General features: G+C 38.2%; 1 protein-coding gene across 1 annotated transcript; it reads right to left on the bottom strand.

Moving 5' to 3' along the window:
• Positions 1 to 38,731: 38,731 nt before the first annotated feature.
• Positions 38,732 to 66,947, bottom strand: LOC107824723 (agamous-like MADS-box protein AGL27). The gene is made up of 7 exons (XM_075253607.1): positions 66,418 to 66,947; positions 42,664 to 42,742; positions 41,980 to 42,035; positions 41,808 to 41,907; positions 41,390 to 41,431; positions 39,313 to 39,354; positions 38,732 to 39,220 (listed from the first exon to the last, which is right to left on the bottom strand). Exons 1-7 carry the CDS (start codon positions 66,600 to 66,602, stop codon positions 39,110 to 39,112), a joined length of 615 nt encoding a protein of 204 aa, XP_075109708.1. The 5' UTR covers positions 66,603 to 66,947; the 3' UTR covers positions 38,732 to 39,109.
• Positions 66,948 to 72,089: the final 5,142 nt, after the last annotated feature.

Here is a 72,089-nt window from a genome sequence, read left to right as displayed (position 1 = left end):
CTCCAAATCGATGTTAAAAACTCAAAAATTCATATTATGAAACTTTAGGCCAAAACCCCAAATTTTCTTTTAAAATTCATCAACCAAAAGCTAAAATCGAAGATACATTCATGGAATATAACCAAAACCGAGTAGAGAACACTTACCCCAATTCATACAGTGAAAATTGCTTCAAGAATCTCATCAATCCGAGCTCCCCAACTCCAAAAATGATAAAAGAACAAAAACTTCAATTTTTTAGAGCTTCTGCCTAGCGTTTTCCGCATTTGCAGAAATTCATCGCATATGTGACCACCGCTTTTGCGCTAAAACTTCAGCAATACAACATGAAATGAAAATGATCCGAACCTCGTCTGAAACTCAACCGAGCCACTAGGGACCCCGTCCAAATATACCGACAATCCATAACATAATACGGACCTACTCGAGGCCTCAAAACAAACATAACAATATCAAAACGATGAATCCCACCTCAATTCAAAATCAATGAACTTTAAAACTTCAACTTCACAACCGATGCCGAAACCTATCAAAATCACGTCCGATTGACCTCACATTTTGCACACAAGTCCTAAATTACATAACAAAGATAGTCTAATTCCTAGAACCAAAATCCGAATCCGATATCAAAAAGTCAACTCCTGGTCAAACTTTCCAAAAATCCAACTTTCGCCATTTAAAGCCAAATTCAATTAAGGACCTCCAAATCACAATCCGGACATGCTCCTAAGTCCAAAATCACACAACAAAGCTAACGAAACCATCAAAACTCCAATCCGAGGTCAAATTCACAAAAGTCAAACTCTTTCAACTTAAAGATTCAACAATGAAATTCATTCTTCCAAACCGATTCCGAATAACCTAAAAACCAAAACCGATGATTCATATAAGTTGTAATACATCATACGGAGCTACTCACGTCCGTAAACTACCGAGCAAAGTGCAAATGCTCAAAATGACCGATCAGGCCGTTACATCATGATGGTGCCTAAATCACTTGCTAGGAAAGCCAATATTTGTACACAAACACTCATTTTAAAACCAATTTGAAAGCAGTTTAATAAGAATTAAAGATATAGAAATTCAAAATAGATATAATAACTCCAAATGCTGACTAATCAAATCCTAGAATCTATTGTCACAAGTACATGAGCATGCTAGAAGTGCCACAACCAAATGTCTAAACGAAAGTGCAACTGTTTGAAACGAAATAAACAGTAAAACTAGATAAGGAATAGGACTTCAGGGATGCGATCGCCATGCAGCTATACCTCAAGTCTCTGTGACAAACTAATCTGAGCAAGCCTCCACTAATTGCTGCTGGGACCAACACCTGAATTTTCACAAGTGCAGAAGTGTAGCATGGGTACAATCGACTCCATGTACTCTGAAAGTGTTGAGCCTAACTTCGACGAAGTAGTGACAAGGCTATAACAAGGCACTCACTATAAGCCTGTGTAAATATATATGAAATAATAGAAAAAATAGAGAGACAAACAAGAATTTAACACAAACCGGAACCAAAACACATAACAAAGGGCCCCAAAGTAACACTTACACTCATCTTCTCAAATCAACACGGGTACAGTAACAACAGTCAAACACAGTAAAGCAAGTCTTCTCCGTTGTGGTAGGCAACTAGATCCACAAATATATATATATATAATAAGTCTTCTCTATCGGGATGCACAAGCCGATCCACAAATATGTAAACAACAATTCTTCTCCGTTGTGGTGCACAACCCGATATATATATATATATATATATATATATATATATATATATATATATATATATATATATAATGTTACACCCCATGTTTTAGTACGTAAGAGTACGTTGTAAGTCAATTGATGTAAGCTTAGAAATGAAATCATCTTTGAAAAGTTTACAAAGTTAGTATATCATGTAAACGTGTAAGTTACAAATATTTAAGATCATGAATACCAAGTACCAAGAGGGTTTGAAGGTTTAGAAGCTAAACAAATTGAGGAAAATAAGTTTCGTCGATTGTCGACAAATTGGAATGTTATAACATATACTTTTGGAGTGAGACTAGGGTTCTTAACATTATAAGGAAATTATTTCATGAGTTATTTTAGTCATATGATAGTCATATTTTATGTTTTAAAGTCAAGCGATTTGTGGAACAAAATTTGGAAAAGGTCATCACAAGTTCCATTCATAAATATGTTGAAAATTAGGTCAAGCGTAGCTGAGCATTTCTCCCGATGTACTTGGAATTACGGGATGCTCTACTGATCATATTGAAGATCTACAAGTCTAGTTTCTAACAGATTAAACCGTTCATTGATACAATATTTGAGTGTAGAGATATTCGCATTTTCGCGAGACTGCGCAGATTAATAGGTGACAAGTAGGTGCATCACCTACTTAAATAAGAGGCCTCAATTAAAAGCTCCAAAGTCGGCCAAGAAGGTAATTTTAAGGGCTATCAAACTCATATATTTCACCTATCTTTCATACCAAGGAAATCAAATTGAACCCTTGCAACTCCTCCCCAAAATTTCCACACAAACCCTAGGTTATTTCGGGTGTTTCAATGCGATTCTAGTGCTGAAAACACCGGACAACTTGTTAGTTTCTCCTTCTCCTTCGTGTAGCTGCATTGGGGGACTGATTTTGGATGAGAAAGAGCTAGGTTTCCTGGGTTCTATTCAGTCTTAGGTAAATATATGTTTCTCCTTCCATTATCTATGTTTGTATGAGTTATAACTCGATCGTAAAGACTAGACCTAGCGAGTTTCGAAAGAGTGGTATGTTGTTTGTTGTTGTGTTTCTATTTGCTGGTTATAAACTTATTTTTAAGTTGAATTCATGGCTGGTTTATTGGATAAGAGACGTAATTAAGTACTATTTGTTTTTTGCTCAATTTGAAAGAAACGAAAAGGTGAAACGTGTTTTAGTAAACTGAAAAATCAATTTTGAGTTGCTGAATTTGTGGGACTGTTTTGTGGGATGCTTTGTGTTGCTGTTGGGACATCTCTTTTGCTATTGTTTATATGTAGTTTTGGAGGAGAAAGGTTGTGGAGAAACACCACATAATGGCAGGGTGTTTTGTTGGTCGTTCGTCGCGACATTTTCGGATTGTTTGACACTATTATGGTTGTCATTTTTTGTATGAAGTGATAAGGTATGTTGGGCTGTTTTATGGTATTTTGTGATGGATATAAGGTTGGAAACTGATATACATATATTGTTATTGTTATTGTTGTGTTCTTGTTGTTGTTTGTTCTATGTCGAATTGGGAGGAAGTAGAGATTATAGGGGAGATGCTGCCCGTTTTATTATAAAATAAGCTTGCCGTTTGTTGTGCGATAATTGTACCTTCCATAACTTGATGATAGTATTGTTATCATTGTTGTAGATTAAGGTGCAACGAGACGAGTTTAACGTGTTTATTGGACAGATTGTGATTGTCACGACCCGAATCGGAGGGCCGCGACGGGCACCCGGTGACTTACTCAACCGAGTACCAACATAAAATATCTTTCTTATCATACTATCATGAGTAAATGAGCCAAAAACCCCGTCATGAGATAAGAAGAATAAAACATAAGGGAATACTCAACATATGATGGCCCAACATGATATACAAACTTATACATGTGACATACGAGCTTATAAGGCCGACATGACTATTTGTAAACTCAAAACATAGGCCGACAAGGACATAAAAGTATCCATACACCTGACATTTGTCTACAAGCCTCTAAGAGTACATAAAATTATAAAGGTCGGGACAGGGCCCTGCCCTACCAATCAATACATATCCAAATCATACTGACCAAATAGGAAACTCTGGAGCAAGTGGAGTGCACCAACACCTCCGCTGAGCTGATAGCCTACTAGGAGGACTATCAACCTATCAATCGGGACCTGCTGACATGAAACGTAGCGTCCCCGGGCAAAAGGGACGTTGGTACGAATAAAGTACCGAGTATGTAAGGTAGGAAAGCATAAACAAGAACAGTAATGTAATGAGAGATAAGGGAGATACAACCTATAACATATGAGTACCTCTAGGGCTACTGACATAAAATGCATAATACATATATATACATAAACTTTTAAAAACATACGCCTCTATGGTCATCATCATCATCATATCGTACCCGTCCTCAAAGAGGACTCGGTAAATACGTACCCGGCCATCATAAGGCTCGGTAGAATCGTACTCGGCCACGTGGAGCTCTGTAAACCTAACTGATTAGTGGTTTCATAATAGGTGTCGTACTCAGCCGACTATAGCGCGGCTTGGTAGAGTAAAGTAGATACTATATATAATGCATGCTAGACTCATGGAATCACGTTCTAAATATTTTGGAGTGATTTAAGAACATTATGGACATTCATACCCTCAATAAGAACCTTAGTAGGATTCAAGGATCATACACACTTGCTTCGAATAATTTTATAAGGAAAGAACAACATGGACAACCTTAGTTGCTAGGAGTAAATCCTAATTGTGAAATAGTGTATTCATTTCACTTTAGATCATGCCAAAAGAAAGAAGGATGTATGCGGCGAAATCAGAAGACTTGATTTCTCGTTGTCGGGACATTTCGGAAGCATGCCTCGGAAGCATGCCTCGGAACCCCGAGGGCGGTAGGCCGCGACCAAGTTCCCGACCTCGGGGCCCGTCGGAGCCCGACTCGGAGGAAATGAAGACTGAATCCAGGATGCGGGGGGAAGTCTCCAAGGCACATGGCTACGTCTGACAGGCCCGGCCTATCGAGAGCCTATGCTGAGGCATCACGTCAAACCATCCCATCTCCGTACTTTGTGTTTAATCTCCACATATTTGTACCATACCGTGTTCCCTCACCTATATAAGGGGAACCCACACCACTTTGTCAAGGGTTGATGTTGCTCCATTTCTCCACAAAAGCAATAATATCTCTCTTTCTCTTTCTCCTATTTTGTTCGTTCTCACTAGCTCGAGGCCGCTTTAACATTTATTGTCTTATTACTTATTTCATGCTATATTGCGCAACCTTGACCGTAAAGAGCCTTGCTTGATCGTATCCTTAATTGCTATCCTATTTCTGGTTGCCCCCGATAGCTCGAGCTCGATTCGAGTCCCGACCCCGAAGTCCTTATCGACCGGCTTTGCATCCGGGCAATAGGCCCCTTTAGTTTGATTACTGTCTTATTTTAGCTCGCATTTCATCGTTAAGCTTCACGTTCTGAGTATCAACTGCTCTAACAACTAGCTCGGGAATAGATCACGTATTTTTAGAATCCCATTTAGAAATTTAATTATTGCTACCATTTTCACGGTAAATAGTTTGGCGCCCACCGTGGGGTTAAAAATAATAGTGATTATTTTCTTGCTAGTTTCGTCACACAAACGCACATTATCTTTCACACTTTTTCTTGCCCAAAATCTTTTGATTTCAGGTTAATATCCGGCTCGGTAAGTGAAATCTAGAACGACTACCCCGAAAACCATGGCGAAAACAGTATGGCTGCTCCAGAGGTTGGCACGACACCGCGGGAACTGATAACGCATTTAGATCGATTCAAGCAGACGCGGGCTTGCAAGGCATGCAACAGGTCGACGAAGACTCGCGCACCGATGACAGCATACAATGCATTAACCGATAGGAAGATCAAAAAACCCCGGCCCGGGTAGAACAGAAAGTTAATCTTCATGTTATTTTTGAAATGTTACAGGCACGGTAGTTGGCTATCGCTCAGCTGCAAAGTCGCCCGAAGACACCCAACACAGTAGCGCTGGAGATACCTCCTTACGTCGAGCTGGTACCCGAGAGATTAAGTAACGATGGATCGGTATCGGTAACCGACCCCACCGCAATGAGGATGCTTGGGAATCTCTTCGAAAGGATCGAATCAGGTTCGTGGAAGCTCTTGCAGCAACCGTCTCCCAAGGAAACGGTCCCGGAACGCGCTTCACAAAAATTCGGAACGCCGAAACCCCCTAGGTGCGATAGGAACTCAGATCCCTACGGGTGCACCACCACTCACGCGAGCTAATTCAAAGGTAGCGACCTCCAAGGTGATGAGTTTGAGCTCGTCTCATTGAGGAAGTTCGAAGAAACTCTCTCGAAAGAAACCATGATGCAGTGCCAACGCCTGGCACCTGACCTCACAGACTCGATAACCATACCAGCATGGTCTTCCGCGGAAGCACGCGCTGACGCCATCAAAGCAGTACCGAGAAGGCCCGATACACCTGAAGCCAAACGAAGAAGAAATGAAATACCGCGGGAAGCCGCACCCCATTCGCTGCTAGGACGAATGAGATCACTCTCGGTTTCGGACAATTAGGGCAACACAGGCCTTCACTAGAGACCTGAATGAAGCATGCCCGACGACTTCAGGATATTTCAAGCGAAGCCTGATCAAATACCCAGTCAAAGTCTGGTTGGATGCCCACATCCGGCACCAGCCACGAATCGGGGCCGTGGACAACCGTTCAGGAACCTCCTCGGGTTTAGTATATCCAAGAAGACTCCCACTAAAGAAGCTAATGTCAAACGGATGGAGGTATCATCCATGCACTACGAATGGAAGGAACGACTCGAGATGCAACCTACCTCACAATAATAGGGAAATAGCCCGAGGAGAGCACCCTCGAAGAACCTCCAATGGAACCATATTCAACAAGGCACATCTGGCAGGGAAACCCCGCCCAGCCGAGTACGATTTTAGCGTTGCTATACCAAACATTTTGATCACCATAACCAAAACCAGGAACGCCAGGCGGCTCAGACCTATTTTACCAAGACCCCTTCAAGAGAACCATGGCCCGGCGCAGGAACCGCAGGGCGCGCGCGGTCATCAGCTCAAAATAACGACAATTGTGTATTCAATAGAGATCGCCACCAAGTATCATCGAGTGGTCAGGCTCGGATCCAGCTCCAAGGGAGGAAGGAGATCGGGAAAAATTAAGCTGACAAGCCGCGGCGTATTGCCACGACAGTAAACGGGCGGTGGCACCCTTCAAAGATTCATAAAATGCAGAGTGAAAAGGGCTCATCGTCGGGGAAAGACGGGTCCGGGGAATATACCCAAAGGACACTCTTGCATCCAAAGAAAGGGATGCCAAGACTTCGCCTCGGCCTCGTATTAACGCGATTGGTAACCCCCTCCCTCATTTGACCTATTTCAAATAAAACATGTGTTCATGAGTGCAGATGGTTCGATCAATTATACCGACGATGTCAGGCCAAAGCCAATGGGCGGTTCGGACTAACGAACCAAATCACTCCCACACCTCGAATCGTTGATGGATTCCAGACGTCGATCGCCACAACAATCAGGAAGGTCGCTCCCTCTATACAGCCCACCTAAGCTCGAGCTGGAACGTCAAGCCTGCGATACACTGACGTTTCATTCAAATGATAACGGACACATCTCCCGGAGACGACTTCGACCACACTCCGCAAAAGGAATGAAACTCCACGACAGAGGTGGGACTAAAGTATTCGACAAGGAGCTACACGTGACAAGAGGAAATCCCTCACCACACGACCCATCGCCGGCATCAATACCTCCGCCCTCGAAGGGATCAAAGGGTGAGCAGAACCACATCTTCGGCCAAGCCTGATTGAACACAGCAGAAGGCTGTATTAAGGGCTCGCGCCTTGAAACGGCAGAAACATACCAGACCTCGAAACGTCGCATACACATCCCGCACCAGGGAAGAACTACTTCGCTCCCTTGTTGTTTCTTTTCTTTTGCTAACCTATATGCAGGCACTCAACCGAGGCATTCATAAGTTCTAACTCCACTCGGAGATCCGAGACCTCTGCGAGCCCCGTCGTGCTCTCTTCCCTCGATCAGACTTCCAACCTAAAGAGGGTCCCACCAGCAAGATTATTAGCAGAGCAGCATACCCCCCATAAGAGGATCGGATGAAATCGCAGGCCTTTTTTCTACAGTCAGGCAACGTGCGATGGCCTTCTCTTAAGGACACCGTCCCCTCGGAAGGGCTAATAAATGGCAGGCTAAGTCACAAAATGGCATTATGTAAACGGATCAGATGATCAGAGGAGCTGCACCCACGTGGGCGAAGCTCACAGCAATGAGACGACATGTATTTACAACCTATATTTACGCCAAGCAATAAATAATGTCTTTTTGGCATTTCATACTTCGAAAAAGGCTATTTCGGCATATTCACAACAAAGGCCTCTCCGCTGAATACGTATTGAGATACTCGGAGACTTAACCGGTTCAATGCCCACACGGCCCTAGCGTCGGAACCCCGGGCTCACAAAGCCCTGACAATGCAACTCCGAGTTCACGAGAAGCGGTCTTCAAGCTTAAACAAACTCGATGACTCGGAGACTGTCGCCAATCACCGAGCACTAGAAAATCTGAAACTATAAGACCCCTAGGGTGCAGACTCGGCATAACCAGATCTATTCTACATCATATAAACTGTAAGACCTCAATATGCATGACAAACTAAAGACCTCAATAGGCATGACAAATTGTAAGACCTCAATAGGCATGACAAACTGTAAGACCTCAACAGGCATGAAAACCCCAAAGTTTAGGCTATACATCGCATTTGTAAGAATCCCTAAAGGGAATACTCGGTGTTGACGCCTAAACTATCACTTGGGATCAAAAATGGCTACGGCCAAATGCACATGACTATCATCAAAATGGCTAATACAACCAAAATAACGCGACTCGGGGACGCCCGACTGTCGCTAAAAATCGCAGGCCACTACTTCGAATATACTTCGAAAAGAACCGGTTAAAATAGGCTTCCCTCAACAGGCAAAAACAAGCTCCGACCATGTCGGCTCCAAATCGCAAGAGCGTCGATCTACTCGACCTATGAGCTATGAACGTTACGAGGTGCTCGAAACATCGCCGACAATGACTTGAAATCGAGGTTCTTCTAGAACTGACGATGGGTCAGGCAAAAATACTCTAAAAGACCTTAACGAGCGGAAACAAAGCCTACAAAAAAGCCCACGGGCAAAAATAGCGTAAGACCATTGTCGCCAGCTAAGAAAAAAATTTGACAACTTGAGGATTAAAATGAGCTCGAATCGTAACCCGATTCAGAGACCGGGTCCAAAATAGTTAACTATGCAAGCCTTCGGGCCACATACTGAAAGATCTCAATAGCCAAATGACATAAGTGCCACTATCACCGGCCAGAAAATCGAGGAAATTTAAGGGTCGATTACAGCTCGAATCGCAACGGGACTCGGATACTGGACCCGAAAACTACAATACGCCTAAGGGCACGGCATAAGAGCCACTATCGCCGGCCAGAAAATTGAGGAAATTTAAGGGCCGATTATAGCTCGAATTGCAATGCGACTCAGAGACTAGACCCGAAAACTGCAATACGCCTAAGGGAACGACATAAGAACCACTGTCGCCGGCTGGGAAATCAAGGAAATTTAAGGGTCGATTACAGCTCGAATCGCAATGCGACTCGGAGACTGGACCCAAAAACTACAATACGCCTAAGGGCATGACATAAGTTCTACTATCACCGGCCTAGTAAACCTTCGGGCCACGCGCCAGTAAGGTTACTTTGACCCATAGCACAAAGGGCCATCATCATCCGCCCAGGCAGGCAGGAAAGAGCTTGAGGGTCAATTGAAGCTCGAGTCACAATGCAACTCGGAGACTGGACCCAAAACAGTTGGAACGCCAAATGCCCAAGGGCAAGAATAAAAACGATTGCTACCTGCCCGCACGGGCACAAAAAATTTGAAGGCAAGAAGGCACGAGTCGGAGCCCGACTCGAAAACTAAGCCTAAACCGTCGGGCCAAGAACGGAGGCCCCAGCACTTGCTCACGTCAAGAATCAAGCTTAAGAGCCCTCGGGTCTGTTCAATCAGTTCTGGACCTACGAGGATCTTGCCAAACACCAAAACCAGCCGGCCCGATCGAAAGCAACAACAGAAAAAAGGTACAGGAGAAACAAAGCTTCAAGTTTCTTCTTATGTATTACATGTGCGAAAAAGCACATTCTCCACCTATGCATTCTCCACCAATATTGAGCAAAGTAGCGAAGAACAAATAAGAGAATGATAAATGTTGAAGCGGCCTCGGGCCAGTGAGAACGAATAACTTAGAAGAAAAGAGAGAGAGAGAGAGAGAGAGAGATATTATTGCACTTGTGGAGAAATGGAGCAACATCAACCCATTACAAAATGGTATAGGTCCCCTTATATAGGCGAGGGAACACGGTATGGTACAGAGTGCATTAAATGTAAAGATGAGGGGATGGGACGGCTAGATGTGATGCCTCAACATAGGCTCCGGATAGGCCGAGCTTGTCAGACGTAGCCATGTGCCTAGGGGCTTCCCCCTCTGTCTTAGCTTCGTTCCTTATTTCCTTCGAGTCGGGCTTCGACGAGCCCCGAGGCCTAGAACTCGGTCGAGGCCTCCCGCCCTCGGGGTCACGGGGCATGCTTCCGAAATGTCTTGATAGCGAGAAATCAATTCTTCTGATTTCGCCGCGTACAAGTACTCAAGAATCACATCAAACTTGTCGTAATGGACAACACGAATTCACTTCTAGCCTCGTAACTCTCAATTATGAATAAAAAAAATGATAGACAAGGCTACCACTCATAGAATCTCCCAATGGGGCAAACATAAAAATAGAAATACTAAGTCATGAACTCACCCCTAGGTGGAGCAACAAATAAGGAAACTCACCCCGATAAGCATAGCTGTAACAAAATACAGATGGTGCTTCTCTATAACAAACTGAAAGCATACATGTATGAAGTCATCTGGCACAACGGCCTCAAGCATACTATATGAAACACATAAACCGGCAGGCTGACCCACAAAACCTCTACCATGTCATACCATGCCTCCAAAATAAGGACCAGTGGATCTTTCTGGTCAACGAGACCTCCTTGCCTCCCTATACTCTCTCTCTTGATCTCGTCTGCCCTCTCTCTACTGGCCCCGGATGTCCTCTCTCTCCTGATTCCACATGCCCTCTATCCAGCAAGCGATCCCTACCACCTGCTGAAATGAAACATCCGACTCCAACTCTCATGACATGCTGAACCGAATATCATGCATGAGCCCCTTAATGAATCTACGGACACGCTCTCTAACTGGAGCGACCAAAGCAGGAGCATGTCTAGCTAAATCACTGAATCTAACGACGTACTCCGATACTGACATAGTGTCCTGGCGCAGCTGCTCAAACTTCGCGCGTCATGCATCCCGTAGGGACTGAGGTACAAACTCTCTCAAGAACATCTCTAAAAACTGAACCCATGTAAGTGAAGCTGCATCGGCTGCGCTACCCAACTCATATGCCCGCCACCACTGATAAGTTGCTTTCTTAAGCTGGAACATAGTAAAATCAGTCCCACTTATATCTACAATAGCCACAGTGCAGAGAATGCGATGGCACTCCTCTAGAAAGCCATGTGCACCCTCTGAAGCTAAACCACTAAAAGTAGGAGGGTCATATTTCTTCAACCTTGCAAGTCTAAGCTGCTCTTCCTCAGATATTGCTGCCCTGACCATGGGCTGAACTGGAACCACAGGCTGCATCGCCAAGACACCTGGAACTTGACCAACGTGAACTCGCTGCTCTGGAGTGTGGACGACGGGAGTCTGAGTCCCTCCCCCGATCTATGAAGTAGATGGTGCAACCGGAATCAACCCCTCCTGAGCCAATGTACCAAACATGCTCAGGAACTATGCTAAAGTCTCCTGAAGTCCACTGGTAACAGCAGGCACCTCCAGTACCTGACCCCCAAATGGAGCTACTAGCGGCTCCTTAACTGCTGCTCTAGTAGGTGCTCTAGTTGCGGCACATACTCCTCATCGACCTCCGCCTCTGCCTCTAGTGACACCTATTATGGGAGCAGCATCGTCGGTAACTGCAGTTCGTGTCCTCACCATATGTGAGAGAATAGAATGATAAAAGTTCAAACTCTAAGATCAATAAGCTCGCATGATAGGAATGAAAGAAGTGAGATTGTCCTAATAGTTTCGTAGCCTCTCGAAGATAAGTACAGACGTCTTCGTACCGATCTAAAAGACTCTACTAAACTCGCTTATGACTCATATCACCTATGAACCTAGAGCTCTGATACAATCTTTTTACTACCCAAATTTTCCTCCGTTGGGTATCGTAATAGCACCTAGTCTTAGAGACTAGGTAAGCCTAACATTAAACGAAACAACAACAACAATATTTAAATAACATCTAACAATTTGAAATAGAAATATCTTTAAAATTTAAAACCCCAAAACCGGTAGTTCAAGTCATAAGCTCTACAAAGTTTGCTAGGAAAACCTTTAAAATACAACTATCTCGAAATAAGACTGAACGGTGTAAATAATAAATAAGAAGGTGACTCCAAAGCCTGCAAATGCAACAGTAGGTTTACCTTGAGTCTCCACATCAAGATCCGCACAGCTACTAACGATCAAATACCTGGATCTGCACAAAAATTGTGCAGAAGCGTAGTATGAGTACACCACAGCGGTACCCAGTAAGTATCAAGACTAACCTCGGTGGACTAGTGATGTGGAACAGTCAAACCACCTACTGGACTAAATAACTTGGACAAGTATAAGTATAGAAAATACCAAGTACGATATCTATATAAAGACTACGCATAAAGACAGAATACGGAAATTTACAGTAAGAAAAGAAAACAAACAGCTAACAATGGAACACCATAATACTGGCACAGTAGAGTGCGGTTAACACAGTCTAATTTCGATTAACATGATTAAAAGAAAAGCAGGTAGCAACTAGATAAAAATAACTACTTTTGCATTAGGATTTAGTCAATAACCTTCACGAGGTCCCGAACCACAATTATTCATAACTCAGAACACTTGGCACCTTGTACCCTCATTACAACCAACAACTGCACGGACGACGCACATGCCAATAGAACCAGACGAGGGTGTGTAGAAAATATCAATAACATCAAGATCCATTTTATTAACCAATAAGAGTGATTAATTACGTGTATGCTTGTGCAAGTGTTCCAATACAGTTCATGCCAGCTAGTAAGCATAGAAAAAAGAAACGGACAGCACGTAGAATGTTTTTCCACAAATTTTCTACGAAATCGAACTCACATAGGTAAGTGCACCACTACACAAATATCAACAACAAGAATGCCCCCAGGTCATCACAAGTCATCAGAAATCAATCCGTGACATATCCCACCTTGTCTCGCCACGTATGCAATAATAAAGTAAGTGTCCGCCTTGTTACGCCAAATGTGCAGAATAATATTCCCACCTTGTCTCGCCACATGCGCAAACCACACACACACACACACACACACACACACACACACACACACACACACACACACATATATATATATATATATATATATATATATATATATATATATATATATATATATATATCCCGCCTTGTCACGCCGCATGTGAAAATATCAAGAGTAACAATAGCACGGCAGAAACCTCATGCAATCCAATAACACCCGCACGGCAGAAACCTCATACATCACAATAATAATACCCGCACGGCAGAAACTTCGTGCATCACAATAACAAGTACAACAACAACAATGACAATAAAAGCGAGAGTACGGTAAGTAAATCAACTCAGGAGCAAGGGAGCTAACATGAATCAAATAATTTCCAAATAAGGACATGCTAGCTAGGATATAAGATAATTGCACTTCTTTTAAGGTTGGCAATTATGAAGAATATACAACAAATTCAACTAAGGATAAACAGCGGAAAGATAATCATAACCTCAATTAAGACTAAATAATTATATGAGAGATAATAATAATTTCAAATTAAGACAAGCAGTTGCGAAAAGATAGCATGACAATAGAAGAGGTAAAAATCTTCAATTAAGTCAAATAAGAGTCAACTAAGCAATAAGAGTGAATCATAAAGCAATTAATCCCAACTAAAGCAGGTAGAGTGAAACTAGCAATTAAGAAAACTTAATCATAACAAAACAACTTCATACTCAGTGAATACAATAACCTAAGACCCTAAAAGGCCAACTTTCCACAAATAAGCCCTAGCACATACTAGTCACCTTGCGTATACGGGCAACAATTAACATATAAGACTCAAATCCTAAGGGGTAGTTCCCTCATACAAAGTTAGGCAAGATACTTACCGCAAAGAAGACAAACCGATACCCAAAATGGACTCCTCAAATGAAATAACCTCCGGACGGCTCAAATCTAGCCAAAATAACTTCAAAACATAAATAAAGCTCATAAGAAATTATTCCGAATCATAAAGTCTCAATCTTTATCAAAAACTAAAAATCAACCAAAACTCGGAACCCGATAAATTTCACAAAACCCGAACACTCATTCCGACAGTAGTTCAACCATATTAAAATTATCAATTTTCGATACCAATCCGTCCCTCAAATCATGATTTTTCATTTTAAAAATTTTCTTCAAAAACCTCCATTTTCCTCAACTCAAAACACAAATTAATTGATAAAAATAAAGATAAAATCATGGAATATAATAAATTCTAGGTGAAGAAGAAAATGATACTGCCAAGAAGACCCTACGCGAACGCTAGTTAAGGGACATGAACGTGAAGAACAGGGGACAAGAACCTAGGAGAACGTGTATGGGAGCACGCGAACGTGAAGTGTAAGTGACCAATAATGCCTAGGACCGGGTTTCTGCTAAGCGAACGCGGAAGAGAGAATGCGAATGCGAAGAAGGTGATGTGCAGGGCTACGCGATTGCGAAGCATACTATGCGAACGCGAAGAAGGGAAATGAGGCAGGTCAGCAGAACACTTCGCGAACTCGGAAGGCACTTCGCGATCGCGAAGAAGAACATCAGACACCAGAAATCAGCAATCCAAAAATAGAAGGAATTGGCCAGTAGCCCATCCGAAACACACTCAAGGCCCCCGAGACCCCATCCAAACATACCAACAAGTTTCATAACCTAACACAAACTCGCTCGGGGTCTCAAATAACATCATACAACGTCAAAACTACAAATCACACTATAAATCGAACTTATGAACTTTCAAATCTTCCAACTTCTAAAACTCGCGCCGAACCTTGTCAAATCAACCCGGAATGATTCCATATTTTGCAAACAAATCCTAAATAACATAACAGAATCATTCCAACTCTAGGAATTATATTCCGACCCCGATATCACAAAAGTCAACTATTGGTTAAACTTCTCCATCTTCTAAACTTCAACTTTTTCAATTTCTGCCGAAATGCTTCAAATTACCCTACGGACCTCCAAATCCAAATCCGGAGGCACGCCTAAGTCAAGAATTACCATACAAAGCTGTTGAAATCATCAAAAATTCATTCCGGAGCCATTTACATAAAAGTCAAATTCCGGCCAATTCTTACTGCTTAAGGTTCGAAAACGGAAATCTTTCTTTCAATTTGACTCCGAATCATCTAGTAACTGAATTCGACCATGCACTCAAGTCAATATAAATAATAGGAAGTTGCTCAAGACCTTATGCTGCTGACCAAAAAGTAAATTCTCAAAATGACCGGGCAGGTTGTTACAGGATGTCGCGCTACTGATATTACATTCAACTTCACTGCTAGATAGTTTGTAAATCAAAGATCATAACTTTTAGTAAGAATATTCAAATGAAGAACGGTTTGAATTAAATTAATTAGACTAAAGAAAATCTAATTTGATATACAATCTACAAAATAAATATTTGTATACTAAGAGTAATCTTTGTTTGAAGTTAAGTCGTGTACGTGCTCGTTTGAAACTTTAGTAGGTAGTGTGGTTTCCAACTTAGCTTAGCCATACGACTCTCTTTATATCCTAAATCACTTCTATTACACTTCATATACTTCTTATCATATTTAAAGGATTTTCTTCAAATTATTAGCTCTCGTTAGCATGTAAAAAAAGGTTGCTCGCCTTGATTTGTGCATTCGTGCAGCGCTGCATGTTCATTGATTCCCTTGCCAAGCTTCAAGCCGATGAGTTGTATGTATGCCTCGTACGGAAGGCCTAGCATATCTTATATTTTTTTTTGAATTTGTGCGTCCTCTTTTTCTTTTCTTCGATCTTTTACTCGAGCACAGGGGCGGCTCTAAGAGCTAGGCCATGGACAGTATGACCGCAGACCCCCAAAATTTGAAGGCCCCAAATTTATTTTAAATTTTTATTATTATTATTATTATATATTAAATAATTTATATAAAGAAAAATATTACAGTATAACGAGCACAGTGATTTTTTGATGGGGAAAATAAAGTAAGGACATAACTGCATGGAATCGGAATCGAAGCCGGGAGCGGCCCGTATCAAGGCCCAAACATAACACCTGCTTTTGGAGCCATCGAGACCATGCCCCCCGGACCTGGTCCGAGCTTCGAAACCTCAGAAAGCATTTCCAAATGACCTCACACGATTAACAAAGGACTGTGATATCCGTGCCCCACCGGATATCACCGCGTAGATCTCGGCCAAGATCAGCAGCATATCAGTGGTTAGTGAAAAAGAAGATTTTTACCTTTCTTAGAATTGTACTTAGGGTAAACTTTTGTACTATATAAAGGGGAAGTCTATTATTTAATAAACCCTCTATAACACGTACACCAAGGCAATATACATATGTTTTCTCTATTTCTAAAAGTTATTCAAAGTTCATGCCTTTGTTCATAAGTTCTTCATAAGTATTGGCTCGGAACTGAAGGCAAGCTTCTTGTTAAGCTTTAATCAAGCCCAGACTCAATATCACTACTGGTTTGGCTATTTATTTTATCTTTCATTTGCTTATCTAACGTCATAAATCACTTGTATTGAATTAACCCACATATCCTTAAAACCGCGTATAAATTCAATTGTTATTCGTTTTTAAGGTTAAACTACTACTACTACTACTACTACTACTACTACTACTACTACTACCACCACCACCACCACCACCACCACCACCACCACCACTACTACTACTACTACTAAAAGAACTACTACTACTATTATTACTTATTATTATTATATACTATATAATTTATATATATAACTAGTATAAAGAAAAGTGTTATAATATATTTTTTTTTGATTGAAGTTATTTTATACTAATAAATTCATAAATTTATGATAACTTTTTCACTCATCAATTAGTATATTTGTTTCATTCTTCGATTTTAATTTTATTCTTTTTATATAGGAATTAAGTTATAAATAGCGACAACATAATTAATTTCTTTTACAATCTTCTCTGAAACTGCATGAACACAAAAATATTCATGCACCGATTTTCTTTTAGTGTAATTCAACATATTATATTAGGTTATTTACAATTTATTTTAGCTATTCACCAATAAGTGCTATTTAATAGAATGAACTACGATTCATTCAAATGATCGGAAGGAGTAAATATTTTTGACACTGTTAATACTTAAAACTTAAACTATTACGTTATGTACGTTTAATTATTTTTCTTGTTTGGGATGATAGCCAAGTCAAAATTTTCACTTTGAGTTTTGGATCTCAATATCCGATAATTCACCACTTTATTCTTTGTGCCCTTCTTCCTATATTTTTTCTTAATTCGCTAATTTTTGTCTTAAATAATTACTTTGTTATTTAGAAAGCAAATTTTATTGTTAATGTAAAAAATTTATAAAATAAATTTAAGAGACTCTCGATATACTTTCGCTTTAAGCCACAAGATTCTTTGAGTCGCCCTGTCCAAGCGACTGGATATCAAACATTGTATTACACTTGATTCCAGATATTGTTGGTATTTGGGCATAGTTCGTTGAATTTGAAAAATTAGTATTTGAATTTGAAAAAGGTATTTGAAAATAGCATTTCTTAAATGATATTGGACAATCCTCACTTCATAAATTAACTTTAAGGTTTAATTTAGGCATAATGTTCATCTTATGATCATAGTATATAGGAGCCTAAGCTAAATGCCTAAAAATATCGAAGGTCTTCATATTAGGTAGGTTCATTGGATGACCGGTGGTGGTCAGAGGCGGATCTATATGAGAGGACGTGGGTTCACGTGAACCCATGTTCCCCTTCCTAGATTATGTATAGCACTTCTATTTTTCTGATTTTGGTCTTAAATAAGCATGTGTGAACCTATGCTCAAGTGATCACTTTGGCTCAATGGTCAATGAGTGCACATTCGGCCCAAAGGGTCTAAGGGTTCAATTCATGCATTCTCCCTAAGAGTTTTTAATTAAACACACTTCTGTTTCTTTATTATTTTCTTTTCTTTTTTGGTTACTTGGCCTAAAGTTATTCCTTAAAAAGAAATCTTTCACTGATAAAGCAAGTTATGTATCTACAAGGAAATAAAAGTATATAAAAAGATTTATGTAATAAGATGGATGAGGAAATTTTTAATAATTTTTAGCTCGATATATATAATGTTAGATATTTTAAACGGTAAGTAATGGTTATATTATTGATAGTTTTCAAAGTAAGAAAATTCGTCGAAGAAAAATAATACTAATAATATTAATTAGAGTTTGCTCATCAACTTGGATTATCGTAAAAAAAAATATTGTCAATTTATATATTTTATCTAAAGATATTAGTCTATACTCTTAAAATTCTGAATATGCCTTTTAGGTAGTGAGAATTTTTGGTCTGTTACCCATGTCATGATGCATGAAATGGCTCTGCACCGCCCCCAGTAGAAGAGCAGTGCAATAGCCCACTTGGCATGCACACTTGGCTCTATGCAAGCCAACAGCGGTGGAATAGCCCACATGGGATGTAGATCATTCATGAGGAGCTTTTACATAATGTAAGAAGAAATAAACTACCGAAGTTTTATTGAAAAAATAAAAAGTTCTCTGTTTACCTTGAAAATGGTAATAACAATTAGATTTGATTTTGTGGTTCTAAAAATATGTGATTTATTTTTATGCTAGTTGTTATGCAGTGATGCTAAGTGTGAGACTAAAAAGTAAGATAAGATCTTGAAGATAGTATGCTATGCAAACCGAGAGGCTGAAGATCGGTGCCTCGAGCCAGGCTATACGGGACCTCAGGATCGAGCTAAGCGTCAGGCTGTGGGTAACCGATGGAGGAATAACAGTTTTGAGAGCTTTAACGAGGGATCTTTATGATCAATGATGAGTAATAAATGAAAAACAATCAATGAAACACAATAAATGTAAGTAATAAATCAAAGGAAAGACAATAGAGAGTGTTTAAATTAGAGAGCAGAGAATGTTCTTGTACTTGTATTGAATATCATCTGTGCAAAAAATAACAAGGGTCCCCTTTATATAGGAGGGGAAGCCCCAACATGGTACATGTATAATTATTACAAGGAAAAGTAGCTGATACAGCTACTTAAAAGTCCGATACAGACTTGTACTATTCTTGCAGGTGTTGTCAGCTTTGATCACGTGCCTCGGAAATTTCCCACTTGTCCATGATAGTCGTCGGTCTCTGCTGCCCCGAGGTCGGACATGGGGAACCCTCTGGGTCGAACCTCGATCGGTACCTTGAACCTTCTAAGCTACAGAATGTCATATCGATCACAAAATCAGAGCGTCTGATTTTAGTCGTGTACAGATAGTCCCCGCATTTCTTAGAGTGAAAATGATAAGAAACGGCCTTGAATTCTTACCTCTTCGATACATCCATCATGACGTCAGTTGCGTTATATAAAGCGATATATGTGCCAAAAAAGGATATCTAAATCTCGCATCCATACAGCGTTCGAAGAGCCTTTCAATTAACTATAGCAGTTGCCAACCGTTTGGCCTGCTCCAATGTACATATTTGGCCTCTATAAATACTTCTTCCTTTGCCACCTATTTTTCACTGTAAAAAAAATTTAGCTTACTTCTCTTTTGTGCTCTTTCTCTGATTACGATCTCCTCCCCCCTCTGAAACCTTTCAACAAGAATGGCGAAGACTTCTACCTCTGTCTCTCATGAGGATGTGACTCCCCTTCTTCATGCTCATCTAAGGATGAGGCAATAGCACCTCCTAATCTTGAGGAATTTATCCTAGGATCCTGCGAAATGATCTCTAATTTCAAGGTTGAGAAACCTTCTTCGAAACCGGGACAGTATGACCCGTGTCCCGATATATTAGTTTAGTAGCAGATGCTGAGAAGGTGAAGACTGACTACTGCTAAGAGGGCTCGGTGTTGGTGGAATTTCCTTCTCAGGGAGAGGACATAATGATGTACAGGGCCGGCTTCCTTAGTGTGTATACCTATCCATTTACTCTTGGCCCAGTGGAACCATCCTCAGCTTCAATAGACCCCGTGAACCTCAATTTTTGTGAACGATATCAAGTGACTCTTGGCCAAATCCATCCGTCGTTCTGGCGTATTTTTTATATGATCGTACATTACGCGAACATGATTAAGGGGATGCCTTTCACTCTCGACCACCTGATCAAAATGTACAGTCCCCGACTTCTTCGAGGGGCCTGATTAAACTCCGGCATCGGGCCTCAAAAACCTTTTTTGCTTGTACTGACGGAGTCAAGGACAGAGGGTGGATGAGCCATTTCATCTGAGTCAGGACCTCGGACCTAATCCCAGCGGAGAAGATGTTGTTCCCTTAAAGGTGGAACACGAAATGTAAGTGGATACGCTGATTAGGTATTTTCTTTCCCATTAGGATCAATTTCCCCGAGAACTAACTTCTCCGCTGATGTAGCTGATGCGGTGTATCCTGGCACAATTAAGGATCTCTCGAGCTGGATTTATCGACTGGATCGACTTGCCCATATGTCGAGCGTGTGTGGCGCGGCTTGTCTAGGGCTCGATGGAAGGCCAAGGACCATGTTGAGCCCTTACTTATGTTGTAGTTGAATTTCTCAGAAGGGATATCACTGATTGCGCGCTCATTCCCTGTGTTTATATTTTGTATTTGTGCAGGTCTAGGAGAGGCCTCCTTGATGAGAGAAGCACCGCCTAGGGAAGCAGATGCCCCCAAACTTGACAGAGAGAAGAAAAGATGAAGGGAATCGTCAATTGAGACCACGAAATCAAAGAAGGAAAAAGTGGAAGAACCTAAGGGTGAATCAGCATCCTTAACTCCAGGAGTAGCGGGGAGTCCCCAAGCTGAAGGTGAGGAGAAAAATGGTTCCTCGGTAGCATCCGACGGAGATGAAAACCCGATCGCTCCTTATACTGCTGAGACGGTGGCTTTCAAGTCAGAACTTGATGCTATCGTCGTCCTGCCTCGGCCTGAAGAGGCCTTTGAGAGTGTATCGGGTAATGTCCTCGAGCCGGTTGACGGCTAAAATATTCCTCGAGCTGAGGTGCATTTGGTAGGTGGTCTGGGGGAACCTAGTTATGAAGCTCTCCAGAAATAAGAGATGGCCTCGATTAATACAGTCGGGACTATTGAAGTGAGCGATTCCCCTTTGATACCGACTTTACCTCCTGGGGAGATGCAGTATGATCAGAATAAAGAACCTTCTGATGTGGGGGTGCCCATCAGAGAAAAAGATGCGTTTGAAGGGCCTTTGGCTGCGCCTGAGAAAAATCCGGAGCTCGATGCCTCACTTATTTTCATTGAGATGGATAGGCTCTGTGAGCAGGTATCCTTTTGCAAATTCTGCTCGGCGCCCCGCTCTTCGTCTTTCTAACTTTGTTTCTTTCACGGTTCCAAGCCAAGGTGCTTTATAATTATACGTGTGCCCGGTTTCAAGCTGAGTTGACTCTCTATGAGGGTGAGCACAGGAAGCTCACCTTGAAAGCCAATGAGCTTAAAGCTTTTTTCACCAGGAAGGAGGAGGAACTCTGTGGCCTTCGGGATTGTTTGGAGGCGGAGCCCCGTGAGAAGACTCATCCTGCTGAGCAGGTTATATAGTTTTTGTTTGCTTTTGTCTAAATGTTTACCTGATTCAGAGTTTTAACACCTTTGGGCTGATCTACGCAACTCGAGAAGAAGGATGCCCCTATGAGAGAGGAGCTCTAAGCCAGAGACTCCAAAATTCTCGAACTCAAACGGCACGTGAGTGAGATAGCTTCTGAGAGAGATACCCTCTAGGGAAAGGTGGTCTTAGTCGAACTTCAACTTCATGATGCGAGGGCAGAGGGTAATAAGTATAAAGATCTTCATATTGAGTTAGTTGTTGCGCTATCCAAGATCGAAACTAAAGCCGGGGAACATTGTCCTCGCATAAAGAGGGTGTTATTGCTGCAAATGCTCAGGATATGAGAGTGCTCGAAGGGGCCAAGCTGCAATTGACTCAAGCCATGGAACATTCTCGGTTAGAAACTCGGAGGTGGACTCTCGAGGATATATATGCAGGGGGTATTGATCTGTCTGTTGAGCTCGAGAGGGTGAAAACACTAGAGGAGAAGGCTTCGGCCCTACTTGCTTCTGAAAGTGAGTCCATCAGTGGCTCAGGAGATTATGAGGATGATGGAGAAATCCCCAAAGGGGAAGAGCCGTTGAAGACCCTGGGACAGGGGCCGGAGTTGTTGGGGGCACAACCTCCGAGGGAGCCATTGAAGGCATAGACCCGGTGGTAGATAAGGGTTTTTTTTGTTTTCTCCCTTGTAAGGGATTTATAGGCCTTGTAAATTTACCCTTGTGAGCAATATATATAAATAGCCTTTCATTTCTCATCATTTCTCGTTTTTCCTTTACTTTTACAATCGGTCCGAAAATTTGGACCTTAGATTAAACCCTTGGGTTCTTGCCACTGCTGGGTGATTTGTGACAGTCGAAAGTTGACCATTTGGGACTTAGTCCCCGAGTTAGGCTCTTGACTCGAGTTTATCGACCTTAAGGTCTAGAAATCGGCCCTAAGATTATTTGGTCCGGTCGTTGGGTTGGTATGACTTCCAATCGGCCCTGAGGCTCTTTTAAGCTTGCGATAATGGCTCTTACGCATAGGGTCAATACGACCTTTAATTTAAGCTGATGATAGTGGCTCTTACGCATTGGGTCGGTATGACCTTTGAATTTAAGCTGGAGACAGTGGCTCTTATGCATAGGGTCGGTACGACCTTTTAATTTAAGCCGACGACAGTGGTTTTTATGCATAGGGTCGGTATGACCTTGAGGTCGTATAGACTTTATTTTTCCCTCATTGAAATTTTTGTGTTCGTCCGACTCTTCAACGGTTTAGTAAGAACCTCGATTGTGAGCCATTATATTACAATAGATGAGCACCTCGGGGGGTTTTGCTCGATGGCTGAATATTTCGAAGCCTTTTGTTGTTTAGAGCTGATATGATCGAAGCTCTTTTGCTTATGTCGAGGGTATCATGGTTAACTGGTTCTTTTCGAAGTAATTGAAGGCTTGTGATTTTATGGCGACGATTGGGCGTCCCCGAGTCGCGTTAGTTTGGTCGGAGCCTTATGACCGTAGTCATTATGTTTGGCCTTATCCTTTTAGTCCCCGAGTGAAGTAGCTTCGGCATCTATATCGAGGGTATGCCTTTTTAGGGGTCTTACAAGTTCGAATATATAGCCTTAACTTTAAGATCGGGATTATGCCTTTTGTAAGGTCTTATAAATTTGAACATGCCTTGCTTGAGGTCTTACATTTAAGTTACTTGGTACAAGTATAATTCATGTCTTACTTGAGGTCTTACATATTTGGGCACGCCCGGAGGTCTTATAGCATTGAAGATGACTCATGGAGGACTTACGTTGTTGATAATGCCTCATGGAAGTCTTACATTTTTTGGCATCACCACATGGAGGGCTTTCGAGCTCGAGGTTGCCCACTTAGGGTCTTATGGCCTCGAGTTTTCGGTAGTCCGATAGGGCGGCAGTCCCCGAGACATTGGGAGTTCTTGGCTCTAGAGCCATTTTTTGACGTTGCCTCATTGAGGGCTTATGAGCTTGAAGTTTCCGACCCGGAGGTCTTACGGCTTCGAACCTTTGATGTTAGTCCCCGAGAGTTTGGGAATTTTCTGGCCCTGGGGCTGTTGCTTGTAAAAATAGCAATCTTCGCTCAGAGCACAAAGCGTTCTGGTGGTAAAAGTCAAAATGTATTCCTTGATTACTTGGCACAATATTACATAGTTTTTGTCGTTGAGGGTTCGATTGTTCTATGCGGACACCGTTCTTTCGACAGTTTGGCCCGATATATCATTTTCCTATTGAGACCCTCTTTGGCTTGTCTTGATTTTTCCGAGAAGATGATTTTTAGGGGGGATGTCCCCTAGTCTTTGAGGTTGACCGCAGAGAAGCCTTTGAATACTTATTAAGTTCTCATTAGGTAGCATATAGATGTTGCCTCGTTAAAAACCTTGCCGGTAAAACCCTTCTTGGGATAAAATCTGATCAAAGGAAAAGAGTGCAATGCATGCTTTGAAAACTAATGTCTCCAAGTCAGAAGGTTCTTCAATTTTTCTAACCGGGCATTTGCATATAGGTTAGTGTAAGGCGTAAATGAAAAGGGAGACGGTCATATCTTAGCATTTATGGCACTTCGAGCCTCGATATTCCTCAAATGCTTTCTCCAGGGATGTGGTACGGTCCTTCGCTCATTCACTCGGGTGTAGCCGAGAGTGTGGCTTGTGATTGCTACTTCGTTGTTTGTCTATATTTTTACCTCTTTCGATGTTGAAGGGATCGATGTCGGTGTCGTAGGATGTTTCGGTGTCTTCCATCAGGTACCTCAACAGTAATAGCGTTTGAGCATTGATATGTTCCAATTGCTTGGATGTTGTTCGCCTTCCATGATACCGAGCTTATACGACATTTTACCGATAACTCTGAGGACGCGGTACGGTCCTTCCCAGCCTGGGCCTAGCTTCCCTTCATTGGGGTTTCGAGTGTTTAGGGTGACTTTCCTTAGGACTAAGTCCCCAACCCCGAAATGTTGGAGATTTGTTCTCCTGTTATAGTACCTTTCTATCCTTTGTTTTTGGGCAGCCATTCGGACCAGTGAAGCTTATCGCTTTTCATGTAATAGTTCAAGGGCTACAATCATAGCCTCGTTATTTGAGCTCTCGGTGGCATGCCAAAATCTGGTGCTTGGCTCTCCGACCTCGACCTATATTAAAGCCTCGGAGCCGTATACCAGAGAAAAAGTCATCCCTCATGTGCTCGATTTTGGAGTTGTTCGATATGCCCATAGCACTTCGGGCAACATTTCTCTCCATTTTCCTTTCGTATTTTCTAACTTCTTTTTCAAATTTTGAATGATGGTCTTGTTTTTGGACTCGGCCTGACCGTTTGCGCATGGGTTGTAGGGTGTTGACATGATCCTTTTGATTTCATGATCCTTGAGGAACTTTGTTACTTTGCTCCCGATGAATTGCTTCCCGTCATCACAAGTTATCTCGGATGGAATCCCGAATTGACACATGATATGATCCCAGATGAAGTTAATGACTTATTTTTCCTGTATCTTCTCGAAGGCCTGCGCTTCCACCCATTTTGAGAAGTAGTCACTCATAAATAAGATAAATCTAGCTTTACCTAGTGCCGTTAGCAGGGGTTTGACGATATCTATCCCCCACTTCATGAATGACCATGGTGACAAGACTGAATGCAGCTGTTCACCGGGTTGGTGAATCATTGGTGAAAATCTTTGGCATTTGTCACATTTTTGGACAAATTCTTTGGTGTCCTTCTCCAGGCTGTCCCAATAGTAGCCTGCTCTGATCACCTTTCGGACTAAGGAGTCAGCATCGGAGTGATTTTTGCAGGTGCCCTCATGGATTTCTTGGATCACGTAAGTTGTGTCCCCTGATCCCAGACATACTGCTAGGGGCCCATCAAAGGTTCTTCTGTATAGAGTTCTATTTTTGTCGAGCGAGAACCGGGCTGCTTTGGTTCGCAGGGCCCTTGACTTATTTGGGTCCGTGGGTAGATTTCCACTTTCTAGATAGTCAAAATATTTATTTCTCCAATCCCATGTCAGGCTAGTGGAGTTGCTCTCGGCATGGCCTTCCTCGATCACTAATTTGGATAGTTGAACAACAGCCCCGGAGAGTATGTCATCTTACTCGACTGATGATCTAAGATTTGTAAGGGCATTGGCCTCACTATTCAGCTTCCGAGGTATGTGGACCAGAGTCCATTCTTTAAAGCGCTGCAATGTGACTTCAATTTTGTCTAACTATCTTTGCATCCTGTCTTCCCGAACCTCAAAGCTCCCATTTACCTAATTTACCACTAGAAGGGAATCACATTTTGCTTCGATTACTTCCACTCCTAGGCCTTTGGCCAATTCCAGATCTGCAATCATAGCCTCATACTCGGCTTCATTGTTAGTCAGCCTTGCGGTTTTTATTGATTGCCTAATCATGCCGCCCGTAGGTAGCTTCAGAACTATACCGAGCCCGAACCCTTTCGCGTTCGAGGCACCATCAGTGAATAAGGTCCATACCCCCGAAGATGTGCCCGTTTTTAGTAGGAGTTCTTTCTTTAACTCGGGCACGGGCGGGCGTAAAGTCGGCCACAAAATTCGCCAAAATTTGGGACTTGATAGTCGTTCGGGACTGATACTCGATATCATACCCCCCGAGCTCAATGGCCTATTTGGCCAGTCGTCCCAATAATTCGGTCTTATGCAATATGCCTCGAAGAGGATATGTCGTTAAAACACAAATACGATGCCATTGAAAATAAGTTTTAATTTTCGAGATACGCTTATCAATGCAAGAGCCAATTTTTCCAGGTGTAGATACCTGTTTTCGGCATTTCCTAAGGTCCGACTTACATAATAAACAGGGAATTGCATACCTTGTTCTTCTCGAACCAGCACACCACTTACCGCTACCTCGGATACGGCCAGGTACAAATATAGCATTTCACCCTCTTTTGGGGTGTCGAGTAAAGGCGGGCTTGTCAGATATCGCTTCAACTCCTCTAAGGTGCGTTGGCATTCTAGAGTCCATTTGAAGTTGTTTTTCTTTTTGAGCAAAGAGAATAAGTGATGACTTCTGTCAGAAGACCTCGATATGAATCGGCCTAAGGCTGCTACCTGCCCGGTCAGCCATTGCACGGCCTTCACATTATTCACCACCGTGATTTCTTCGATGGCTTTGATTTTGTCGGGGTTGATCTCAGTCCCCCTATTTGACACCATGAAGCCTAAGAATTTACTCGAACCCACTCCGAACGTATATTTCTCGGGGTTGAGTTTCATGTTGTAGCTTATGATGATGTCGAATGTTTCCTGCAAATGAGTCAAATGGTCTTCTGCGTGCAGGGACTTAACTAGCATATCATAAATGTAAACTTCCATAGATTGGCCTATTTGATGTTCGAACATCTTATTAACTAGGCGTTAGTACGTGGCTCCCGCGTTTTTTAGCCCGAAAGGCATTACATTGTAGTAGTACGTACCGTACTTCGTGATGAACGAAGTCTTCTCCCTGTCCTCGGGGTTAATCTAGATTTGATTATACCCTGAGCAGGCGTCGAGAAAGGTTAGGATCTCGTGGCTGGCTGTGGCATCGATTAGGCGATCGATGTTGGGCAACGGTAATGAATCTTTGGGGCACGCTTTATTCAAGTCTTTATAATCTACGCACATTCTTAATGTATTCCAATTTTTGGGAACTACCACCATATTAGCCAACCATTGGAGATATTTTACCTCCTTAATAGACCCTATTTTGAGGAGTTTTGTTACCTCGTCCTAGATGAATGCGTGTTTTACCTCGGACTGAGGTCTCCTTTTTTGCTTCACCGTTTTGAACCTGGGGTCGATACTTAGTCGATGGGTGGTTATTTCTGGCGAGATCCCTATTATGTCTAAATGGGACCAAGTAAAGCAATCGATGTTATTGATAAGAAATTGAATGACTTTTTTACCTGAGTTCAGGGGTTAGTCCCGTTTCCAGGTATACCTTCCGATCCGGGAGATGCTTGATCAAAACAGCTTGCTCCAGTTCTTCAACTGTTGACTTTGTTGCATCTGATTCTTCGGGGGAAATGAAGGTTCGAGGAGTGAAGAAGTCTTCTTCATCGTCCTCAAGGGTCTGTTTGTCTACCGACTCCTTCGAGGTGGAGGGTATAGAAGTTGGTACCTCCTTGTGAACCACAAACTCAGGAAATGATATCATGACGTTGCAGGAGTGGCCTCTTCTATATACTCACCTCCTAGCACGGGGTAGAAGCAGCGGAGGTAGTACATCTGGAGCTAGTGGTCGATGAGGGGTGTTGCATCAGCAAGAATCTCTCCCAAGCCCAAAAACTTTACTGTATCTATGATAATCATGAAAAGAATTGATAATGTTATCACTTGTAGAAGCAGAATAAATCCAGCAACGTCCCTCACACTATCCATCGACGCCCTACATAGCTGCCTATACAGCTACAACTACACCGACCTAATTTTATATAGGTAAATCATCTAAGCGCTCCAGATAAGGCAAGAAACGTAGGCTCACAAGGTTTTCCAAGGTGTTCGGGAAAAGAATGCCGCCAAATATCATCAAAAGCAACAGCCTAGATTGTCGCTCAATGCCCTACACTGGTATTTCCTCCGTGATTTGTTGGTGAAGCGCCTCCAGGTGCTTCCTAATAGGAAATATCTGTAATCGACTAACTCTACTTATCGGAGTCTCCTCAACCGGCAGGAATCCAGTGAGCCTCTCCAGCATCTCTAGATAGCCATGCCTCATATACTCCCTAACCGCATGACGGTAGTGGACATCAAGACCATCATCAGGTAACCCCAATAAAACCTCCATGTCCTGTAGCGTGATGGTGGCCTCCCCGATAGGCAAATGAAATGTATGTGTCTCTGGCCTGCAATGCTCGATCAAAGCCATGATCAAGGACCAATCGAACTGCAAACTACCGACCTCGACAACTCGGTAAAAACTAGTCCGTGAGGCACGCAACTGTGCGCTGATGTAGTGGGTGATCCCTAATAAACTCCAAATGTAATCAATGCGTCTCGGGTGGATGTTATAGCTAAGCAACTCTCCATCCCATATATGTGATGACATATGGCCCACTTGGAGCGTAAGTAACTCACGAAAGATAGGTCCATGATGAATAGTCGAGCGATCCATAATGATGTTTATACATTGAATAATATTAATTAAAGTCATGTTCTCTTTACTCATTTAACGTCTTGAGATATCTTGAAATATTTTATTGATTAATTACATACGAAGTATTGTTAATTATTTATTTAATTCATAACTTTTTATATTATTATTTAATTCATAAATTTTTATATTATTAATTAATACTATGTAAAGTATTTATTTATTTCATGACAATTTATGTTAGTTATTAGCATTTTAAGACAAAAACTCGGCAGAGTCTCATTTGTACTAACAATTTTTTATATATTTATATATCATTAAAATAACATTAGATATTTAATTTTTTTAACTTATTGAGATATTTTTATTAATTATTTTTACATAAAGTACTATTAATTATTTATTTAATTCGTAACGGTTTATATATTACTTTATATTTTACGACAAGAAAAGGCCAAGGTCTCATTTGTACTGACAACTATTTATATTTTTATTCGTCATCCAAAGAACACTAAACATTTAATTTATTTAGATTATCGTGTTCTAATTAATTAGCATGTGATTGTACTTTTAGTATAAGATTAGTAATTAATTAGTATATGATCCGTAATTGATTACAATAAATGATTATGCTACTGAAGGGAAAATAATTATTGTTATACAATTAGACAATATTCAACAATTAGGCAATATTCAACAAATTTAATGCATAAAATAAATTCTAGCACAATTTCTTAAATAGATAAAAAAAGGACAAATACAATAAATTATCACAAAACATCGCATATTATCACAAGTTATACGGAATGGCATAAATTCGGATTTTAAGAAAAGATGGCATAAACAATGGCATAAATTCGGATTTAACGAAAAAATAATTAACTAAACACGCACGCACAAAAATAATGACATAAATTAATAACAACAAATTAAACACAAAAATATAAACAATTAATACAAAAAAACGTTTATCGAAATACTTTTTTTAGAAGTTTTTGAACGGTGAATATACACTACCTTTTTACGAGATCGAGCATAAATTAGGTTCTACACCACGAGCTAGTCTTGAATATTGTGTTTTTTCATAATTATAGCGACACACGATTTTTGGGGACAACATGGGCTCCAATGAGGATTATAAAATAGGGGGAGGATTATAAAATGAGGATTATAAAATACATGCGTTATACCTGACCGATTTTTTAGGTTTAGTTGTAGTGCATGTAATATATGTGCTATACCACAGATTTTAAAATTTTGAGTATAATGCATGTAATATATGTGTTATACGTTAACGGGGTAACTGATCGTTAAGGTATAGCGTATATATACCCCGTTAAGATATGCGTTATACGTATATTTCATATGTTATATACATAAAATTGTCCTAAGCATTTTTTTCCACCTACTTTGATCTCTCAGAGTCAAAATGAGCAACACTTTGGTTCGGGACTCACAAAGTCTGTAGGCCAAGTAAAAGTAATCAAATAATAACAGTATCTGCTTTCTACAATATTGTTGTTACCTAGAAATTAAAGAATAGGAATTCCACTTTACTAAAAACAGTGAGGGCGAGATATTTAAGTAAGTTAGTAAGTCCTTTACAAGTGGAGTGCTGTAAGCCAAGAGTAAAAGACAGCTGATTATGTGCCACTTGGCATATACACTTGGCTCTGTTGGAGCTCTACAAGCCAAGAGTAGTGCCAACTTGGCAAATACGAAATATACTTGGCTGTCCTCTATTTAACCTGCTCCCCTCATCTGTGACGCTGCTCTTTAAGAGTAGTACTATTTCTTAGAGCTGAAGCGAAGTTCCCAGCTCTGGTTTCTATTTTCTATATAATAGAGTATACGCTGCTGTTTCGTTCCTTACCCGATCGAGCATCGACGACACTTCTCAATTCCTCTCGCCGTTCATTTTCAATGCCCTAAGTACCGAATATGTGTTAAATATCCTTTCTTCCATAGGCAATGAGCTACCTGTGGCTCAATTCAACGGTAGTGTAATTTACTGCTTCTTCTTTTTTTACCACTCTGTTTTTTTTTTCCGGTTCAAAGATGACATGACACCTGTAATTATTTTCATATCGCGTTTTTTCCGATTTGCAGTAACGCCCTTGTGTTCTTCTCGTCGAGTTCATCCATGTTAGAGTTGACCGTAAACTAAGGGCTTTTTCTACCGCCGATCCGTCAACTTCTCTCAGCATCTTTCTTCCTTAACCAGCTTGTACAGGTAAATATACCATTTCTTTTATCGAATTGAATTCTGCTTACATCAGTTCAAAATTAGAAAACCGAAAATTATTGAATAGAATTTTGACGAAACCTATTACATAGATTCCGCCTCATCCTGCTCACAAAAACAAAAATTAATTACTGAAAAGAAGTGTAAAATGACAAAGTTGTTCCTCTTTCCCAAGGATTATTAACAAGGTTATTGCTAAAATGGAAAACAAGAGCTTATCAAGTTTAAACTAAACACATGTTTTACTTAATACCCATTTTGTAGTGAAATGAACCAAAAAGTTTATATGTATCTAATTCAGGAATTATATCCTTGTACTGTTATCCCATCATTTTAATAACAGAACTTTTCCCACAAAGTAAATGAACCCAAGTAACTTTTATTTTACCTATATTGAAAATAAAATTATAAAAATACAATCAAATGAAGGATAATATAATACCAAAATCAATACCTAGATTAGTTTTTATATTTGATAAACAAATGAATAAAATAAAATAATGATATTTTATCGATTGAAAGACTCGCGACTCGGTGTCATGTTTAATCGGAGACCTCGCAAGTGAGGTCACTTTTTCCTATCCTAACCCATATGAAACTTTCTAATGCCTTGGACTAAAATTCAAAGTGTTGGTAAAATAACTTTCAGTCCTGATATTACGTTAGCGTTTAGATATAGATTTGATTGATACTTGTAAAAAGTAATTTTGAAATTGTGTCAAAAAATAATTTTGTAAGTTGAAGTTGTGTTTGAACATGCATTAAGTTTAGTGAGTGAAAGAAAAAATTTCACCCAAAAACTGTTCTAAACTAGTTATCGGGAACTTGATTTTTTTTTTCTTTCTAAAATTGATCATGTTCTATGAACAAACAGTGTTTTCAATTTTTTTTTAAAAAAATATGCCCAAAATTATGGCCAAACGGGTGCTAGATAACTCAACTTTAGATATAGATGTACCTCTGATACTATATAATGTAAAATGATATTGAAAAACTCAATGCTATAAACTAAAAATTCTCAACAAGAACAACTTGTAAAACAATAAACAAACCCTTGGAATTCATTTGCTTTCCAAAAAATTATGTTATTACAATGTTTGGATAGCATTATTGAATTAATAATTTCTGACTTATTTGGTACTTAAAATTTGTTTGGTACATTTCATTAAATATGAGGTATACTGTGTATTATTCAAAACACGCGTGTGGTTTAAATTTGAGATAATTATTTCCAAAAATAAATTTTTGAGATAAATTTTGAGAGCTTTAGTAGAAGGACATTTTATTATTTTACTTCTTTTTAATACGAGAATAACTAATTCTTGAATTGTTATCCCACATTGCATGTGTTATAAAATTATACCACGTGATCGATATGAAATTTTACCTATCTGTATTACTTATATTGCAAATAAAAATGCACCCAAACAAAGGATACAATAATATCAAAATTTATATCGAGATTAAGTTTTATAATCTGATAACAAATGTTGCGGCCAAACGCACATGCAAGTATACGTGGTCGTCAAGTAATAAAGTGACTAAAAGTCGGATGTTGAACCCACAAGGACTTGTGATTAACTAGTAACTATTGTTATGAGCTATCTAACATTCCTATTATATTTTTCAATTGAATTGACTAACTAATTCATCTAGTTCATTGGTTCACAGGTTTAATATTGCTCATAAGAATCTGTCGAGTTCTTACTCGCTTATGCAAGCTAACCTAACACTTATATGTCTATAGATATAGAACTAACAAGAATGCATTTATAATTCTTGTACATTAACCAAGCAAGACAATTAGGTATATGTCTATCCTAACTGCGAATTCGTTCCCCGATGCCCAGGTTTATGAACTTGCTCTACTCAATTCTATGTGCAATCTAGAATTCCTACTTTCGAGTTCAATTCTAGATTTGTAGATAATATTCAATTGGTGATGAAACAATTAAATAATTGAGCGCAAGATTCAATAAATAAACCAATATGATAAATCAAGAAAATAAAATCAATATTCGAATAACAATAGTCAGGAAAGAACCACAACCCTGGAACGTGAAGTTTAAATCCACATCGACATGGTAACCAAACAACAAATTCTGCAAAGAAACATAAAAATTACTAAGTTTGGCGGAAGAAAGATGGAATTTCGACATCCACGGCGGCTCTGTGCTTATGTTTTCCTCTCAAAAATATCCTCCACTCCGAAATAGGTTTAGGACCCCTTTTATATGATTGGGGGCGTGTAGGGCCGAAATAACCTGCCGCCGAGCAAACTAGGAAAAGTGCCGCCTCCAGCGTTCAGAGGCGCTGCCCCTGGCGCAGAATCCAGTATCGTTTTTGCCTTGAATTCTTGCGCTTTCCAAGTCTCCGGCTTCTTTGTAAATGTTACGCTGCTTCATTCTTTGTAGTGCGTGCCTAACTTTTGCTTTTCCTTAATTCTTTCAAGTTGTTGCTCTATGTCATTTTCTTTCTAACGTTTTCATCCGTAATGAACATCACCTAATCACTTGGTCTCCCCACCTCTTAGTACAACATGTAATATTAATGAGATACTCCAAGACAAAATCCCAACTCAAGAAATTATCTTCTCAGTGTTTATTTGCATGAATCACTCGAGCTCGTGTTTATACCAATGTTGTATGCCACGCTTTGACTCCAACTTTTGTCATTTTTGATCCAAATTCCACCTCTTAGGTACCTATATCATTTATTAACATTCAAATAAGTGTAAAACTCTATAATCAAGCTAAGTGAAGCATATCTAATATCAAATATAATCAAAGAGCGGTAAAAATACAGGAAAATTAGTGTCAAAATATATGAAAATATGCCCAACATCAACAAACGAACAAAGTAAACCTAGGACATTTTCTTGATGAAATACTCGCAATGTAATTTGATGTTTAATTGGAGACCCCGCGCAGGAGACCACATTTGTTCTGTCCTAACTAATGTGAAACTTTCTGACGTCTTGGAAGAAAAATTTAGAGCGTTTATAAGATAACATGCGGGTTATAATCTTAGATAATCCTACTTTAAAGATGGATTGATGTAACTTTGTTGATATGTTACGAAAAATAAAGGCGAAATAGTTGAACATTGCATTTAAGTTGTCCATAACGATCAGATAGACACCTCAAATGATCCCTTTACCATTTGACACCTCCTCTCCACTGAAGTTTAACTCATGAATCCCTCATGATAACATAGTGAAGCGTGTGCTTTTTATTCGTATCTGCTTTTTATTCGTATCTGAGCGCTTGAACTTAACCGTACTCTATGTGGACCTCACTTACCTTCATCTCTACTTCTCCTTCTTTAAAATTTTCACCAAAGATTAAAAATAAGAAAAAATAAAGCATTTTCCAGGCCTCGTGCGCTCACAGGCAAAAGATTGGCAAAAATTGGCGGACCATAGATGATAAACAAGAATAAAACAAGTCATGGCAGCCGCGCCCATTCCTTTCTCCCCTTTTCATTGGTTAGTCGCCGCCGTCACCCGAAATCCCATGAGCTGTCCAGTTGGCAACCCCACTCCCTCTTCTTTTCTTTAACTTCTTCAAACTACCATCACCACTAGTCCCGACCAGCAAAACGCCTGAAGCAGTGAACAAACAAACCCACTGAAAAACCTTCGTCGTCGACTAGGCCGGAAAATGGCGACGATTGCCGGCCTTTACTCCCGCTCCAAACATGAACCTAATTTTCAGTTCACTTACTATGTTCACATTGTTCTTCAGCTAGTTATCGCTTTTCCTTTCTTCCTCCTGATATTTTTTTCTGTTCTCTACTCTCGTTGCTTCTTCTATGTAGTTGTTTCCCTATTGTAGTAATAGGCTTAATTATTGGAAGCCATGAGAACTCTACCATGTTCATTTCAGCTGTCGATTCAATTAGCGGCAAAGGTGTAATTTGGGAAGCAATATAATCTGTTGCTTAGAAGTGTCGAAGTAAGAAACTGGATTTGGGAATAAAGGTATAGTTTGGGGATTGAAGGATGACTGGTTTGAAAAAAGTGCAGAGAGAGATGATTTTGGGAGGAATTACCACTGATGGTGAGAGGAGGGCTGGTCCTATCGAACCAGACACTGAATATCTAGGAATTAATCACGGGTTAGGGCTTTCGAATCAAAGCATGGGCATATGCTATTAAGAGGGAGCAATAGATCTATCTTATTTTTTAGTCACGTGTCAACTACTAATTAGTTCTTAAAATAGTTTCAAAAAGTATATTGCACGCGATGGGAGATGACTAGGTCAGTTTGTATACTTATTGTTGGAAAAAACTTAAAGGGGCTGTTTATATATTTCGCCAAAAATAAATTTTAAACGTAGCTCAACTCTAAAAACTAGTTCACCAGGCGATAATAGTTCATAACTCTAAAATGGAATTATAACATCCCTAGACCAAATCTGCTCTAAGTAGATTCTAGTTTTGATAAACTAAAGAACGTCTCGTATCTAGTTTTTTTTTTTCTTTTCTTTTCATTCTGTAATGTTAATGCTAACTCTTGAGGTATGCGTAAGTAAACGTGATTTCGCACATGTAATATACGATGTGTATGATATTATTCCATGAGAAATGTGTGTTAAATTAAATGAGCTAATGATTAAAAGTTACTTAATTTTCCAGGAATGGGTGCATGATTAACTTGAAACAAGAATGATTAATCTAAACTGTTCAACCGAAAAAAAAGAAGATAAATCTAAAACTAAAAAAATGAAAACTTAAGAAATTTCCCAGAATGCAAAGAGTTCAAGCGTTTAAGGAAGTTGATAAATAGAGCTATAATTTTCCTTGCAATTCAGTTAGGGAAACATACGCAAATGTTACATATAAGTCCCAATTTACCAACCTCTATCCATTAATCATATACTTACCAAAACTAGTCAAGTACATATTAAAATTGAAAACCCAAATAAATAAGATTCTTTCTCTCCAAGAATCACACGCAAAGATTTTCTTCTATATTTTAAAGCATGATTAGCAACATTAGATGCAAGACGGAAAGGAAATTTCATGGATGATGCAGCAAATAAGGTGATAAAATACAAAAAAAAGAATGACAATTTCCAAAAATCTAAGCAAAAAGGACATTTTTCAATGGGTATGGTTGAAATTCATTGAAAACATATAGACGAGTCAATATACAAAATTTGAGAAAGATTAGAGGTGATTTGATATCAAAATTCATAGTTAAAATCGAGTTCAAAAATTCTTCTACGACACATGTATCAAACATGTATGACGTCTGTATCTCACAAATAGGTATACATGGATATACATGTGATACGCAATTGATACAAATACGATACATATGTGATACACACATCATTTTTTTCATGTTCACCTTCTACTTAGAATTTTCAATTCAAACCGCCTCAAAACTCCACCAAATCATCCCAAAACTGAGAATCAAGCTTCTTAAGATGTACTCAATCTATTCTAATAACAGTCACTCAAGAAAGCAAAAAATTAACTTTTTTGGGGTACAAATAGTTAATTGGTTAGTATTAGTAATATTTAGCTAATATTAGTAATAATTTATAAATTGGCCAATTTTTGTAAGAATCTACTCATAAATGTAAATAGCGGGTGGTTTACCATTCAGTTATGGTTCTATTTTATGTTAATCAACTAGAGGATTCTCTATATTTTATGAAATAGAATTAACATAAATGTATTACTCCATATATGTCAATTTATATAGCATAGTTTAACTGTATATGGTATTTAAGTAAGAAAGAATTTTTTTTAAAACTTTGCTCTTAAATATACCATACTATTTGTATGACTGTTTAACTTTTGAAATTTATATTCTTAAATAATTCATGACATATGTGATTATAAAAAATTTCATTAGGGTAAAATGAAAAGTTCAAGTAAAATTATATTTTTTTGTTTAAGAAAGTGTCATTTTTTTTAGAATGCACTAATAAGAAAATAGTTTATTCTTCCTGAAAAGAAGAAAGTATATTTTTGGAATTAATTATTACATAAGATGAGCAAGTATATGTCTAATTACTCATGAATCATTTCCCTGATTCCTAAGTTTATGGAATTACATCATTCAATTAAAAACTCCAAGTTCTCTTTTTCAAATTCAACCTAAATTCCATAAAAGGTGCCCAATTATCAACCATCAGTAAACTAACAGATAAGATTGAATATATATATAAATCTTAAAAGCAAAATCACTTCATCGAATAAAACTATGAACCACATTGTTAATATCATGTTCAACAATTAACTTTGTAAAAAAGTTCTAGTAGCTAGACATCGTTTATATAAGCAAGTTGTTGGACTGTTACAGAAGAAAGAATTAATCAGGAGAATTAATATACAACAATAAACACAACTGTTATAAAAATTAAATCAGATGTTACAAAATTTAGTTAAGGGGAATAACCTGGACATATTCCGATAAGCATGTATTTACATACTTTTCTAGTAAGCTCAAAATGTAAAAATAATTTTAGCAAATTCCGATTTGGATTGGCCTCATTTATATCTCGCTCGTAGAGGAGGGGGAGGGGAGGACAATGCGAGAGACCACCCCTTTTACTTGCTCTTGATAAGTCCAATGAAGAATAATTTAATATAAAGAGAAGAAAGGAGCGCTTCCTCACCGATGAGAAACTTTTGTTAAGTGAGGGAAAAAAAAACCTCAAAAAAGATCTTTGACTTTACATTACCAAATACTAATAAGGGGTATTGTCATTTCTAGGCCACGCCAGAAACTATTTATATTCAGTAGTCGAAAAAGTGTATAAAATTTGTATAATTTTTGTATATAATATACAAAATATATATATATATACAAGAAAATATATTTTTTTTTGTTATTATTTTGAGAACGACTATACAGTGTCATTTTCCCTACAATAGACGCCATCCAACCTCGCCGTTTTCTTTCCTGAAACTTAGTTTGAAAATGAAAACTGCCAACCTATCAGGCCAAGCTTCTAGGACACTAGTTGTGACTTTGAAAATGAGTACGTGATTAACCTCTGTTGACTTCGTGTCTTGAATTCTGATGGATCTAATTTGCGAACTGACCCTGAAAAGCTTGTAGTGCGACTCAAAATTGGAGATAAAAAGGAAAATATGTGTTGATAGCAGAGTTCGAGGCCCAATATTCTTAGTTTGCCATCTCAGCTCGAACATACATACGATAAGTTCCAAGGCAAACACGGCATGTGATGACAAAGTTACAGTGTTTCTAAGTATCATCTTTTATAATGTAATTTTTATACACAAATAAAAATGAACATTTAAGTAAAATTATTTTTTGAGATATTACCGAGACACAAACTGGTTCTTTACTATTGACAAAGGGCAAGACAGCCCTCAGATATATTGGCCAAACACAGGCCTTTGGACTCTTATAGCACTTATCTGATCATTCATTTTTTCAAAGTTGTTCTGAAACTAAGGAAATTTGAAAATTTTAGCCAAACAAAACATCTGTTCTGCTATGGAAACAAGAGGTAGTGACAGGCAATTTTTGCATTAAGGTCTGCCACCACTCGGTTTGCATCACCCTGTTGTAGAAAGACTTGGAATAAACAATGGCTTCTCATAAAACCTTCAATTTACATAGTCATTCAGATGGTGCCACTAGATAGAGTTTTCGAGACACTGCAAGTATCTCCTTATTGCTCCTCACACAACTTTTCAGTATTTCAACTATAGCAGGAGACAAGCATACAATGCATAGTACTCCCTAGTTAGATGTAGCAGATAAAATTTATCAACATACAATAGAACACCACGTAGTAGTAGTCGTAGTACTTCCCTAGTTAGATGTAGCAGATAAAACTTGGGCAGGACTAGTCCCAAGCCTAGAGAGACTGGCTGCTCTGCTATAATATATTGGGAAGGCTGCTATTTTCTTGAGCTTTGATATGATGTGTGTGATGCCGCCTTCATTATGTCTAGAGAAAGTACAGGGTCTCTCTCTGTTGTCCACAATCCATAGGGGTTGGTGCAATGTTATTGAGATCCACTGCCATCTCATTTGCTTCTTTCTTCTTGATGCTACCTATCTGTAAAACCACATAAGTCAATCACACAAATATATCCCCACAATTATATGTTTTTTAGCAGAACTGCAGCTTTATCAGTCAGCAAATCATACCTCGTCATCCAGAACTTTGTTTTCTTCTATCAGCAGCTTCTCCTGCAAATAGAGTTTCATGTTATGTCTAGCACACTAAATGTAACACCTATGTTAAGAAAATGCTAATAAGTAGGACACACGAATATTTATACAGTCCTCGGTTGATAAATAGGGGATCAAAACTTGAAATTTTTATAAAACTAAATAGAGCTGTAGACAGCAAGATGATCTACTAGTGAGAACTTGAAAGGGTAAACCAACTCCATGATATGCTCAACTCCGTAACAAGTCCCTTGTTAAGAGCTGCATGGATGCACTTGTTTCAGGAAAAACTGAAGCCAAAAGTAGGGATTTTGGTTGACAATCAAATGATAGCATATCCTTGTCCAGATGATCAACTATCTGCCTAAGTTCATTTTCAGAGAAGTCAGCAGCCTTACATCTTCGTACACCCTTTCAGGAGACTGGAGAATCTTGATTGAATAGAATCAGATGAAGCATTTTAAAAGCAAGATGGCAAACTCAGAAAAGTTACTCTCAAATTTAGGTGTTCTGTACTGGTCTCGACTCGAGTATTTTTTCAGTCTAGCAGTGGGGTTCTTCTGGACCTAGGTAAATCCAAAACTCTAATTTGGAAACATTTTGTTGAGTAAACAACCTCAAAATTATGATCATGGCATGCAAGCACTACTCCTAACATGAAAGTAAGGATGAGTACAGCATTCCAGGTATGATTCGACAATTCAGAAAAAGAGTTTTACAGAGTTGAGATGGATATAAGATGGCTATATTATAGACATTTAACTGAGTTGAGAATCAAGGATAAAAGCCACAAGGACACCATGACTTCTATTCGATTCAATGACAGCAACGGATAAGGGGGGATGCTTGATGGGGGATGCTTGATGGGGGATGCTTGATGGGGGATGCTTGATGAATTTTAAGGTCTCGATCTATCGCCTTCAATGAGAGATAACCTCTTCGACTTATCATGTCTTAAGCTCTTGCTGTGTAGTAAAAGGCAAAAAGCATTAAAAAGCACTTCGGTATCGCGGCATTAAGCCCAAAGCGCAAAGTATTGGCTTTAGATACTAAAGGCTCAATGAAGGAAAAAAAAAATAAAAATATATGTAATGCAAGAGTAAGTAACCACTTCACTCATAATGAACTCCTTAACAATTAGTCTTTTTGCAAATGACATTTGCTATTTCGAATCTATTCGAGATAGAACTTATGTGCGATAAGGCACATGCATTAGTGCCTTGCCTACACTTAAACGCAGCCTATGTGAGGCGAAGCCCTACCCTGCGCTTCTCTGAGCTTCAGGGCTTAAAAGCGCCTCAAATGAGCCTTTGTTAACACTGAGCTCTTGACATCAGGGAAATACCCGCGTGTGGAGAAAGCAGCAGATGCCATATTTATCAAGCTATGTTGCGCGGACTCTCCAAAATGTAGCCGCACCCGTACCGGATCCTTAAAAAATGCACTACTTTTGGAGGATCCGACACATATCCGGCCATATTTTCGGAGAGTCCGAGCAACATAGTTACCAAGTGCATCAACCGATGAGATTGGAAAGGAATAAGTAACCACTTCACTCATAATGAACTCCTTAACAATTAGTCTTTTTGCAAATGACATTTGCTATTTCGAATCTATTCGAGATAGAACTTATGTGCGATAAGGCACATGCATTAGTGCCTTGCCTACACTTAAACGCAGCCTATGTGAGGCGAAGCCCTACCCTGCGCTTCTCTGAGCTTCAGGGCTTAAAAGCGCCTCAAATGAGCCTTTGTTAACACTGAGCTCTTGACATCAGGGAAATACCCGCGTGTGGAGAAAGCAGCAGATGCCATATTTATCAAGCTATGTTGCGCGGACTCTCCAAAATGTAGCCGCACCCGTACCGGATCCTTAAAAAATGCACTACTTTTGGAGGATCCGACACGTATCCGGCCATATTTTCGGAGAGTCCAAGCAACATAGTTACCAAGTGCATCAACCGATGAGATTGGAAAGGAATCAAATCTGCAAAGGTGCTCTACATATTCATTGAGAAAATAAGCAAACATGCTCAGGAAAAATGGAGGCCTACCTTGTCATGAAGATTCTTAATTGATTCAATCAACAAGTGTGTCTGCAAATAACAAAACTAGGTTAGCAGTTTAGATTTTCTTCCTGATTTACAACTCAAAAAAAAAAAAAAAAAAAAAAATTGTATTACAGGAGTCGAAGAGTAAGAAGATGCAGAGAATTAAAAACAAAAGAAAAAGATTAAATCTAGGATTGGGTAAAAATGATCAAAACACTCCATGCGGAGTTGCATTGTTTATGAAATACAACTGATGTAGCGCCACGCCAACAGACTTCTCCAGCTTCAAGTACCACTTATGTAAAGCTTTAAGCTTCAAGAAGGGCAGCTGTTCCTAAAGAACACAATGCTACAGCTAGAGTAACAGATGGAGCAAGTCTAGGCATGAGTAAGAAGCACAGAGGAATGTGGAAGATCCAACCTTTCTAAATCTGGTTTGTGTAAGAGCAGTCTCAAATTGGTTTTCCAAATGGACAAGATCAGTAATGCTGAGATCATCAACATCAGGCTCCTCGAGTTGCCTGTTAAATCGAGGATCAGATACGATGCTTTTCAAGGGAAACACAGAGAAAAGAGCAGCAAGAGGTCAGTACTTTTCTACCGTCTGTAGCACTTCTTCCATTGTCATGAAACTTGCATATTTTGATTCCTGTCTCCAAACATTGATAGAAGAATTTCACCAACTGGATTTTTGTAATATAGATAGGTACTGGAAACATATTGAATAAGTCTCAACGTATTGATTATAAATATTACTATTTAGTTTGCATGCTGTATGTGACTGGACAACTGTCACACCAATTTCCTGGTTCTGATGATGTACAACCCATGTGTATGACAACACAATTCAGATGAACGAAGAGCAAGATATCATATATGATTCATTTATGATGTAAAACACCTTCATTAATTACCGCATACTATATTGAAGCTTCTACCAGAGAGGGACAAAAGCTGATAACATCAGATAACTTCAAATTTACATTAAGCGACCTAGGATCGACACACGATAGATAAAGATGCATTAAAGGCCACAGAGTCCCCTGCAAAGATTTGTATTAACTTAGCATATATGGATTTTCGTTGAAGTAACCAGAGAACTATACAAACATTAATCATTGACATATGTACTTATATTTGTATCAGCTTAGCAGCCATGGAGTTGCTTCCTAGTTACCGAAGAACTATAAAAGCATTTGCCTCTAACCACATATTTATTTACTATGGAGTACCTTTGTTAGGAGATAAGAGGACAGTAGAGTCAACTAGTCATATACCTCTGTGTCATTAACTTCTGCAGAGACCTTATCTTCTGCTTTCACGTTTCTGTGATATCGTTGAGTTATTCCTGTCAAACTGAAACACATTTATGTTTGTCATCAGTGTGTTAGCCACTCTACACAAACAGGAAACAGTATCCACAATATATAGCGCATATTTGTGCGAAGCAAGATTTTGTGTAGTTAAAAAAGACAATGCAAAAATTCTCAACAAATTTGTAGTTTCTCTTAAATTTCCATCTTGATTAGGGAGTGCACTATCAAAAAACACAACTTCATTGGACAATCGGTTGGAATATTACAACCCATACTATATTGGACAATCACTAGAAGAGCAAGAAGTGTTAGAAACAACTTGAACAACGATAACTCTCTTAGCCACAAAGCAATTATAGCTACTATCTGATTTCAAAAAAGATGTAGGGTGTCATTCCTTAGTAAGAAAACGAATAGATAAGAAGCTAGCTACAGGTCAAACTACTTGTGCAAGAGAGGAACATGATGGTTCAGGGACTGTTCATATGTATCCAGACTCGACTTGATCAAAACTGCCCTGTTACCTTACACCAACAGGGGGATTTAAACTTTAATTCGACATGGAGTCTGAATTGATTAACAACCAATCATTAATCAAACGAATACACCTCAATGGAAAAAATAGAAGTGGAGTCCCACATCAGCTGTGGGAAGGGATATTGGACTCCTTATATGGTATTTGAGAATTCTAACCTCTTGAGTTAGAGGTCTATTTTCTTATAAAAAAATGTTATGTAAACCCTCTATATAAATCCTCATTGACTATGTCGCTCCATTTATTCATATCAATCCACATATTTGAAGGTTAATCTCAATTAATCTGTATTACTTAGATACATCCTTTACTTCCATTGTATTTTATTCTTAGCTGAGTCTCTATTGATTCAAGAGATCTCGGGCCCTCTTATTTAACTTCTTAGATAAGTCTCCATTTCAATCAATTTGAACAAGTGTCCTAGTGATTTTTGTCCATACCTTTGCCAATTCTCTCGTGCAACCAGCAGCTTGTTTGGAAGTTGTTATAGCTCATCTCTTAACCAGTTGAACGACCTAGCTTATAAGAGTTGTTGGTTTTTTAAAAGATGGAGCAGCAAAAAGATTAAAAGTATTGATTGAAAATGTCTCTCAATAATTTTATTAAGCATAACAAGGCTTTAAATAGCCAATTAGGAACAAAAAATCTACATAATTTAAAATTCAAAAAACCTAAAATATCTCAACTTACTTAATAATCTAATTGAAATTTAAAATTAAAATCCCTCCTAAAACTAAGCAACTTATTGTACTAAAGAAGTTACTGCAATAACTGAAAGCAACAAAATTTCAACACTACTCCTTTTCTTCCGTTGTTGCAATTTAAAAAGTTGCTCCTCCTCAATTCTTGCTTATGTTGTTTGTCCTTGAGCATTGTTTTGAGCATCGCTGAAATTGCACACTTTTGTAGTGCACTTCTTTTTCTTCTTTCTTTTTCGTCTTATGATTTTGTGCAGCACGGAACTTGTTTCAATCAAATGGCATATTATTAGGGTATGAGACTTTCCTTTGTTATAGAAATCCACAGACAACATTCTGGAACTTCCAAATCAAAGAAATGCAAGATGAGAAGGAGCTTTTAACGTTACGCTTCAATAGAATGAATTCGGTAAGGGTAGAATAGGCCCTATGGTCGATCAAAGGTGTTGTGCCACTTGAGCCGTGTAATAGGCGAGCATTTCGCGCGGTTCGGGGGCCCTTGAGTCAACTGCCGGCGCCCGACATCGTCTTGACCCCCATCCAATTTTTGGGCCAATTCCCCTTTGATTCTGGACAATGATAGGATTTTCAGGGATTGCTCGTAATAATTGCTCTTCTATTGCAACATTCAATAAATCATAGGTTTTAAGATATGATTTTATTTTCACTGAGCAAATCCAATAGTTTTCGCTAGTAAAAGTTTGTGGGGTATTCAAAGAGAGATTGCTACTTGTCATGTTTGAAAATGAGTTTAAAATTTATATTGGTTAAAAATGATTTGAAAATGATTTTTTGGCCATAAGACCAATGAAGTTGTGATACCACTACTGGTTTTTCAAAGATGGGGCAGCAAAAAGATTAAAATATTTATTGGAAATGTCTCTCAATAATTTTATTAAGCATAACAAAACTTCAAATAGCCAATTAGGAACAAAAAAATCCACATAATTTAAAATCGAAAAACCTAAAATATCTCAACTAGCTTAAATAATCTAATAGAAATTTAAATTGAAATTCGTCATAAAAATACACAACTTATTACGCTAAAAAAGGTTACTGCAGTACTGAAAGCAACAAACTTTCAACAAGTGCCAGTGATTGCCTTATTACTCTTATTGTACAAGGTGACTGCCTGATAAAACAATGAGATTCCTACTCGATAACAAGTGATATATGATCTCAAATGAGATAAATATTGTGAAGAAGGATGTGATAAGAAAATAACCAAAGCCCGACAGGGTCGCCAGAAGCACACATTGTAAGAAGGAAAACCTGAATTCAGAAGCATCATCTGGTGGGAACTGAGAAATACAGACGGGATAAAAATAATGCAACTATACAATGACCAGCAATAGCTGCAAAAGTATGACATTACAAGATTACAGTGTACAGGAAGCATAGCCTATATCAACAGCGTCGATTTTCAGTGTGCATAGAGTTGAACACGATGAAGCTCTTCAAGGCTTATTTGTGATCTCCAGGATACCCAGGTAGCTTAGCATGACTAGCTCCACCCAAAATTCCAAATTCTTAGTATTACATTATCTGATCTCTAGGTAGCTTAGCATGAAATAATTCCGTTCAAAACTCTAGATGCTTTAAGAGTTCTATAATCTACATTAGAGCATTCTCAGTAAGTGCAAAGTCTCATCGATGATTCTCAACAAGAGTTGGAAAACATACTAGATGCAGCTGCCCATGGGCAGTGAAAATTAAGTGTTGCAATCACCAAAATCCTGAGATTCCATCTCTTCAGCTTCTCCAATGATAAGCTCAAAATTTAGTCTAAGATAACTTGAAAATTTTCCAAGGATCCCAGTACGATCTAACCAGGTGAAATAGTAGCACAAACTTTTGATATAAAGTCACATGCATCATTTTTTTTTTAATGCCAAGAAAGGCAAAAAGAAGTCATATAGACTTAGTTGCTTGGGAAAAAAAAAACAGAACCCGACTTTTTATACAGTAGAATAGTTGATCAGATAACCAGAGTCCGTTCTTTTGGGGAAATAAGAAGCTTTACCTTTGCCCAAATAACATGAATGAGAACAGGGTGAGAAATGCTAATGGGAGAGAACACACCACAAGTTCCTTTGAGAGAATTCAAAATAGCCTTTGTATGCTCACATATCTTAGGATTGATAACCTTTGTTACATTCTTAGGTTGTGCATATTGTCATTGGCAATACAATACAAAAATTGTATTTGTGCATATTGTCACTGGCACTACAATACAAAATTGTATTGAAGAGAGTATGCAAGTGCTCAATGGAACAAGCAAGATTCCTAAAGCTAACTTGACACTATCATGATTACAAAAGCTATATTCATGTTATTTGTATATAGATCGGGCTACAACCCTAAGAAAATTTTTCATCACCACATTATACAACACATTTTTCTTGAATTATCCATTCCAGTTTATTTATGACCTTATTTTCTTTTTAGTAGTTCTAAAATGAACGTTCTGAAAACAATCTAACTTAAACTTCTCATTCTATCCTTAATGAGAAGTTTTCATAACCATACAAATCACAAGTTTTGAGAGGCTTGCAACCACAAAATGTTGTTGCATATTTAATAAAACAAGTTTCAAAAGTCTATCTTACTTAAATTCTGTGCTTGGTCAAATATGTTTACATAAACAACAAGGAGAAAGTACATATTGCACAACTCTAGTGTTGTATCAAGAACAATCATCATTCTCTCTAAAAAACCTAGTAAATGATTTGCTTTTCCTAGATATATTACTATCGCTGGGACAAGATTGAATCATTGAGACTGAACAAAGATATCAAACTCTTCAATTATAAAGAGGAAGATGCCTCTCACAATGAGTAGGAATACATCATTCCTTGTTTTCAAAAGACTAGATAAGTTGAAAGTGGTAGATACCTCACAACGAGTATGATTACCGCATTTCTTGCTTTCCATATACTTGATGAGTGGTTATCATAAGAAAATACACAAATTCCTTCGAAATAGCCTACTCTTATCTAACAAACTTTACATGATATACCAATTTGAAAAGTAAGGAACAATCAACTACATACAAATAACATATTTTAAAAAAATGGAAAATGCACCTAAAATTCCAACAATTACCCTTTTAACATCCTTGTAACCAAAATTAGGCTCCCTAACTATATGTTTTACGCGAATGGAATCCACATGCATTTATTCTTGTAAAAAAGTTAACAAACTACAAAAATAACAATGTAACTAAATCTCGAGAAATGGTAGATAACTTGAACTTAGATGGCATTTGTTTTATGGAATTTTTTAATGTGAATCGCTAGTCATTATTTTTAAGATGATATCTATTCGGATATTTTAACCAGAACTTGCAATTCTTTTTCAAATTCAAGCTTTTTGAATTTGTGGTTTAGAATTGTGTTTCCAAATTCTTATTTCGGTGGTGACCGTGTTATCTTGTGGGCACTTCGACTGGTTAACCTGCTCTTCTAACGGCTAAGATAAACAAGAAGAAATAAGGTTATATCTTTCTCTCCTTGAGACCTCATGGTTCTTTTTTCACTTTATTGACCACTAAACCACACCCTTGGGTGTAGTGTGTGTTTCTAAATTCTTAAACTTTTCTTTTCTTTTCCTGGGAAATTGTGACTCCTCCAATATCAACTTCCACATTTTCTTGGCAACTGCAATGTTAAACAATTTTCTACTCACAACTTCAAATTCTATCCACCAGGCTCTGAAGCATATTTGGAATCCGCTACGACAAGAATAGTTAAAAGATTAATTATCCAGCCAAGAGTTGTGAAAAACAATAGGAGCTTCTAATCTAAGTTGCTCGGACACGAGTGCAGGTATCCGACACGGGTGCAGATCTAGAGGTTAGATCAATCGAGATGTAAATTCTAAGATTCGGGGATATGGATCCTAGTATGGATACGGGTGCGGGGATCCGATTAAAAATAATAAAAATAAAAAAAAAATAGAAGTATCTCTAAATTATGAGAAATTTTGTGGAATACTTGCAAATATCTTGTAAAGTGTGGATTTATTTTTTATTCTCAAGTTGTAGATAAGTATAAGATTGATTTCCTAGATAAGGTATACCCTAGTTTTGATTTTGATTTCGATTTCGAGAATCAAATTGTATCTCATCTCGAATTTTTTTGTCTGCCGTGGTCAAAGTACCCAAAATTGTTTGACCAAATCCGGTATGGATCCCACACCCACACCATATTAGCGTCGTGTCGACACGGATGCGGCACTTAAACTGCCATGTCAGAGCAACTTAGCTTCTAATACTCATGTAAACTATTTGGTAAAATAAGAAATATAAGAGCTTCTACAACTATTTAAAATTTGTTGGGAAATATTTTTTTCATAAGAAAGTTCGTTGCGAAATATTAAAGAACCATCTATCTTTTTGTGCAAATTTTAGGTAACATATTCTGAGATAAGTAGAAACCTGTAGCATCCGTACACTTGTTTAAGTTTTTATTTAAAGAGAACCACTCATACAATAGGTGGTGCCTTGTTTACATCAATAAACAAATTATTTTACGGGGCAAAAAATGAAGTCAAAAAATATAAAATAGTGAAAGAGCACTTTAAACAATTACAAGTAAATGACTCAAGTTCCTGCATCCTTCTATAGGTGGCTTGATACATTTGTAGTTCAGATTCGAATTCGAATTTACATGGTTTGCATGTCTTAAATACATTCGAAGTCTAGCATTTGGAAAATTAACATAGGAAGCTAACCATAGCATCCACACTGTTCATGATTGAGTAGCTTCCAAACCATTCTTAGGTTTCTTATAAAGTAACAATTCATGTGCATGCATTAATGTACAAAAGGGGAGGAGAGCAGAGTATCCAGAATTACAAAGTGAAAAATAGTCAATCAAATAATCTGAAATCAAAAGAAATTTAATACACAATGAGAGATCTTAAGCATATAGTCAAGTAATAAAACATGACCCCTCAAAACATACTAATAAAATAGGACAAACAAAGAATAATTACTTTTACCAAGTGAAGATGGCTTGATAGGTCCGCACACATCCATGTGAATTAACTCGATAGGGCATCTTGCTCTTGTTAAAGACTCTTTAGGAAAGCTTTTTCTTGCTTGCTTTCCAAAGAGACATCCTTCACAAGTTGGTTGGGATGATCAATTGTTGGCAATCCATTCACCATGCTTTCCTTCTTCATCAACCTTAGGCTATCAAAATTCAAGTGGCCAAATCTCATATGCCAAAGCCAAGATGAATCTTAAACATTATTTTGAAGATATAAGATGAACATTTTATTATTAGCCATAGGTACTTTGGCTCACAATCTTCCCTTTTCATCTCTCATATACAAACTTTTTGTCTTTCAAATGAATGTCATAATTTTTCTCCAAAAGTTGTCCCAAACTTAAAATATTACTTTTCATCTCCGGCACATACAAAACATTGGAGATTAATTGATGACTTCCATCTTTTAAGTGAATTAAAATCGTACCTTTTCCTTTGATTTGAACTCGTGAAGAGTCTCCAAAAGTGATTGGGCCACCATTTAGCTCCTTAAGCTCCACAAATAAATTTTTCTTTCCACAAATATGACTACTTGCACCGGAGTCAAGGTACCATTTGTTCTTTTCATCACTTTCTTCTCCTTTGCATGCAAGAAGTAGAGTGGCATCTTCATCTTCATTTTTGCTCTTCACAAAGTTGTTTTTCTCCTCCGAATTATCTTTACATTCCCAGTATAACATTCAACATTCGATTTGTCATACTTTCCTTGATTTTGTCTCCATCTTTGCCTCTTCCACGACCTCTTCTTTGACTATAGTCTTGGCTTTTATTGTCTCTATTTGGTGGTTGACTTACCACCTTTTCCTCCTCTACCACTACCTCTTCCATTTCCACGACCTCTTTGCTGTGAACCACGCCTTTCATCTTTCTCCTTGAAGGAAAGTTTTGCTTGCAATGCCTTTTCAACCGATTCTTCTTTCGGTTTCTTCAATTTTTCTTCACGGGCTTGCAAAGAACTCGAAAGTTCATTTATGGTCATGGTGTCCAAGTCTTTGGACTCTTCAACAGCAACAACAATATAATCAAATTTTGAATCTAGGGATCGTAGTATTTTTGCAACGACCCTATCATCCTTCAACTCTTCGCCATATCTTTTCATTTGATTGACAATAGCCAAAACTCTTGAAATGTAATCTGAAACAGATTCATTTTCTTTCATTATGCAATGATTCAAACTCTCGTCTTAAGGTCTAGAGACGAACCTTTTTTACTTTGTCCAAACCTTTAAAGGAAGTTTGAAGAATGTCCCATGCTTTCTTGGAGGTTGTCGCATTTGCAACCTTCTTGAACATCTTGTCATCCAAACCTTGATGGATGAGAGTGAGTGCCTTTTGATCTTTCTTATTTGTGGATGCGACATCTTCTGCGTCATCAACACCAGACTCTACCGGTTCCCAAACATCATAAGCACCAAGCAAGGCCTTCATTCGAATACACCAATTCCCATAGTTCTCTTTTGTGAGCATAGGAACTTGGAATGGTGTTCCATTAGTGTTTGTCATCTTTTCTCCAAGTTTGGTTGTCTCTCAACACACAAGCTCTGATACCAAATGTTAGAAATTTTTGAGAGAGCAATAAGGTTAATATTTTTTGCTATAGTCTAAATCATCCTAATGAAGGAATCACAACTAAAATCTTTATGATGTAAGAACAAAATAGAGTCTTGGGTCCTTTATCTTCCTTGGAAACCTTTTCTTGCACTCCTAAGTTTATTACTTAAAATGTATGTATATAGTAGGAGAATGTTACCCATTAATGAGGCTTTAAAAGCTGTTCAAATTCATTTTTTGGATATTCTAACACGGTAAAACAACAAAATCAAAAAAAACCTCAAAAACTATTTCGAAATTCTCATCCATGAACAAATATTAACACGGTAAAAATAGAAGGCCATAAAAAGCATTAGCAAAATTGAGAATGAAAATATACAAAATATCGTATTGAGTTATAACAAAATTACTATACCTCATTTCTTTTTATAGATCTCATATACTAGCATCTAGTGAAAGTGCATGCAAAATAACCATACAAAAATAGGTGGAAATATCTTTTACGATTGGCGTACGTCAGTACAAAGAATCTTGGCTCTACTGTACATATAAGGAACATTTCAAACATTTCACGAATGTCAAATCATGGATTGGTTCCTTCAATGCCCAAGGTGAAGGATTAAAGGCAGCGCTAGGATATGAATCTGGTTCGGAATTCTAATCTTTTTAAGCTACTGGATTCTACATTAAAAATTTGTGTATAATTCAATGGATTATTAAGACAAATACAGGATTTGAACCAAAGTTAATGGGTTCGACCGAACCCGCAACCGAAAGGATAGCTCCGCCCCTGAGAAGGATAGTTATGTGGCCACCAGCTCGCAAAGCAGGTGATGGCCATCGCCTTGACGGATATCTTCGATTCGTAATTTGAAAGCTTAAGCTTTCTACTTACTCACAACTTAAGACTTTGAAACCTTGAAAATTAAGAAGAGTTCTCTAAATATTAAAAATCATACGATTAGAAAACTTGGACACTCTTTTACTCGGGGACAAAGTAATATAAATATATTCCGGTTGAATCTATCAAATTTTTTTATCAACAACATACCCAGGGTAATGCCACAAGTGGAGTCTGGGGATGATAGTGTGTACGCACACCATAAAAAGATTTCATCGATTTTTAAAAATTGGCGGCAAGATCTAAGCACAGACACAGAATTTACCAACATACTTGATGAATGAAGTTATCGAACAATCAAGGGCATAAATAGGTAAAAAATCCTTCTTCCTCATTTTTCTCTCCTTTACATATTCTCTTTTGCCTCCTCCTGCTCCTTTGTAGAGGCAATTTTTACTATTTAACTATTTTTCGATTTTTAAAGCATTTTTAGTGTATATTTTTTCCAACTTTAAGATAAGAAAATTTAGATGTTTTAATTTTGTTGAGGTATTTTTACAATACTAATTGTGTATATTTTTATTGTCAAGAAAGTTATATTTTTGTGACGATCTGATATGTCACTTTGAGTACTAGCTCCTTTTTATATGTTTTGATACCTCCCGTAGCTTTATTTCATGATTAATGACTTGCGTGTATGGCCCGTGTCTCTTTTGGAAAGCTATTATGTGAAATTTTAAAGAAAACGTGATTTTTAACTTAAAATGAGGCTTAAGTTGACCACGGTCAACGTTCTTGATAAGCAACCTTGGAACGGTGTTTTGATAATTCCGATAGGTTTGTATTATGTTTTTGGACTTTAGCGGATGTTTGGTTGCGGTCTCGGGTGACACGAGGGTGTTTCGATGCGTTATGTGAAAATTGGCAAAAACTGAGCTTTTAAGTTGAAAATATTGAGTTTTGATGACTGGCTCTTGATTTTGAGGTTGTTTTTATGATTTGAGTTGGCGAGCTGAGTTTGTATGATACTATTACACTTGAGCGAAGTTTTAAATGTTTTGGGTGGAAATGAACTCCAGTTGGAATTCTACCGATGTGAAGTTGCAAGTCTCACATTTGTGATGTCAGGCTCGCAAATGCGAAGTGGAGACTGGGGGCGTCTGCGCTTTTGAGAAGGATTTGCGATACAGGCAGGCTGGGTGATAGCTTCGCTTTTGTAAAGGATTTTCCGCATTTGCGAGCTGAACGGCCTTCGTCAATGTGAAGGGAATGTCGTATTTGCGATGATTGCATGGCTGGGACACTAATCGTATTTGAGATCAGTGATTCACTTTTGCAATGGCTGCAATTGTGCAAATGCGACATTTACAGCTGGGTAAAAATTAGGAAACTCGAAACTTAGCTCATTTTTCAACCCTAGACTCCATTTAAGGCGATTTCATGAGAGCATTTTCTTCCCAAATATAGTGCTAAGAAACTTTAATTTGTTTTTCATCGATTCCCGTTACTTTTCCATGTTCATCAAATCTATTAATTTCAAGGAAGAAATTAGGAGCTTTGTAAAATTGAAATTTAAACTCGAATTGATGTCGGATTTTAACACTAATCACATATTCGGGCTCGGGGGTTAATAGGTAATCAGGATTTGGTCCGAATTTCGGATTTCAACCACGTGAGCCTGAGTTGACTTTTTGTCGACTTTTTTAATTTAGTTAAAAATGTAACCTTTTTCATTAGTCAAAAATTGAACCGTTTTCATTCGAGGGTAGTTTCTAAAGCTTGTTTTGGATTGTTAAAATGATATTTGGCTAGATTTGGTTAGTTATGAGGCTTGGTCTAAAGGAAAAAGTCATCGTGGTTGATTGTTGATTTGATTCCGAAAAGAGGTTAGTGTCATAGTTAACCTTGACTTGAAGGAATTAAGACATGATTAGTCTATTTGCTACTTAATTTATGTGTGGGGACAATGTATATGCAAGGTGATAAGTGTATATGCGTTGTCATGGATTGAGCATGCGGAGTTGGCTACTTAATTGCTTGTCCTCAATTGCATCATGCCTTCATTTATTCTATGTTACTACTTGTTAGATGTTTTAATTGCTACATGTCACTACTTGTTCAATACATGCCTTCACTTGTTACATGCCTCTACTTATTTTATGCTTCCATGTTTTCATGTCTTTATTTATTATCCGACTTTACTTGCTCTATATTTTTACATGTTATCAGATAGATGCTTGTATTTGTCTCATGTTTTTACTCGTTTATTAGTCTTACTTGCTCCTATTTCACTTTACTATGTATTATGGATTGTCTTAGAGGCATTATTCACTTACTTCCTTTTTTGCGTTATGTTGTGAGATACGCTGTTGATGGTCGCAGTATTATAATATGTATATTTGGGATCGGGTTGCACGCCGAAACGGTATTGTAATATAGGTGTGCATCGGTTGCGCGCCACAACGGAGAAATATTATGGTTATTCTTAGCTATTGGTTTTGTTATCGCATTGTGTTGTGAAGTTAAGTATTGATGATATTTTGGGGCCCACTGGTGTCCTTATTCCAATTTCCATGTTAATTGTTGTTTCTCTATTCCGTCATTATTTTCTACTTATACTCATACATGTATATAGTGAGTGCTCCGTCATAGCCTCGTTAGTAGTTCGTCGAGGTTAGACCCAGTACTTACGGAGTACATGAGGTTGGTTGCACTCATACTACATTTCTGCACTTCATGTGCAGATGTCGGTGTTGGTCCTAGCTGTGCATAGCGGAGATAGCTCGGACTATCACTTCCAGGAGACTTGAGGTAGAGGTACACCGCGTTTGCAGACCCTGAAGTCTCTTTCCTATCTGTTTTATTTCGTTTTGGACAAGTGTATTTGTAACGACCCAACTGGTCGTTTTGAGCATTTGCACTTCGCTCCGTAGTTTGAGGGCATGAGTATCTCCGCGTGATGTATTATGACTTGTGTGAATCGTCGGTTGTGGTTTTCAAGTTATTCGGAATCGATTTAGAAGAATGAACTTCAAAATTGAAGCTTTAAGTTGGAAAAGCCAACCAAGTTTGACTTTTTAGCTATGTTGCTCGGACTCTTCGAAAATGTGGCAGGATACGTGTCTGATCCTCCAATAGTAGTGCATTTTTTAAGAATCCTACACGGGTGCGGCTACATTTTGGAGAGTCCGCGCAACATAGCTTTTTAGCATTTGACATCGGAATGGAGTTTGGTCGGTTTCATTAGCTCCGCTGGATGATTTTGAACTTACGAGCAGGTTCGGATTGTGATTTGGAGGTATGTAGTTGAATTAGGTTTAAAATGGCAAAAGTTGAATTTTCGGGATGTTTGACCAGGAGTGGACATTTTGATATCGGGGTCGGATTCCGATTTCGGAAGTTGGAGTAGGTTCGTAATGTTAAATGTGACTTGTGCGCAAAATTTAAGGTCAATTGGACGTGATTTGATAGGTTTCGGCATCGGCCGTAGAAGTTGAAGTTTAATAGTTAATTGATTTTGACTTAGGTGTGATTCATCGTTTCAAGGTTATGTGTGATTTGAAGCCTCAGGTAGGTTCGTTTCGTCATATGGAACTTGCCAGCAAAATTTGGCTCTATTTGGAGTTGATTTGATATGGGTTCGGACGCTTGGTTGCGATTCTAGAAGTTTTTGAAGTTTATTTCAATCTTCATGCATTTTGGTGTCCGATTCATGAAGCCTCGGGTAGGTTCGTTTCGTCATATGTATTTAAGTCGTCTTTGGCTAGATTGAGCCGCGCGGAGGTGAATTTGTAAAGGAAAAAGCTAAATTGAATATTGAGTTAGCCGAATTGAGGTAAGTGACTTGCCTAACTTTGTCGAGTGAATTTTTCTACTATTTGACATTAATTGCTACATGCAGGGGTGATACATATATGAGGTGACGAGCATATATGCATGTGCCAGGGTTAATCATGATCAAGGATAGATTACGTTATGAATTGCGCCTTGTAGAATTACGTGAGGTGACGAGCATATATGCGTGTGCTAGGGTTAATCATGCTCAGGGATAGATTACGTTATGAATTGCGCCTTGTAGAATTACGTGACCTTCTTACTTCATGTCTTACTTGACTCATATATGCTAAGAATATAGGATTAAATGTTAGAAACCAAGATTTAGCTTATTATAACTTGATTAAAACATAACGGAATTCTAAGAAAACATTGATGGGTCTAAATTGGTCATCATTATGCTTAATCATTAATACATTGCTACGGCCGATATTCTTGAGATATTAGATTCTATAGTTGTGTTGTACATCATTATTGAGATTTGATGAAGTACTTGAATAATAAGGTTCTTGAGGGTTTGTCGAACTATTGTTGGCTGGGGTTCATATGGAATATTCATTTAAACACTCTCTTTGATGTTATTTATCTTCCTACCTTGTTTGTCATTGATATACATATGTTTGGTAAGGAAGAGTGTAAAGCATGAAGGATTATGCTGTGCCATGTTAATTGAGTGTAAAGCACGAAGGGTAATACCGTGCCATATCATTTGAGAGTAAAAGCACGAAGGTTCATGTCATGCCATGCTATGCGAGTGCAAAGCACGAATGGTGATGACGTGTCATATCAGTTGAGAGTAAAAGCACGAAAGGTGATGCTGTGTCATTTCCTTTATATTATCATGCTTTTATATTATCACGAGTTCATGGCACGATGGGTGTTTCCGTGCAAGCGAGGATGAGGGACATGCATTATGTTGTGATATTTGTTCCCCGTGTATACGTTCATGCCTTTACCTTGAGCTATTAATGTCGTACTTATAGATCTTATGTGACTTGTCGTAATTGTCTTGTCTTTGTTCTTTATTTCAATTGTTATTGTGTTTCCCATGACTTCTACTTGTTTAACTTGCAAATACCATGCCTGCTTTCTACTGTTACAATTACATCCATATCGTATCTATTTTATTGCACTGTAGTATAAACCTTCCACCATGTTAGTCATTCATGCCTCTACCTGTTAACTTGTAAAGATCATGTGTTTTCATGTGTTCTCTTTTTATTATATCCCCGTTCATTATTGTTACTTGCATATTTCCTACTTTTTCATTACTGTTATCAGCATTTCTGCCATTTGGTTGGTACTGCTATACGCATATTTGGTGAGGATGAGATAAATGCACGAAGGGTGTTGCTGTGCACTTGACTTGAGATCTGAGTACATTCCTCGCCCTATGAAAGTTATGGAGTGACTATCGTGGTTTATTTGTTTTTACTCTTAAGGAAAGATTGGCCAAGGTAATGGAAAAATGTTAAATTGTGATCTTTGCTAGTACTCAGTTATTGCTTTGCGTATTCGTTTTATGTACTCTTTCCTGTTATATCGTAGTATAGTTCTATTGCTAGTTTTCCATGCAGGTTTTATCAGTGAGTATCTTTAATTTTCCAAGTCATGTCACTACTTTGACGAGGTTAGACAAGATACTTACCGGATACATGTGGTCGGTTGTACTCATACTACACTTCTGCACCTTGCGTGCAAATTTTGGAGCAGAGCTGCTAGTGATGTCAGGAGCTGACTCTGAAGATGTTCGTGCATTCCGGAATAAGCTATCACTTGTCCTTGGTAGTTTTAGATTTTGCTAATCTATTTATGTAATTTTCAAACAGATCGTGTATTGTTTGTATCAACTTTGTCAATTCCTAGTCTTAGAAGTCCTTGGGTTAATACGTAAATGTTCAGATAATTCTTCACTGTTTCCTGTAAATTTCATTTGGATTGTGCTGACTATTAGTTGGCTTACCTAGCGGGTCAATTTAGGTGCTATCATGACTATTGATTTTTGGGTTGTGACAGTATTTTTATTTCAGACCCCGTTTGTAGTATTTTTAGCAGCTCATGCACTCGTAACACCAATTTCTAGCATGTATGAATTTTATTATGTATTTCCAAGTTTTACAGCTTTATCTTCGTAATAATCTGCTTTTAAAATTGTTACAGTGATTAATCGTTTAGCTAATGTTGGCTTGCCTAGCAAGCAAATGTTAGGCGTCATCACGGTCGCGTGGTTGAGATTTTGGATCGTGACGTATTTTTGTTCGATCTGAGGTTATTGTATTATATGTTTTCAATTGTTTTTAGGGTTTAATTTAGTAGCTTATTCTCCGATGTACTCAATTACAAGTGTAAAAATAAATATATCACAAATTAAAAGACACATGGCTAGACCTAATTGGATAAGCTACATTTACCCTATATTTCAGTTTCTTAGTATAACTACCCTTACCGTTTTAACTGGCTTGGTCCCGTCGTAAAAAGATACATGGCTATCCCTGATTAGCCCCGTTTTAATTAAAACTCACTCAACCCATTCTAATAACTCACCCATTCCAAAAAAAAAGAAAAAGAAAATTAAACTTGATTTTTTTTCTTGATCTTTTTCTTTTCTCATTAATTTATGTTATTTCTTTTTTCCATCCTCGTCTTCTTCCCTACAATTCCAAAAGAGAATACCCAACTTTATGAAAATCCATAACAAAAATTTACATACTACCACCACCATAAATTATCACTATTTTCTACCTTCCATACAACACTTCATTTTTTCCTTTTTTTACATATATTTGAGCTCATTTTTTTTTTCTGTAAGAGGCCCATACAGGAAGGATTAGATTAGGTGGTCACCCATCAAACTTCATCACCAACGTAACAGTTGTCTCTAATTTTTGGAAATAAGTAATGGGATTTTGGCAGAGAGAAGAAATAAAGGGAATGAGAAAGAAAAAGAAAAGAAGTAATTGAAAGTTTGTAGTGATTATTTAGAGAAAAAGAAAGTATCGTAAATGGAGTTTGCTTGGAAGGTAAATGTTGGAAAACATGTGGTGGTTCATGTTGGTATAAGCTTGTTGCTGGTGTTATAGAGGAGGGAGGAAGGTGATGAAGATGGAGTAAAGAACATAAATAAGTGGTGGAATGTGTTCAATTTTCTTTTTCTTTTTTTAAAAAAAAGGGTAATTTATTAGTGTGGGTCGCGTCCATACTACTTAGAAATTGCACGTTCCATTTTTATGACAGCCAGTCTTTTTAACCTGGGACCAAGCCATTTAACCCCCCGGGGAGGGGAGGGAGGGTGATCCAAAAGTAAGGGTAGTTATACTAAGAAACTGAAATTGGCGGTGAATGTAGCTTCTTTTCCATAGTAGGCAAATATGACCCTTTTCCAAAAATAAATAGAACTTATATTAATTTAGTTTTCCGATGGATTCCATTAGAAATGTAGTTAATTCTTCACCATATCTTATCGAGTTTAATTTATGAACTCCGTCGGAAATTAATCTGGAGATGGATTTTCATGGGGTATACATCGAAATGTTCCTGACAAGTATGGAATTTTCCAATTTCCAAAGAAATTCTAATTGGAACGTCCGTGGAAAAAATGGTGAATTTCTAGCAGTGGAAGATGAAAGAAACAAATAGGGAGAAAAACTACAATGGACAACACTAGAAACTACTATTTGGTTTAGTTTACCCTTACTATATAAGAGGTCAGTGTTCAAATCTACCAACATGCATATTTTTTAGCAGGTAAGGCACAAAATCTTAAACACAAACATGCATGCAACTACAATGGTTCAAATCTACCAGCTTACATATTTTTTAGCAGGTAAGGCACAAAATCTTAAACGCATAACATGCATGCAATATAATAAGATTAGAAAAGTATGATACTCAGATGCGGAAGTGTCTTGAAGAGGTTGGAATATTGTGGCTTACTTGTACAAACCCAATTGGCCATTCTGAGCGTTAGCACTCCGTTCCTTAATATAGGACTTCCTGTAGGTATGGTAATTTGAGACTTGCGGGTATTGGTGATTCGGGTCCCGAAAAGGCTCGGGATCATTTTAGTATACTTGCATGCTAATTGAAACTTTAAAGTTCAAAAAGTTGATATAGGTCCTCAATTTGTAAAACTGAGCTTCGTTTTGCATTTCGAGATCTAGGTCTGTATAGTATTTTAGGACGTTTCCGCATGCACGAATTAAGACTCGAGGGCCTCAGAGGTATTGCGATGCATTCAAAAGCAAGTTGGAAAAGCTAATATTTGTTGGTGCAATTTTTTTTGCATCGCGATCAGATGCACCATGGGTCGTTATTGCGAAGAACAAGCCATTGGGATTGCGGTCTCATGGTCTAGCTCGCATTTGCATAAACCTGGAGCCAGGCCATTTGGCCTCTACAATCGCATGGCTCCCCATCATGGTTTGCACAGGGTAACTGCCTACTACGCTACGCAATGAGGGTTAGTAACTATTGCGATTTGCATTTCGGCTTCAAGGGTATTCAATGTCTTGTTTTTAAATTTTGAGCTCATTTTACTATTTTGGATTTCTGGGAACTCAAACTAGTGATTTTCATCTGCATCTTGAGGGTAAGTAATCCACACTTAATCTTAATGATGTATTATGAGTATATATGAATTTTAACACCTAAATCATGAAATCAAAAGGTAAAAATAGGGATTTTAACTTACAGAAAATGAAGTACTTTTTTGAATTCGAAACCAATTTGGACTCGAATTGAAAATTTAATAATATATTTGAACTCGAGAGGATATAAGTAACCAAAATTTGACATTTGTATTGAAGATTGACCATGTGGACCCGGAGTTGGCTTTTGTCGACTTATATCGATTCTGACCAAGACTTAATCTTTTCTTATGGAAATGAGTCATACGACTATATTTGACATCGTTTAGCACAGCTATATCCAGCACCTGAAACTCCATTGTGAACTCAACTGGCCCTATCGTCAGCTCCAGCACTATGTCCCCAACTGAATCTTTACCTCCGCCGTCAAATCCCCGCACGCAAATACTGTTCTTATGGATCCTCTCATCTTCTATTTTCAACTTACTTAGAGTGGAGAGAGGACAGATGTTTGCGCTTGACCCGTTGTCAACCAATACACGGGTCACCACAGAGTTCTCACATTTTACTGTGAGGTAAAGAGCTCTGTTGTGCTCAGTACCTTTTACAGGCAATTCGTCATCGAAAAACGTGACTCTGTTTGCTTCGAAGATTTTGTTGGCAATTTTTTCCAAGTGATTCACGGAGATCTTATCGGGAACGTGCGCCTCATTCAAGATCTTCATTAAAGTTTGACGGTGCTCATCCGAATGGATCAATAATGACAATAGGAAAATTTGAGCAGGCGTCTTTCTTAATTGTTCCACAATAGAGTAGTCTTGTAGCTTCATCTTCCTCAAGAATTCTTCTGCTTCTTCTTCAGTAACGGCTTTCTTTACTAGCGCTGGATTATCTTTAGCTCTTCTTAACTCCTCGGTAGTAAAACACCTTCCCGAGCGAGTCAAACCCTGTACTTCACAGATTTCTTCTTTGACTTCCTTCCCTTTGTACATCACTGTTACCCGTTCGTAATTCCATGGAATAGCCTTGCTGTCGATTATTGGTAACTGGGTTACCGTCTTGATAATAACCCGATCTGCGCGGGCACCTTCCACGATTATGACGGGTTTGTTGGCCGCTCCTGGTACAATCACCTTCACCCCTTCCTGTTTCGTTGCAACTTTGCTTAAAGACCCCTTCTCAACTGCCACATATGGCTCAACACACTTTTTGCTCGGCTTGAGCACCAACTTCTCACCTGCTGATTGTTCATCTGTCTTGACTCCACTAGACCGAATCATCATGACGGTCTGTGATGGCTTCTTGGGCTCTCCCTCTGCATGCACTATTTCGATCATATTTGCCTCCTGGTGGGCTGGCATTGGATTCCTGTTAATATTGGGTGCCTCGGGAGCTTGAACTTCAATCCTATTGGTATCAATAAGCTCCTGTATCGCACTTTTCTGTATCATGACCCCGAGTACCAGAACAATACTCACAGCTGACAGTATAGTCAAGATTCTTTGGAGGAGGATTTGGCAGTTTGGACTGTATCGGCCTTCACATATCTAGCTGTTTTAGCCTGTGGAACAGACTAGTGTATGATTCTCCTAACGGAGTAAAGGTTTTCTTTTTCTGCAACCTTTCACCCTTGAATGCTTGACTAGGCCGAAAACTTGGTCCGTGAGTGTTTTGGTAGGCTTGTGGATGTGGATAAGTATTTTGTAGGACGGGAGCACGCCATTGAGTGTGGGCAGGAGGCTGGTTGTATGCTTGTGCATAGTGGACGGAAAAATGAGGTTCTGGTGGGGCATAGTAGTGTTGGGGTGGATTGTGGTGATAAGTTTGTTGGTGGGGTCGAGGTTGATTGTAGTGGTTTCAAAATAAAATAAAAACCCGGTTTTGCAAATACGGCCTTTCAGCATTTCGAGAACGAAGATTTTTCAGCTGTGTCGGCTAACCAGCCAAAACTTTGAAAATGACCAAATGTGGATGTTCTTGCAAAAGCAACCTTCCGGCGCCCTTTTGGGGACATTCGGCTATTTTTTACAAGAATGGCATTACTTTAATTATTTTCAAATGAAAAATAAAATTTTTGTTCTTTTTGGGCTATTTTGCAAAAAGGGCAGTTGGACCCGATGGGAGTTGCCTACGTATCCTATATCCGGTAAGAATCAAACTGGCGTAGTTCGGGCAATTTTGACAAAACAAAAGACCAACTTTTTTTCTTGAAAACAATAAAAATTCTCATTCTTTTTTTTCTTTTCAAATTTTCGGCAGAATTTCGGTATATTTTGGGATGTAAGTTTTCAAAACAGGTAGTTACCTCCCTTAGCCCTCACACTGCTATTTTCTTTTCCAAACTCTTTCCTTCTATTCAAAAGCCGGTCAGCATGCAAATCCGAAGCAAATAAATGAACAAGTAGAAAGTAAGATACATCAGGATGGTCTTTTTCATTTTTGGTACACCTGTCCTAAACAGACTCAACCCCTGTGTTGAGTCTCCAAAGTCAAAATGCATGTGATGCAGACAAACGTTCCTACTAGGGATCCGGCATGAGGTCTTGTTATACTAGGTTTAAAACCTGGGTTTTTTGTTCTAGACCTGGCTTACCAGCGGACAACTCGAGCCGAGGGGGGGCTGCGTACCGGTAACCAAAAGATCATCCGGCTTTGCAACTTGTCCGAACCTCGTTCTATTTGGAATAGGACACTAACAGAAAGAAGTCACGACCAGCGTGCACTCCTCAGGAGAGAGAAGACAGGGATTTCGTAGCAGTTTATATATACAGTTCAGATAATATCAAAGCGGTAAAAAGAAACATTTAGCACATTAGGCCCAAACATGTAACAAAATCAGATAAAGCCAAATATAACAATTTATCTAAGCTCGAATTCTGAACCTTAAACCAGAGATTCTGGGTTCGGTCCCCAGCAGAGTCGCCAGCAATCTGAACTGTTCTAACGAAATGATATCCCAAGCCATGGTGCATCCACCCTGATCATCTTAGCCTCTAAGGCATGCATGTACTCATTGTGACCCTCATTCACAGTGAGCATCTCCTTTATACTTAACCTTTAGAGGCTATCAATCCCCACCAATGCGTGAGACTCAGGCATGAATAAGGCACTTTCTACTCTCTCTAGCCTTTCTTTATAGCTAAGTCACCTACCTCTAACAAGGCAACTTGTTGGGAGTATCATGTGGTGGTGGCTCCGCCGCCTCATCTATTAATTGTTGTCAATCTCTCTCTCCTCATGGAAACAACCTCTCTCTTTCTTGCTCGACTCGAGCTGCTCATTCTTTATTTTCTCAATGAACCGACACTGGCACAGACATTGAGAAGGCATTATCCTCGACTCTTATAATATTTTCACTAGCACGTCACATACGAGCATTTTCTGCGTTTACTTGTGGTATTTTCCCTCGTCCTGTACATGTGATGACATTTTGACTTTCAAATAGATGATTGACACATCAAATGGTTGAATATCAATGCATAGATAGCACACACGTCTTCGATATGTCTCCAACTGTATGAAATCAATTTAAGTACGTACGAGGAATTATTACTATGATACATTATATCACATGCTAAAAGGATTATGCCATTCACTACGTTCTTTTCAAATGTCTTTTTAAGAAGCGGTTCAGTAGAATTACACCATTATCTTCGGCTTACAAGTTCAACAGTTGACACCAACGAGCTTCCTTGTTGATCTTCACTAGCACATTTCACTGATGGTTGGCCAAAATGCATTATCATTCCTTTTTGTGTAAGCTTGTGTCCGCATTAATCTACTATAATTTCTTAATCAGCTTTATGAACATGATTATATGCATTTTAGAGATGTATGGTTTGCATAACGTCCGGAGAAGAGAATCCCGTTACATGACTAAGTTTGTGATCCACATATTGAGTTGTCAATATGTATATCTCACACATGTAATAGCTAAAACAACTTTATAATTAATAGATGCCATAAGATATTAATGTTACACTTATGGCCTCTTGGCCATGATTCCATAATTTTAGGTTATGATACATTTTGAAGTCCTTATTTCAAGTGGATATAACTAAAAAATTCTTTACCTTAATTAAGGTCACTAATTATATTCTAATATTTGTCCATAATTGTACCTTCACAATGAAATCTAAAAAGTAAATTAATGAGTATTGATGCTCTAATCCTTCAAAAGGACACAAAATATAAGATAGCAAGACTACTTAGTAAAATCCAAAAAAACAGTTGAAGGAGAGCGAATACAAGATCATTCAATCATTCATAGTCCTTGCATCAATCCAACTTTTTACTGTTTAGTATGATGTACCAAAATCTTCAAGGGGCATTTTCCCAATACACCCGAGCAGCAAAGTTCCATAAAATGGTGCATTTGAAAAAGATACTAATGGAACTTAACTAAATACATTTGCAAGAAAGTTGACACCACTGACGCCCTTTGAGCAAATTGTGCGACTAAAATACTAGCAAGTTTTGACTAAATATATTTGAAAGAGGTTTAATCGTATTGCATTTACTTGAAATGTTATGTCAACCACCATAGCGTGGTTTCCTTTAAGAAATTATGTAGTAACGTTGAATTACTATAAAATGTTTTCACTTCTATTTTGGCTTTCACAGTCACAACCGTTATAAATGTAACTATCATCGTAACCCAATGGAAGTTGCAATAGTAGAAATGGAATCATATACTCTTATAGTAGGAGCATCTTAAAGGTCTAACCAACTTGATCAATTTCATGTTTTTGGCTTGCCATATTTTATTAGTCTTTCGGCTGCAAAAACGCAAAGACTTATGTCCGAATCCAGCTTTTCTACTAAAATTTCAATGTGGAACCAAGGTTCCGCTAAAAAAGGTAGAGAGTTACTATCTATCAATCTTTTTTATGTATGCTATTGACATGACCACATTGTCTCACTAAACAATTTTTTCACATGCAAGATAGAAATAAGATGGGCCAAATATATGGTAAGTGCTAAGAAATTTTAAACTATCCATTTCCTACTTTTGAAGAACTTATAGTTGTCAAGTGGATGAAAAGCTATGTAAAGTGTTTTCAAAAAAAAAAACTAAAGAAATTGTCAATTACTAAGAACCTAAAACAATACCATATATGGAGCTATATGCTTTAGAACTATAGAGTACAATTGTTAGATGTATGAGTACTTTATGATAAAATTAACTAAGAGATTCATTTTATTTGATACTTTTTTTTATTCTGAACACCACCACATGATTCCCTTCAAGAAATCATGCAAAAACTAACTAAATAAAATCTAAGTTGCTTTCTTACAGGTTTCTCATGTGGAACCATATAAATGATTCATAATTTATATTTTACATACATCAATAGCTATTCATTCATTTGCCTGATACCCAACATGTGTTACAATCCAAGGCATAATACCAAGCTTACGTCTCTCTCGATCAAGCTAGGGCTAAAAACAACCTTCCCAAGGAAGATATAAGGGAATCAAATAGAAAATCAATATAGGTCCATCTTCCGATTCTCTCCTCAATGTCTGGGCAATATGGAAAGTATCACTTAAATTTCGTTAATTTCTTCTCAATTAACGATCACACTTTCAAGATTTTATTAATGTATGAACAACCATCTTTCAAGCATATAATTCCACCAGTTCTACTTGTTAAACAAATATTATAAGAATGATCAGCGGATTTCATTTGGGCGGTATTGTATATATAATGAGAAGTAGCTATCTAGCTAATATTAGAAAGAGGTCTCAAAGATTAGGCTTTCTTAGTTTGGGGATAATGGAAAGAAATGGAGTGGAGATTTGGAGCGTCCTCGTAGGCTAATGTTCCCAATTTTCTAACCATAGTACTCTTCTAAAAAAATTGTACTCAAATAACTATCTTTTAACTCAATGAATAAAAATACTCCAGGAAATATATTATCCCTTCGTTTCTTACTTTAATAACATAGCAGACTGACATTTTTATTTAATGTCAATCAATTATAGGAAAGGCCCTAAGGTGCCCAGGTTTTGTAACACATAAAATAATGGATCTTCCACGGATGAAGAAACCTTTGTACATACAACTAGTACGTTAATTTGTCAAATTCCTATCATTAAACGTTCTCTACTATATGCATGTTCATAATTTCTAGTAAAAGTTCGACTTCGCCCGAGGTTAATGGGATTTCAGTTACTCGCAGAAACTGCAATTGACATATATATCACATGCTTAAAACTCTCTGTCTACGTTAATTTTTAATGGTAAAAGCCAAAGAAGTCACGAAAGAAGAAGACTCAGATCCTGAGTTCTGAAGCCATGAAGTAATTAGAGCCATTCACACACACAGAGGCCAATTAAAATACAATTTTAGAGCCTACTTAAGCATCGGTCGCATCAACGCAGCTTTTCTCCTCAAGGAAGCTTAAAATAATCAATTTAAAATTACGTGTCTGTGTCAGCTTAGATAGCTAGCTGGCGTGCTTACAGTCAGGCGATAAATATTCTAAACAATTGCAAAATATCTATGGCTCAAAAGTAATAATATTATAATACTAAAAATCTAGCACTCATTCAGATAAATACAACACAAAATACAGTAATTTCTTTGTTTGGGAAAAGAAAAAGAAGGAACCTGTTAGTACTGGAGAATTCAAAGAGGCGTCCACGGCTAGAGAAGACGATGACGGCGACATCAACGTCACAGAGAATAGAGAGCTGTTTGGCTTTCTTCATCAGTCCGTTTCTCCGTTTCGAGAAAGTCGCGTGCCTACTACTCCTGTCTTCGATTCGCTTTATTTCCACTTTCTTCCTTCCCATACTTAATTTCTTCAATCTCCCCAACCCTAATTTTCGAAAATTATCGATCGCTCTCTAAATATATAAGATTTGTACCTCCATCTCCATCACTTTCACGAATTCATAAAGTAGCTCGATAATTTTCGAAAATTATCCATCTACTAATTTTTTGACACTGGTATTTGGGTGAATTTAAAGTGGGTAACTGGGTGAATTTAAAGAGGGCCTTTCAAATGAGGGTACAACACGTGGCGACAAACGGAGATTCCAACGACGACCCGGTGATGGCGGCGTGCGGATAAAGGATATTAGCGGTGATTGGTTGAGGAAAAAGGTCCTGACAGGTCACTGAGACCTGTGTGTTTTATTTCAGTTGAAGTAAAATAGTAGTAACTAGAAAAAGTAAAAAAGTAAGGGGAAAAAAATATTTTCCTCGATATTTTTATTTCCCTAAAATGGCAATTTATATGAACCCATTTGATTGGACATAGAATTTAAGAAAAGAGAGAAAATTTTTGAATTTGTGGTGTAAAATAAGGCACATATATTTTGTGTGGCTATAAATCATTGCATAAAAGTAAATTATTTCCAAATAAGGAAAAGAATCATTCTTTTTAGCACGAACCAAAAAGAAAATAAGTCCACGTAAATTAAAACGGAAAGTATTGCATTCCAAATGAATCTATCTTCTATTGGTTAATAATGCCGGTCACTATCTTTAGTTTCTTTTTCTTTTTTCAAGTTTTTAACATTTGGGAGTGACATGTTTAAATCTCACGTAGTACGATGTTGTATCCATGTGGCTCTTTCAGTGCCACAAGTGACTCGACACACTTTTCTTTTCCAGCTGGATCCACCTTTTTTGTTAATTTTCATATTGTTTTGGATGTTCTGAGATATGCCGATGTTTGGTACTTTCTCCTTTCACTTTTACTCCATGCGTTTTGATTATTAGGTCTTTTAAAAAATAATAAATAAAGTACATAATTTATTATGATACACATATTAATTAATATATATTTTATTAGATTTGAGAAAATAATTTGAAATAAGTAATAAATATTATGGGTATAATAGAAAAAAATTTATCTTCTTTTGATATGCGTAAAGTAATAAGTAAAAATAAAAATATATTTTTAGTATGCATGCTAAGTAAAAGTGAATCGAGGGAGTACTTATACTTTTTTCCTACTATTAATAAGGCACAGTTTAAGGAGCTTCGGGTCAACATGGCTGCTTGTGTCCTAATGACAAAAAAACCAGAATCTAGTTAAAATACCACTATATATAAATGGCTAAGTGTACGAACACTGCACAGATCAATTGCACACAAAGTTATACAAATTGTACTGTTAACTTGGCTCTACCTTATTGGCCATTGTTTTCTTGACCAATGAGTTCTACTCCAGCTGCCCTTGAAAAGTTTCGTTTACATTCCCACTGCTTCAGATGACTACACGTAGTTCCTCATGGTAGAGATTGCATACACGTATTCCAACTTGTTTGCTCTTTCCTTTTCTCCTTTCCTTCTTCCATTTGCACTTGTGCAGTTACCTTAGTTTCTCCATATTCATCTATTTTCCAACTAATCTTTACTGAGGGAGGAGTGTTCCAGAGATCAGTTCGTCAAAGAAATGGAGAAGTTTTGTAGCTAATTTTGCTTCTTTTTATATTTTATATCGATTTGTTATTACTCGATGTCATTGGTTTAAGTGAAAATCGAACAAATAGGGCACAAGTTGGGAAAGACAAAGAAGTAAGTCTTCGTACTTGATTCATGGCCTTTGGGTTCCTAATTTTTGATTCATTTTAAAGTTTATCTGTGTGCATGTGGATTTGGTTAGTTTTTTCTCTGTTGCCGATATGACCTGAGTGAGAGCTGTGCAGACGGGAGTGGTACTTCAGGCTTTAATAGTAGTACAAGAATAAAAGTAGTTATAGTAGTTACTAAGTTCTAAAAGTTACAGTTTAATCCTTGTCTTATTTATATTTCAGTCCACTGGGTATTTACTTTACAGTTTAGTCCTAAGCTAAGAGAGCCTTGTAATAGCTGAAGTTGTACGCTGTTCTATTCAGATTTATGAAAGATAACTCTTAGCTCATCTTCTAGCTTAGCTTCTGCAATTTTCTTATTCTTCTTCTCAAAACCACATCAGTGGTATCAGAGCTCTTTCCGCTCTGTGGGATACACGATGTCGGGCGAAATCAAGGAGGTACTCAATCGATTAAATCGAGTAGCCATTGAAGTGGCGAATGTCAATTTGAGGCAGAACCAGTTGGAATCTGCCAATGAGAAGGCGTTTCGCGAGCTCAAGGAAACCCTTACTGCTGGTAACAACTCGGATTGAGGGAAAGAAGCAAGTTCTGTTGTGTCCAATAGAGAGGAGCAGTATTTCCCAACCGATGGGCCATTCGAAATTTTGGGTATTGATGATCCTTTTTCTTTTCCCCCCATTAAATTCCAATCTCAGAGGAAGTATGCCTATGCCGCTGCAATTACCCATGAATCGGAACCCTGGCTCCAGTCAAATTTCCCCATCGTCAACCTTGTCTACCCATGCTTCACTTCACGCACCTATTTTCCAACTATTAAACACTTCTTCTTCAGTTGCACCTCCCAATTCGACCCAGTCTATACACTCTCCATCTTCACCTAGTTCAGCCTTTCAATTTCACCCTCTCTTTGCCCCAAATTCTCAGCACTTTACCCAGACTATGGGAACCAATGGCCAGATCTCTTGCTTTATTCCCTGTTCCATTACTAACCCAGTACACATACCCATGTCCCTGCACCAACGACCCATAAACCAACTATATACACCTCAGATTCCACACCATTTAACTCCAAATCAGTTTACTCCAGGCCCTGAATATTACTACGCTGGTTGGAACCATCAGCAACCACGCTCTATTCTAAGATAGTACAGGATCGGGTTTTCAAGGTTTGGAGGAAAAGGTTTCCAAGATTAGTGGTATCAAATAGAACAATTTTTTTCAATGGATGAGGTGCCCCACCACGAAAAGGTCAGGGTGACCTCCATGCACTTAGATGACCTAACACTTCAATGGCATGGGGCTTACATGAGGGGAAAGGCTTATTTGAAACTCCCTTACCCAAGCTGGGAGGAGTATATTTGGGCCTTATTAGACAGATTTGGTGCTGAATTTGATGACCCTATGAGTGAATTGGTGAAGCTTAAGCAAACGGGAGGGGTGGTAGAGTTTCAGGAAGCTTTTGACATAGCAATGACTAGGCTCAATTTGGAACCTGGTTATGATGTGAGCATATTTTTAGAAGGGCTTAAACTTGAATTAGGAGATGCAGTAAGGATCTTGAAACCTTATTCCCTATCCCAAGCTTATCATCTAGCTAGGCTCTAGGAATCCATATATGCTAAACAGTCTAAAGCTATGAAACAAGTCATTCTACACTCTAATCCTAGACCAAACTAGTTTATGCACTCCCATAAACCCTCAACTTCACCTGCTAACCATTTACCCAAGCCAACCCAACCAGTGGAAGCTGATAAGTTTAAAAGAAGAAGGCTAACTCAGGCTGAACTGAATGAAAAAAGGGCTCAAGAACTATGCTTCCTATGTGATGAAAAGTTTCATCCCGGACACATTTGCAAGAACAAAGCATAGGTGTACATGTTGGAATTAGTGGAGGAGGTAGAAATCATTGAAGAATTGGGGGGGGGCTCACCTAGGGAGGAGGAAACTGCTAAAACTTGTGAGATTTCTATCCATGCTCTGCAGGGCACTCAAGGGTATCAAACAATTAGACTTATGGGGTACTCTCACAGGAAACCCTTGAATATATTGATTGATAGTGGATCTACCTGTGAGCACGTGATTTTTGCCCTATATAAGAATCACTCCTAAAAATTCAAAATAAAACAATTTTCCTTTGTGTGCAATTTTTGTATTTTTGTGGTATTTTTGTATAATTATTTGTATTTTTGTCTGTGCATGTTTATTTGTTTAAATTAATAAAAATATAAAATATGTCGTGTTTGCATTTTGTATTTAATCAAATTTGTTTTACAAAATGAAAAAATCATAAAAAATAATGTACGTTGCAGTTTTAGCATTTAACGTCTAAATTGTGCGATTTTATCGTTAATTGCTATTTAAATGTGCGATAATTATTTTTAGAGTTAATTAGTATTTTTTTTAATAAGATAATTTAGTTTATAATTTAATTTAGAATTTTAGTTTTATTAATTAGGAAGTAAAAAAAATAAAGAAAATCGGAATTAGGTCTCTTCTTCAATTTTATACCACAGGCCCAAATATACCCAACCTTCCTCTACGACCCGATCCATTCCAAACCGGGTCGACCCAGTCCATAACCCCAAAGACCCAACACCCCTATTTCCCTATCTTTCATTTCAAAAACAAAACCCTAAAAAAAAATTTCACTGTTGAAAACTCCCATCCGCCCCTCTCTTACCTTCTTCTTCTTCAAACCTCCAAATCCTCTCCAATGGCTGCCCAAGCCTCCATCGTCTTCTCCTTCACGCCCAAACGACCCCCTGCTGCTTCATCCAGCTCCCCCCCATGCACAGTGGACGACCTCACGCAGCAGCCGTTCATGGCTGCTGTTTCTTCTTCGTCTTTGTCCCAAACGACCTCTGCGTTTTCTTCTTCTTCATCTCAACTGCGTCGAGCTCAAGCTCAAGCTGCCATGGCTTCCCCTCTCGCTGCTGCTTCTTCTTCCTCACTTTCACGTCAGTCCGTCGATGTAGCAACTTCACCGCTGCCAACCTCGACCACTACTGCCAGCCCTCCATCGTCGCCCACCCTTGCGTCCAAACGACCACCTGAAGCAGCGTTGCTGCTGCTGCTTCGCCCTTCATCGTCGTCAGCTTTCTTCGAGCTCGAGCTCGAGCTCTCATGGCTGCTGCCTCGTCGTTCTTCAGTTTCAATCCGTCGAGGTCGTCGTTTGTCGTTTTGAGTTCGTCGAGTTTAAAAGGAAGGTGAGTTTCGTTGAAGTCGAGATCTGCTAGGTCATTGGCAGACTTGGCTCGAGTTCATCGTCGTTCCGATCCGGTTAGTTGGTTTAATCAATTCGTGTTTATCATTTTTTTTATTTTTCTTCAGTTTGTTTCATTTTTCTTATTTATTTTTAGATAGAAATTGTTAGTTTAATTATAATGTTTTTAGATTTAAGTTGAAGTTCAATTAATTATTTCTTCAGTTTGTTTTATTAATTTAAAAGGATTTAATTTTAATATAAAAGAGTGTTAGTTAAATCGCTTGAATCAGTTGTTTGTTGTGTAATATAGATTTAATTCGTGTTCATTTTGTTTGAAGTTCGTTCTAATTCAGTGATTTAATGTGAAGTTATGTTTTGGTTTTTAATTTTTTGATTCAATGTATCTTTGTTATAATTTTGTTGGATTTAATTTAAAAAGATCAATTGATTATTTGAAGTTTAGTGATTTGAATATGTTTATTTGTTTTGTTTAAGCTTAATTCGAGTTTAATTCGAATTTGAATAAA

Source organism: Nicotiana tabacum, chromosome 5 (assembly GCF_000715075.1).
Source record: "Nicotiana tabacum cultivar K326 chromosome 5, ASM71507v2, whole genome shotgun sequence".
Classification (NCBI taxonomy): Eukaryota; Viridiplantae; Streptophyta; class Magnoliopsida; order Solanales; family Solanaceae; genus Nicotiana; species Nicotiana tabacum.
This window is presented reverse-complemented; position numbering and strand designations above follow the sequence as displayed.

What these genes read in the sequence shown, in the direction of transcription:
- LOC107824723 (XM_075253607.1), bottom strand. Translation starts at nt 66,602, where the DNA reads ATGGGAAGGAAGAAAGTGGAAATAAAGCGAATCGAAGACAGGAGTAGT. An exon ending in GTGCTACAGACGGTAGAAAA is followed by an intron (nt 41,908 to 41,979) that starts GTACTGACCTCT and finishes TCGATTTAACAG; the next exon opens with GCAACTCGAGGAGCCTGATG. An exon ending in ACAAAGTTCTGGATGACGAG is followed by an intron (nt 39,221 to 39,312) that starts GTATGATTTGCT and finishes GTGGTTTTACAG; the next exon opens with ATAGGTAGCATCAAGAAGAA.